The sequence below is a fragment of the Ursus arctos genome, unplaced genomic scaffold, assembly GCF_023065955.2.
Source record: "Ursus arctos isolate Adak ecotype North America unplaced genomic scaffold, UrsArc2.0 scaffold_10, whole genome shotgun sequence".
Taxonomy (NCBI): Eukaryota; Metazoa; Chordata; class Mammalia; order Carnivora; family Ursidae; genus Ursus; species Ursus arctos.
In genome coordinates, this window is record NW_026622764.1 from 20,897,024 (window position 1) to 20,969,112 (window position 72,089).

General features: G+C 36.1%; 1 pseudogene; it reads left to right on the forward strand.

Moving 5' to 3' along the window:
• Positions 1-37,288: 37,288 nt before the first annotated feature.
• LOC113251134 (60S ribosomal protein L12-like) lies at positions 37,289-60,305 on the forward strand (annotated as a pseudogene).
• Positions 60,306-72,089: the final 11,784 nt, after the last annotated feature.

The window sequence follows — 72,089 nt, forward strand, 5'->3', positions numbered from 1 at the left end:
TACCAAATTGCTTCAAATCACCTTCCTCTCATATCTCATGTAGAGGCACATATTTATCTTGTGATTTTATCTAATTCTTGGTTCAAACCCTTCAGACTTCCCAGCTAAGTTTTAGAATAAGAAGCTAAGTTTATGCTAAAAATTTGAATAATAATGGCATTAATAGCAATAACAATAGTAAACAGCAGATAGCAGTGATTATCATGTAGTGTGTCCATAAGCCAGCATAATATGTACTTTACATGCAGGATCTTAAGAATCCCTCAAAACAATTATGTGATACAAATATTATTGTCCTTATTTTACAGGTGAGTATCCTAGGGCTTGGAGACTTAGTGAAATAGCCCGTGGTCACAGAGATAGTAAAAATGTGTCTAGGAATTTAACACAACTTATTTTTATTCTGAGTATAATGGAAACAGTAATTTAGGGATTTTTCAAAATAAAGAAAAGTTAAAAGACAGTAATAATCAACTGAAATCCCCTAACCACGTGATAATCATTTATATCATGGGGCATATTTATCTATAGACGCACTCACAGGCATGGAGAAATTTGAAATTGCATTTTATATACAAATGCATCTTTTTTTATAATTTAAAATGTTTACTCTCTCTTTCCTCCAACAAAATTAAAGATTTTTTACTTTGGGGGGCAAAACATGTGAAAGTAATTCTATAAAAAAGATTATGTTCTTCCCCCTAGACCCAGTGAGGCAATTAAGAGCTTAGGATTCTCATGAGCAAGTTTTACTCTTACATTTTAGGGCTTTACCTAAAAGATGATTGTAACCTGGTAGGAAAGAGAAGGGTGATTTGCAAAGCCACCTGCCTTCTGAAAGAGTGATCTCTGGGACACCTAAGGACACAGCAAGCAATTTGGGAGGATATGCTGTATAAGCAACCTGCTCTGCCCAGATCTTACACCCATACTCTGTGTATTCCACATGACGCTCCAATGCAAAAGGAAAATTCTAGGGCCATTGCCAACTGTTCCACTTCCTTAATCATCAAAATTTAATCAATCACCAACCTTCAATATTTCTCAAATCTATTTATTTCCCTCCATTTCTATAATAAATTATCTCACAGCTATGTAATAATGTGGTAACTTCCTAAGTAAAATACACACATGCAGTTTACTCCTTTCCCCTTCCCCAACATTATAGCTAAAGTGACTTTTTGTAATGCAAATATGATCAAATCGATTATTTTATTAAAACTCTACCAGTGTTTTGTGTTTGCTTTAACACATAGAAATTATTTTTATCAACACTAGGGCAACAGAGAGAAAGAAAGAGAGAGAAGGAAAAAGAGAGGGGTGGGGAGGCAGAGGGGAAGAAGGGGGAGAATAAGAGGGGGAAGGATGGAGTCAAAAGAGAAAGATCAGTTATATCTATAGATTATTTTCCTGTTTTTAAAGAGATCTGAAGGAAATACAGAAAAAGTATTAGTATCTCTTTAAATTCAGCAGTTTATAGGAAATATTATTTTCTAATTTTTCCATATATTTTACTTTTTAAAAAATAAAGGTGTGTTGATGCTTTTCTAATAAAATTAACAACCTGTAAACACAGATTACTCGCCCCATGTGATCCTCTATGTCTCTCCAGACCCGGGCTACAAGGCTATCCACTCTGGTTAAATGTAAGTCCCTCCCAATGTTGGGAGAAAGGTCTGGAGATCAGCTCAGGATAACTAAATTTGAGATGTCTATTTACCATCCAAGTAATGTGCCAAAAAGACAGTTTAAATATATGAGTCAGAAGTTCAGGAGAGAGGTCAGAATCTAGAGAGAGAACTTGGCAGCCATTGGCATATAGATGATATTTAAGGTCATGAAACCAGATGAGATCACTGGAGGGGAAAATGTAAATAAAGAAGAGAAGGGGACCAAGGATTAAGCTGTGTTGTTTTCTAATATAGAGATGTAGCCCCTCAGACAGGAGCCAGGGGAGGAAACTGAACCACAGGGCAGGAGAGTCAGGAGTGAAACCAAGAGAGGTGATGCTTTGTGTGCTCCATGAAGCAACTGTATCAAGGAGGAGGAAAGAGCCATTGTGGCAGAGCTGATGGCGCTAAAAAGTCATAGGTAAGATGAGGACTGGATTAGATGACAGGATTTCACAATGGGGAAAAGGATTCATTCTGACTCTGACAAGAAGTAGAAATCTGGCACAAAACCTTGACTGGAATTTTTTTTTAAAGAAATAATGTAATTTGGAAATAATGAGATAATGAATAGAGACCATAATTTTAACATTACACTACTGTTGAACATTTGGTTTCAGTGAAATTCGTGACTACTATAAATACCAGAAAATAACAGAACAATAAACACTTTAAAAAAAAATTTGCTTGATTATATCCTAGACTTGATTATTTCCTAGAAGTGAAATTTCTGAGTAAAAGATTTTAAAGATTTTTTAAAATAATTCTTGTTGCACATTATTATGCTGCTAAAAATATTAATTGTTGCCTTGCCCTTTTGTCAGACTTATTTTTACTAATTTCCATATTATATGGACAGAATTTAAAAAAATATTTTATTAATAATAGTTAAAGAAATCTTCCTTCTACTTATGAGACTGCATCTCCTGCTTTACTCTTAGATGTGACACTGGCTTCCAGATTGTCCATTTTTTATTATTAAATAAATCAATAATGTATCTTCATTGTACAAAATATGACAGTTCTAAAAAAGTACAACAAAAGTAGGAGTCTCCGTTTACTGAAATATTTTTTATATTTTTTGGATAAACTTCTGCAACCTTCATCATAAGGAGTCATGAAGTTCCTTTGTGCAATATTCCCTTTTAAGCTGTGTTATTCTGTTGTTTTGTGCTTTGTTGTTGCTACTTCTGTCCATGGCCCAGCAAATGGTGGAGTGATTACTTGCTTTACATTTTAGAACTGATACTGCTACACAACACACACTGCCTCCAGAAGGAGGGAGGGTCAACCCCAGGACTAGACTGAGGAATTCAGGAAATGCTTCATAAGTATCTGTTGAATAACTGACAAAGCATCAAGTAACTCTGTCTTCTATCATTTGTCAAAGATTTCTCCAACCCAGTTTTCTCAGTGAATCTCTCTTACTGCTCTGTGGAGCATAATAAGTTTGTATGTTTTCAGAATGTCTTTCTTTACCCCTTACATCCTCTCTGAAGTCTACTCATGTAGAGCAAGTGATGACAAACTAGTCTTTGGGCCAATTTCGACCTATCACCTGTTTTTGTAAAGAAGTTCTTATTGGAACTCAGCCATATTCATCCGATTATCTATTGTCTATGGCTGTTTTTGCACAACAACTGCAGAGCTGGATAATTGCAACAGAGATTTTACAGCCTGAAAAACCTACAATATACACGATCTGCCCCTTTGCTGGAAAAAATGGTTGCCAACCCTGACCTAGAACGGTAGTTCTCAAACTTTCCTCTGTATACACTCTTAAAAATATTTGAGGATACCAAAGCACTTTTGTTTGTATGGGCTATGCCTACTCGTATTTACATATTAGAAATCAAATTTGAAAAACAATATTAATTCTTTTAAAATGACAACAATAAACACATGTTAGGATAAATGACATTTTCTGTGAAAAATAATATAGTTTTCAAGACAAAATAATGTGTGAGATGAGTGTGCTTTTCATTTTTGTAGATCTTCTTAAAGTCTGGCTGAAGAGAAGACAATATTCTCATACCTGCTTCTGCATTTAATTTTTGTCTGAAGGAGATGAAGAGTTCAGTCTCACACAGACATGTATTTGGAAAAGGAGGAAAAGGAATACTTAAGTCTTTCAGATGACCGAGGATACTCAACAGGTTGTGGTTTCTTTAAGGTTAGTTGCACTGAAAAATCTGAAACAGTGTCAATCAACTTTTCTTGTACGCTGTTACCTTCAAATCCATTGCTCTGCCTTGCACGTTGAAAGGATTATATACTTGTGTATAATTTTGTAACATCTTTTCAGTTTACAGAGTCAAAAATCCATAGCTGTTAAGACTGCCAACCTCTCAGAAAGTGCATACAGACTGGAAAGCTGGCTAACTCACAGTAGAGGGTATGATTTCAATATTCTGATTTTTGCTCGAACGTTGAAATTTTATTATGGCCAACAAATATGATCAGATGTTTTTTTCTTTTGTGAGAGACTTCAGTCATTTTGGAGAAAATATCTGCCAATTATTCAATTCATAATAACTGTAGTTTACCCAACAGTTATTCTCTCAAGTAAAAATGTCACTCCGTTTAAAGAGCAGCTAGCGCAGCCGACAACCAAACTTCAGAGCAAGGGTTTTCCTTCGAGTCTGCCATGACATTTTGGGATGCAGCAGAAGCACTGTATGTGTGTACTTAGCATTTTGTCATCCAGAATATTAAAAAGACACTCAGGGGTCTTTGAGCCACGACAAGTGGTGATCTAGAGTTTCTTACTTCTTCATTCCGCGTCATTTTTATCGCTGGCCGGTCCTAACGATGGATGACTTTGGTTCCTGACTGAATTCACACAGAAAATAGAGTCATCACACACACTCAGTTTCACTGGAGTATTTTTCTCAATCTTAGTGTGCCGGCACCCCCACCCTCCATCCCCAACCTGGAAATCCTATTATAAATTCTATATGTCTCCTGGACCTCTTGGAAGAGTTCGGTGGTCAATTGTCTCGAAAGCAGGAGAGGGGGAAACTGGTGGAGGAGGAGACAAAGTGCTTGTTGTCCCCTCAGTAAACTAGAGATGAAATTCTGCTGTGCTTGCAGAGAAGATGACGGTGTAGATCACAGCTAATATCACGTCTGTACCAGCGCTTTATTACACAGCTAACAGCCATAATGACACCCTCAATTTTGTGTTGTTATATTATTTTCCAGATGTGCAAACTGAAATGCACAGAAGCTCGGTGATTTCCTAAAGTCACATAATTTATAAGCTCAAAAACCAAGGTTTAAATCCCGACCTAGCTCCAGAACTTTAAGTCTTTCAATTTTTTGGCTACTATTTCAAAGTACCTCAAAACTTTCTAAAACAGGCTTCTGCAAAATGTAATGTATAAATGACTGTAGGCTATTTCATTGTTAAAATTAGGAGCATTTACCTAGTAATGCTATTAATTCATTTATCTTTTATTGTATCCCTCAAAGGGTTATATGACTTACATCAGCAAATTTGAATATTTTCTCATTTTTGCTCCCACTCTAATTTAAGTATCTCAAAATATACTTCTCGTAGTCTACTCTTGCCCAGTCACGGCACACAAACTCAATAGACACAAATGGTTTTTACCGTATTCTTCTAACATTTTATGACAACCATCCAAACTATATCATCCCTTGATATTTTTCAGTTATTTTGGATTTATCTCTGCAATCCAGAGTCTTGAAGACTCTAACTTTAGTTAAACATGAATTAAAATACTATTTGTCAGGGCACCTGGGTGGCACAGCGGTTAAGCGTCTGCCTTCGGCTCAGGGCGTGATCCCGGCGTTCTGGGATCGAGCCCCACATCAGGCTCCTCCGCTATGAGCCTGCTTCTTCCTCTCCCACCGCCCCCCTGCTTGTGTTCCCTCTCTCGCTGGCTGTCTCTATCTCTGTCGAATAAATAAATAAAATCTTTAAAAAATAAATAAAATAAAATACTATTTGTCAATATAACTTATTTTACTCCAAAGCAATATTATAGCTTAAAAAATTATAAATTAAAATTCAACGGAGATTCTGTTAAAAGAATTTAGGTAGATCTTTTTCCAAAGAGAAATGTCACTTTTCTCCCCATAAGGAACCTGTACATTTCCATGCATCATACTATCACACTGATAATATGAAGCAGAGGAAACTACTGATTAGCTTTCTCTAATGTATCTTGTTGAGGACTCATGGGAAACAATGCCTCAATAATCACAGACCATTGCCTTCTTCTAAAAAAGATCATGATGTTACTGTGTAAAGAGCTCAGGGTACTAGTTATTCCTTGGGAGAATGTTAGACAGTGTAGAAACCGTGTTAAGTATCTGAGATCAACAGGGAATACTTAGAAGCAACTTTTCCCCCCACAAATAACCTACTTTTATTTCCTACTAGAAGTTTGGGTTTTGGAAAGGTGATGGTAGACATGAAAATAATCTAGGACACTTTCAGATATGAAACTAAATCCTTGAATTTAGGGATATTCCATAATCCATATTTGCCACATTAGGTTAAAAATAATGAGATCTTACATCTGCCAGAAATTATGCTACAATAAGATTTTAAAATCAATTATCTAACTTAATCATTCCATTGATTTTGAAGCATTTTATATCTTTTTATATCACAATAAAGAATATTATTTACCATATGTTTAAAATATAAAACTGAATAAAATAATATATATTAAATATGTTTAATCTGTAATATAAATATAGCTACATTGTAACTATTCTTTATTATAACTGTTCTAGATGAGGGAACAGAAACTCCAAAAGTTTAAATAATTTGCTCTCTTATCCAATATTCATATTGTTTGTAACAAAACACATCTTAACATTTTCAATTATGACTTTGCAAAGCTATGTCTAAGAAACTCAGTACTGAAGTTATTTTCATGTATCATTTCTTTTGTTACTATATAAGAATACACATGTATTTTGACAAGAAATTGTTAGAAAAAATAAGGAATTATAGCTCCTGACCTAGACATAATTTATGTATAGCACCACATTTTTTTTTTTTTTTAACCTGAGCTTCAATGAAACTTGTGAATTAGAGATCCATTATCCATCAGGAGAAATGCCATCTATGTCTATGAAGTAATCTACTTTATCTGAGCATGTCCTATTAAATTAGATGTAGCCAATAGAATTTCTTAACTTTTACCTCTTGATTTTCAACTTAGAGGATTACAAAAAAAAATAATGCAAGAAATAGAAATCTATGTCAATAATGTATTCAAAATGTCACATCTATAGTGGAAAAGCTGAATATCAGTAACAACATTTAGAAGTGTCAATGTCCAAGAAACATCTGAACTCTCTCCTCTTATATATTTTTTAAAGATTTAAAGATTTAAAGAGAGTAAGAGCTGGGTGAGGAGCAGAGGGAGAAGCAGACTCCCTGCTGAGCAGCGAAGCTGAGAACCCAATGCAGGGCTCCACCCCTGGACTCCAGGATCATGACCTGAGCCAAAGGCAGAGGCTCAACCAACTGAGTCACCCAGGTGACTCTCTCTCCTCTTATATTTTAAAGAAGTACCAGACAGAGTATCTTCAGCAGACTCGATAGAAGAATCTCACTGATAGTTCGAGTAGACATATCTAAACACAATCTTATGATGGGAGGAGAGACAGGAGGGAGAAAAGATGGCCCATACTCATGCATAAGCTCTTGCCCATCCCCCCCACTTGGTTAAACTCTGCTTTGCTTTTTACCTACTTAACTCCCACTTTGGTCTCAGAACTAAGCTCAGTTTATACTTCTTTAAGAAAGCCTTCTCTTTTGACTCCTTGTTCAAATCTTTACACTGGCATTGGAATATTCACTCATCCTTCAAAACTTCTTCTCAGTTGTAATTTTACAAGCATTATTGTAAGTATTTAATTAATGTTTGTCTTCTCTACCAGAGAGTAAATTTCAGGAGGACAAAGACCTGGCATTTTATTGTTGTTGTTCTTTTGATATTGTCCTAGCCCCAGGACAGTGTCTGGCACAGAGAACTATGCAGTTAACGACTAGAAAATGAATGACAAGATCTACTTTCTTATATAGGAATAGATTTGTGGAAGATTACTCCTTTCTATGCCAAAACAACACAAAATTTTCTGTCAGTTGAGCAGAGAGCTGGGATGGTTTGGATGAGAAGTGGAGAGGGAATAAAAGCAGTTGAGAACAAAGATCTACTTATCACACATTAGGATGCTACACTTTGAATTTCTCCTTTCCTTTTTTTTTTTTCCTCCCTCTTTTCTAATGTGTATAAGCAGCTATGAAATGAAGAGCCTTTTTCATTTCTGAATTCTCCAAAAATTCTAAACATAAAAGAGCCTTGAACATTTTCAAAAGCCCTAGTAACATTTGGAAAAAGTTAGTTGGCATAAGAATTAGCCATTGAACATATGTTGCTGTGGTAAGTAGTGGTAGAATTAGGTTTTTGATTGAATGTACGTTTTTCAAACTCTCTGTAAAACTGCTAAAGCCTTTTTGGTTTGTGTGTTTTAAATTATAAAACCTGCCAGAAACGTTTACTTTCTTAGTTTGCTGTGCAAATGATTTAAATAATTCATTATTTTGGAATATAACATGTATTTCCAACACATTGAGAAATCATATACACACACACAAATATGATTTATATATTATGATCAGCCTTAACAGTCCTGAAATGTTAATAATCTTTTTGGTATAATAAAAGATTGATTTGTATAGAATACACTAAAATAGAGAAAGAGTAAATAAAAATTATTCACGAAGTCAGCAATTAATTTATGCTGATATATATATAATGCTAAAACTTATATATATAATGCTAAAACTTCCACATCTGGGTCACTCTTGTTGAAAATGCATAAAAGAGGAAATGAAGCATACAGAATACACGCTAGAAGAAAATGCTTTTCTAACAGAAAAGACGTCTGCTTGTTAAAAGACAATTTAAAAAAAATAAGATCAGCAGTTGCCACCTTACACGAGTCAGATATGATATTTATAGCTGGATATTCAGCCTGTAGATTTCCATAAAAGTTTTAAATATGCATTGAAAATAGGAGGGATCATCTTCAACATGAACTCCATCCATCAGTAATTTACAATCCATTTTACTCTTATTCATATTTAAATACGGCTGTGGAAATTTTAAGTATATTCAGTGTTTCTCATTATACTTAGAAGTTTTAGGGTTTTTTTTCACTATCTATTTGTGTATGTGGGTGGCTGCAACAGTCTTTCCTGAGAGGCTGTAGGTGGTCTAGGACCACCATTACTATCCATGCAATAAGTGAAGTGTATTCATGATAACACGGCACCTCTAACATTGTTTTCTTGTAAGATTTGTTTTTTATTTAGTGATGTAAAATTTCTCTTCAAAAATTTGCTTTCGCCTTGGTAATATTAAAATATCAAATATTCACTTGACTGGGACAGATCAGAATAACTACAATACTGAAGAAATGCTACTATGGAGTTAAACTCTCTTCTGGAATATCAAATTTTTATCAATATTAAGAGAAATGAATCTTCAAATTGTAAAGCACGTTATGGTTTCCAAATATTTCTTTTCTATATTCCACCTCAGTCCAATTATAAAACAAGGGACAGTACACAGTGGAACACGCAAAGATCAAAGGATGGGTTGCTTCGACTCAGTAACCACTAATGCTGTCACATTTGATTAGTTCAATTTACCTTCTGTTTTGTGGTTACTTCACTTGAAAAATGAGGGTGATGGTTTACATGATTACAAGGTCTCCACTAACACTGAAATTATTTAAGTCTCCGAGGAGCAAAAACATAGCTCTCAGAAAATAAATGATTTACCACATAAACTAGTAAGTTCTAGAACCTGGAATATACCCAAGTTATCTGACTGATTTTCTAGTAAACATTTTGATAGTAAGAATTACCAGAACATCTGTAATGACAATAGAAAGATTTAATTTTGTATTTCCTTGTGTTTCTTTGACATAAACAATAAGAACGTTAGCATTGCCTAAATTAAAAACAAATCATGCTGAATCTACTATTTACTTCCATGTGTCAGAGAAAATAAGCAAAATAATAATATTTAATATTTGTATGACAATTATAATTGATACGAAACTTTGTCAAATATATGCTCATGAGCACGAGATTTCAATACTGTATACAGTAAAAGAGAAAATATTCTTTCACATAAATGTTGCAACCAACCCTAGTGCATTTGGGTGCCCTCTCTCATTTGGATGTTCTAAAACCCTTAGAGCTTTAAAATGTGTAACTTATGTAATTATGTGAACTCTTCCACTGTATTTCATTATTTACCATCTTGATCAGTTGTGATCGATGGCAAGGGGAAGCAGGAAATAGTACAGATTAATAACAATGTATATTATAACTCACAAATGTAATTTCAGACAAGAGATTCTCAATCTTAGAATTCACTAAAAACGAACTTGACAAATAACAATTTTGGACTCTTGCAATTCTAGATATATTAAAAAAATATTAAAAATCTAGTGAACTGATTCTTAAATGTTATTACCTTTGTATGTCTTCCCAAATACTATTATGATGAAAGTTTTTTTCTCTACCTGTAAAAAAAACTAGAATTAGTGAAGAGATTAATAGACGCATACACACATGTCCTAATAGAAAACATGGTCTGGCATACACAGTAGGATTCAAGAAATGATCCCAATGAAAAATAAGCAAAATAGAGGCTTTTGCTTATTATGAAAATAATAGGGGAGCCTGGGTGGCTCAGTCGTTAAGCGGCTGCCTTCTGCTCAGGGCGTGATCCCGGGTCCTGGGATCGAGCCCCACATCAGGCTCCCTGCTCCGCTGGGAGTCTGCTTCTTCCTCTCCCACTCCCCCTGCTTGTGCTCCCTCTCTCGCTGGCTGTCTCTTTCTCTCTCTGTCAAATAAATAAAAATCTTAAAAAAAAAAAAAGGAAAATAAGAAAATAATATTCAATAAGATAGAGAAATTTCAGCAAAAGAGCAAGGTTTCAATAAAAATACAACAAAAATAAAGTTTTAAACCCACATTAAAAATGGAAGAGAACAGAACTTATGTTTTGTTGCATTAGCTAATCATATTGTAATCTTTTGTAACATGCTGTCTTAATCCAGTTTTGAGGCCCTGGTGAGAGGCCAATGAGTTCCCCTTTTTGAAAAATTGCTTAAATCCATACCTCGATCACTTCTCTTATTGGGCTCCCACACCCTGGGACACTATGCACCCACCCATACCAGAGAATGGAAACAGTCCCTATACCCCAAACCCTGCAAAAATATTCAAAATAGCCAATCTGATGGGAACCGCCAAAACCTAGCTACCCCTCCCCTACTTGCCATACATATAAGCTGCCCCCTTCAGTTCCAGCCTGCTTGTTACCTTATCCCATTGTTTCAGCCCTTGTGTGGCCCTGCCTGGCAGCCTGCTCTCATCTTGAGATATACACCAACAAAAAAGTCAGTCCGTCATCTATCCAAGTGTCATTGTGTTGTATCCCTCCACCAAAAAATTACTTAAATCTCATAAAATACATGTGAAGGCCCAACTCTCTTAGAATGTAAACTTAAAAAAAACCCGGCAATTTACAGCTATGAGAAAACATACATGGAGTTTGTGGCAGAGAGAATGAATATCCAATATAGAAATAATAGGTGTTCCTCAAGAGGAGGTCAAAGAACAATAAAAAAAATGAAATTATCAGCTATTATAGAAAGAATATTTCCTGGAGAAAAAATTTCCCGGAGACTGAGAGAGAATCTTAATTCCAGGAAACATGATCGAAAACTGGAAGCATACCTAGATATCTAACAGTAAATTTTTGGACTTGCAAAATTAAGGAAATAAGTAATCCCATAAAGGAAAAACAGAGGAAATAAGTTTACCGAGGAGAGTAAAATCACACTGCACACTAAGTACTATGTCGACGGAGTTGAATACAGCACAACTCAGTATTTTCATCCAGTCAGAGATTTCTTGCTTGTGTGTTAAAATTTTAAATTCTCAGCTAAGTAAACTGGCAGAAATCGTACAACCAGTTTAAACATTTTAATACTTTATTTTTGTGTGTTTTGGGGATCGTACTTATTGTAGCTTTGCATGTGTCTCTTTTCTGCTCTTCTTAGATTAGAAAAAAAAAATTTCTGTACCTAAATCCATCAAAAAAACCCAAGATAATGACAGCAGCCATTATATTTAAATTATAAGAAAGTAAGTTTTTTTTGTTTTTTTTTTTTTAAAGGTTTTATTTATTTATGTGACAGAGAGACAGCCAGCGAGAGAGGGAACACAGCAGGGGGAGTGGGAGAGGAAGAAGCAGACTCCCAGCGGAGGAGCCTGATGTGGGACTCGATCCCGGATCGCCAGGATCACGCCCTGAGCCGAAGGCAGACGCTTTAACGACTGCGCTACCCAGGCGCCCCAAGAAAGTAAGTTTTAAGCATAGAAAGATTAATTAAAATGAAGGAACTGCCTATAAAGAACAGCCTAAAAAATACACATAATGCAGGTGAAGAGATTTTTTTCTTGAAAGAAAAACTAAAATTTATGAAATAATTATCTAAAAATATTAGCCTGAAGTCACTAATTTTATTATTATTATTATTTTATTTTTATTTTTATTTTTTTAAAATAGGCTCCATGCAAGGCTTGAACTCAGAACCCTGAGATCAAGACCTGAGTTGGTATCAAGAGTCAGATGCTTAGTGCCTGAGTCACACAGGCGCCCCACTCATTTTATTTTAAAAGTACAATCAAGTGCAGACAGACCTAAAGGAGTAGTGGTAACTTTTAAATTAAATGGGCATCAAAAATACCACTTATTTTATGATTTTTAAATTTGAGATATAAATAAGATTCCACAATATGAAATGCCAAATTTTCTAGAATAAAACCAAGCTATGTAATTAGTAAACATTGCTGAAAACGGAAGTTAATACAACGCGTAAACTGAAGTTTCATTTGAGATTTAGCAAAGATCAAAACAAATCTAATAAAAGTGAGGGGAAAACACTAGAAAAAAAAGGAACACATAATGGCAGATATGAATGAAAGCTGTAAAACAAGAGAAATGATTTAAAAATCAAAGCTAATTCTTTAAATTAAAAAAAACCAGTAACTAAAACAATTTCAGACACTAAAAACCTAGAAATAAATACACAAAACCAAGAAGAGGGCTATTTACATGTGTCTGAGAACATTAAGCAATTTGGGGATCATGTGTACCAGTTTATGAAAAAACACTGAAAACTTAGATTAAAAACATTCTAGCTTATCCAGTGAGTAGCCCATATGGGAGTATAAAGTTCCGGCCAGCCCCATGGCATCCATTCTGAAGAAATCTTGAGAGCCAACACAGATCCAACACTCGATAGAATCAGCCAAGACATCACAGTTTAAAGTACCCGTCTGCCTATTTCTGGTCATTGATTCTCCCAAGTATTGGTACTAAGCTCACTTCTTAATATATTTTCTACCCACAGGGAAAAAAATAGCAACATACATGTGTTTGTATTGCTGGTTGCTGGTTTGGTAACACGGAGAGTTACTTAGCACTATTAGTGGGAAAGTTATACCATTACCTCTCCCCGTTCTCCACTCCACGCAGGACTGATTCTTAGAAATCGCTGATTGCCTTTGTGTAAGTATTTTGATAAATCCATATGATATGTTGAACTCTAGTCCCTGGAGTTCGGAACCAGATCTTTCTTGTGAGGTTTAATATCCACAGTGGATTTTAAAAGCCTAGACAGGCCTTCCATCTGCTATCGATTCTTAATTTTATTTTTGTTTTGAGCTAAAGCAACAGAGAACAGAGCTGAGCTGCTTAGTTAGGACTTTTGCAGGTGTGCGCTTACCAAACTTCGTTTGGCCTTATGCCATCAGTCTATTTTGAGAGATTTTATAAGGCAAGGAACTCTGAAACTTGCCAAAGTCTTTATTTTAAGGGTGCTGTGGAGTATATTCTCGGTATTATGAAGTGCCATGTATATGAGAAACCGTTTAGAACAAAAATCCTGCTGTTCAGAAATTCAAACATGTTATTAAAGAGACACTGAATTTTTTATTATGAATGATAATTCTTATTGTACTTTGCCTTCTAGAAACCTGATAACCGGATGTTCTACTCACCTCAAAAACTGGTACTTGTTTTCAGCTTTCAGTTTGTGCTTTGGCACTTCAATTATCCTTATATATTTTCCCACCCTGACTTTTCAATTCCCTCAATTACTCATTAAAAACATTTTTTTAGAACCTCATATGGTATGCTTCACTGTAAAGGCACAGCTAAATTTTTAGCATGTCAAAATAACAACGAACTAGACTTAAAACAATCAATTAGCATTATGATCTGACCAGCAGCCAGCTACAGGAAAGAAGCTGTAACTCCCCAGACAATTCAATGACGCTTTTGTAGTTTTATTTCTTATTACACAAAATGAAGAATCTGATCTGCTCTAGTTAATCTCTAAAATGTTTTGCTTTTCTTTATTGTGAAATGCCCTGATCTAAAATTGTTTCCTTCCTCTACATTTTTTGCAAAATATATGGGAGTCTCTACCAAACTAGGAGCACTTAAAAGAAATCTGTATACACTCTACGATGTATACATATACTTTATATTGGTATTCTTTTTTTTTTTTTTTATTCATGAGAGACAGAGAGAGAGAGAGAGAGAGGAGGCAGAGGCAGAGGGAGAAGTAGGCTCCCATCGGAGCAGGGAGCACGACCAGGGACTCAATCCCAGGACCACAACCCTAGCCGAAGGCAGACACCCAACCGACTGAGCCACCCAGGTGCCCCTATATTGGTATTTTTGTTTAAAACTCCAAGTTCACGGCCTTCATGGAGCTTACTTTCTAGAGGGAGAGACAGGAAGTAAATATAAAGTACAAGGCAGTGTGAGAACTCCTAGGCAGGAAGTAATGAGGTAGGAAGATGCTTAAATCAATTTGGTGGTTGAGGGGAGACTTTGTAAAAAGTGATACGAATGATAAGAATGAAGAGGCATGAGGGGAACGATGGCCTTAAAGAGTAGAGTGGAAGAGCCCAGAGACAGGAGAAAACAATGACAATAGATCATTTTTTTCCCTGAAGTTTCATATTCTAGGAGCAAGATATAAAAGGCTGGGAGGGCAAATGTGGCTAGAAGAGAGCTTGGTAAGCCATGATTAGGAGTATGAACCACATCTTCCGAGCACTGAGGATGTATCCATGGATTTTACTGACAGTGTGACATGATTTGCAGTACTCGTTAGAAAGATTCCTTTGGCAGGGTGCCTGGATGCCTCAGTCTATTAAGCCTCCGACTCTAGATTTTGGCTCAGGTCAAGATCTCAGGGTCATCATCTCGGGGTCGTGAGACTGAGCTCCATGTGGGGCTCTGTGCTCAGCAGGGAGTCTGCTGGAGATTCTCTTGACCTATTCCTTTGCCCCTCCCCCCACACTCTTTCTAAAATCAATCAATCAATCAATCAATCAATCAATAAATCTTTAGAAAGATTCCTCTGGCGACCCAGAAGTGCTACCTTGCAGGAGAGCAAGAGGAAAAGAGAGAACTCTTGAGTGGGCTTCATCAGTTACCGAAAGGACAAGTAATAAAAACTTGTTAATAAAATACCCTGTCTAACTTATTTAGCATGGCCTAGTTACACTTCATGTGGGAATGACCTAGAAATATCAAGTCTTGAACCTAAGTTGGCTAAATTTGACTTCATTTTTAACACAGCTCTTTGAATTGCATGTAATTTCCCATAATCAGTATGTCAGTAGTTGGTGGTAATGGTTTAAAACGTGCATAAATATAATCACATAGGTAAGAAAAACAAGCATTGTCTTCCACCTCAATTAGAAATCCCAAATGTTTCCCATAGAACAACGTTTAAAAATTGATAATAATACAGGAACAACATGTAGATGGCTTCTTTCTAAATTTACCAAAACGATGTAAGTGCTAGGTTAATGACATTCTATCATCCACAGCCTTTGTTCAAAGGGTTGTGAGGTGGGGACGATGAGAGCAGCGTCTGGTGTCCTTGAAAGGCAAGCGTTTGTATAATTTCAAAGTTTAGAACAAGGGCGCCTGGGTGGCTCAGTCGTTGGGCCTCTGCCTTTGGCTCAGGGCGTGATCCCGGCATTCTGGGATCCAGCCCCACATCAGGCTCCTCTGCTGGAAGCCTGCTTCTTCCTCTCCCACTCCCCCTGCTTGTGTTCCCTCTCTCACTGGCTGTCTATCTCTGTCAAATAAATAAATAAAATCTTTAAAAAAACAAAACAAAACAAAAGTTGAGAACAAATATTACCTATGGAGCCAAAATGACATCTGCTAAATAAATCTACAAAAAGTTAGAAAAACTCTGCCAAACACAGTTCTTTACATGGAAATTAAATGCTGACTAGAATTTTAAGTAGTGTTCTGTTTAATAAAATCACAGTGTCATAAGTTATTATTCAGGAACTCGGTCTTCTGTGTTTTCTACTTGGACTTTTATAGGAGATATTTTAATTACCCCAATATCTTGAGTTGTTTTTGTATTAAAACATTAAAATGAAAAGTAGGGGTTTCACAGTAAATATTGTTGCATGACTTTGTTTTTAAAATGGGATATATGGAATTTATTTATATTAAAAGTGAAGTCTGTGGCACCTGGCTGGCTCGGCGGTAGAGCACGTGACTCTTGATCTCAGGATTGTGAGTTCAGGCCTCACGTTGGGCGTAGAGCTTGCTTAAAAACAGTGAAGTATATGTACTTATTCATATGAAGTGAAATGGTAAGAACCTGGAAAAAATTAAGCTCAAAAGGCTTACTTTTCTTCTTTTTACATCATTTTTGTTCACACAATATCTTTCAATGTAGAGATATTCCTGATGAAAATGTAGATTTATAATCAGTGTTAAAGATGCTGAAATTAGGTCGCAAGCTTTCTGAAATACTACTTTGTTTTTAGAAAAAAATTAATGTTGCTTTAATTCCAAGGAGGCAAATATTAGCAGAGTATTTTAGCATAATCTAGCTGGTCTACACAAGGACCAGAATGATTTTCGTTGACATCAACAGATTATTTAACACATACGAATCTATTGTCTCCAGAATCTGGATAAATTCCAGTTTTATAAATGGTCTTTAGAAAGTTATGTGAGAGCAGAGTTTTTAAAAAATGGTCATAAATTATCTTTGTGGTTAAGATTATTTCTCACCAGGAAGATCCACCTTGGTTAAACTAAGTAATCTCTGTCTTGCCTGTGAAATTTGGTCACGTATTCTTATGTGAAAATGAAAATAGAAGAATAGAACACTAATCTTATTTGTTTTGTGCTGTATTATATGCCTTTGGAATCTGGTCAACAGGATAAGAATGCTATAATTATAAGCAATAGAACAGAACAAGCTGATACACATTTGTAAGACTGATGCTTCCATTCAATGATATTTTAAAATAATTCTTGAGGAAATACTGCTGGTCATGTGATATAATTATACAATTAGTGTATATATACAATTAGTTATATTAGAAAACCTGAGACAACAGTACCATAATTTTTGTATTACATATTGTAAATGCAAGTATAATTCAAACATATAGTTTTACAGGTATATTCTTATGCACATATAATTTCAAATGTTTGTGCTTTTAACATTAGCACCAAGCCTATTATTTTATATGGATTTCCTACCAATCAGACAGTGAGCTTCTCAAAAAGAGAGATTGTGTCTTATTTATCTTATGTTCCTGGCCCCAGTCTTTCATATTGTAGATACACAATGGGTAATTAAAAAAAAATTAAATTCACAAAATAGGAGCTATTTGTTTCTAAAATGTTTTGGAACACAGATTTTCTGACATCTTATAGAAGTTAGGTAATAGTTGAATCATCCAAATAAATTATTTTATTTGAATGTGTGACTCATTCGAATAAAATTAGAGAAGTGTCCTATGATTCCCTCCCCTCTATTTTGCCACATTAATCTTTCTTTTGCTGACAAATGCTTCCTGAATCATCCACTTTATCCTTGTCACTGAGATACTTCGAGCAAATGGGGAAAGAGTTTTCCACACACTCCACCGCTCCTGTTCATTTTCAGTACAGTCATTGCTGTCCTGTTGTTTCTGTGTGTATGTTTTACTTCCAAAAAGAGGGAATTCTTTGCCATGTTTTATTGACTTTTGCTCCCCAGAGTACTCTAGGATTGGATACATACTAACTTTTCCTCAACTTCCCGAATCAATGCACATGTGAATGAAACCTTGAAGACAATGATAAGCCGTCTAAAACTTGTAAAGCTAGTGTGCGTTTGCAAGTTCCTGCTTTCACTAATAATATGGCGGTTTCTCTGAGAAAATATCGAGCAGCTGTGTTGCGATGAAGACTCTTACTAAGCAGTTATGGAGTGAGAGAATCCCAGGAAATGTCTTCTTTGTGGCTGTAATTTTTAAAAGTAAACTTTGTGTCCAGTCAAATGCACAGAGCAACACAGGCCTTTCAGGAATGGGAGAAATCTGCATGGGCATCTCTCATATCTTCCCAAAGACTGGCAGGGGGCTCAACTTAACTCATAACACTGAATTTAAAAAAAAATTTAAAACTGAATGGCAACAGGATTTGGGGTATTATTTAAAATTTATTTATTATTGATATTAAATAAAAAATAAACCCTTAATCATCTTAATTAAGAAATACCATGATTTGAAATTTGCTTTCATCATGTTGTCAAAATTTAAAACCCAATTTTCTATAATAATTCATAATTACTTCATCTTTTCACTCCATCTGGAGGGTAATCAATATATAAGCGTATGAACCAGCTGCTGCCCCAGTCATGGGGCAGCTGCCAAGAGTGACCTGGGCTCTTGTCCAACAGCAGAATCCCCAGAACACCCTCTAGCTACAAGGAAATTGGTTCAAGTGCAAATACAGCTTCCGTTTTACTCGGGACTTTCATTTATTGGGATCTAGGGATCTTTGGGTCCCTTGTTCCACTTTCACACCCATGATTTTATAACCAAACAACCATTTATTAAATTCTTGATTTATATGACAGTAGTACCCATAATGACTTAAATGATATAGATGTAATAACTTTATGGAAGAATTTTTTTGGCTTTCAAGGCCATACTTAAGACTATCAAAACTCTCATATGAATATAAGATAGAAAAGAAAACAAAACTGCATCTCCCATGACCTATAAAAAGGCATGTGGAATCGTAGGAGCATAGGGAGTGCTAAATAAAATCTTGGGAGATAAGGAGTGAAATGAAGCATAATATAACATAAATTAACTGAATAAAGGATTATGACTTTTCTATCTACTATTGTAATTAAGCATATACAAGATAGGTTATAGATTAGATCCTATAACGTTATCATATTTGTTATAAAAATGGCAAGCAGAGCCTTGATATTTTTCAGTTAAAAAGGTAAAATCTAACAGTTGTTGAACTCTGACGGTCAAGCACTCTATACAGCATTTCCACCATGCTTGATAGAACTGTGTAAGCAGGAACGTAGTATTTCCATGCTATAAAGCAGGAGATCAACTTGCACCAAATTAGGTGACTCATTAGTCTGCAGCCTGTTAATCTCATGTTTTTCCACTAAATACCACTGAATTCCTTTTTAGGTTAAAAAAAAAATACTGGCATCATTACTCTATCTAATCCTTTAATGCTGTATTTTCAGTGCCAAAGTTCCAAAGAGAATTGCTAGAAATAAAAACCTACACACAGTTCTTAATATCTTCAAGGAGTACTCTCGAAAAGACAGGGTATAAAAATTATTCACTTCCAGAGGTGGACATTTGAGCAACTAACATTCTTTTTCTCACCTGGCTTTCTCTTTAATTAGTTGCTTGTTTTTTTAAAAGTATTTCCAGGATTTAGACTTATTATTTATATTACAGCCTCAAATCTAACGCTCTTAAGAATTTCCCTTGAGTCATCTGCTTCCCGGTGATAGAACAGCAAGGAAGAATATTTTGGAACAATTCAGAAAAGGGTTACTTCTTCCAAACTTTTGGTTTTCCTTAAAAGCATAATGAAATGTATTTCGTTTTTATCTGTTATTTTCAATTCCAGTTCCAATGCATACTTCACTAAAACTAGGCATTTCAAGGGAATATTTTCTTTAATTTTCAAAATTTGCCATATGTTCTATGAGCTAGAATTCTATAATCAGAATAAATTGACTTGGCTTCCTTTATTCTTGGTCCTTCAAGATCCTTATTTGAAAAGCAGATAAATGTTATTTACAAAGATTTTAATTGAAACTCTCCTAGATGAAATTGTTTAAGTACTGTTATTCCTTAAATTCTAAAATTCATAAATGGAATATTCCTTAATTTGGTAATAATGATAATTCCAATTTTAAAAATTTTAGACACTTTTTAAAAATGAATAATTAAGATTATACTAGGTTAACTGTTGCCACCTCATCTTGAACAATCTCTAAGGTTTAATCTATTCAGATATTATATTTGGTCCCTTCCTTGACTAAGTAAAACCTCTTCTTCCTGATTTTATTATAATATATACTTTAATGCCTTTTCCTACCTTTCTCACACTTCTCTGAAATTTCTTCTCGATTTGTGTACCTATACTTTTATATTAGTCTTTAGACTTATTGTCCAATCTGCACGGAAAACCTTCGCCTCGACAAGTGTTTCATATTTCCTCTCTAGCCCCACTCTCATCTCTAAACTAATCTTACATTTATTAATGTTTTCTGTGTTTCTAAACTGGGTATTATTCTGAAAGCTTAGATTCGGAATGTTCTGATTCAAACTCATCTTTTCCTCATGTCTTCTCTGAATATATATGTATTTTTTTTAAAGATTTTGTTTATTTATTTGACAGAGAGAGAGATAGCCAGCAAGAGAGGGAACACAGGCAGGGGGAGTGGGAGAAGAAGAAGCAGGCTCCCAGTGGAGGAGCCTGATGTGGGGCTCGATCCCATAACGCTGGGATCATGCCCTGAGCCAAAGGCAGACGCTTAATGACTGAGCCACCCAGGCGCCCCTGAATATATATGTATTTTTGCTATCAACACTTTGTTTTGGTTAACACCCCTATTTGTATAGGTTAAACTATGCATCCCCTCTCCCCCAAAGATAGGTTGAAATCCTAACCTCCAGTAAAATAGAATGTGATTTTATTTGGAAATAGGGTCATGACAGATATGATTAGTTAGGATGAAGTCATACTGCAGTAGGGTGGGCCCTTAATCCCATATGGCTGGTGTCCTGAAAAGAAGGGACAAATTTGGGCAAACACACACCAGGGGAAGCTCTTGTGAAGACAATGAGTACACAGGGAGATACACCTCTGTGACAATAGGGGCAGAGATTTGAGCAATCCATCTACAAGCCAAGGAACACCAGAAATTAGAAGAGGGGAGGAAGGATTTCACCTGTGGGTTTCAGATGGAGTATGGCTCTGCTAACTCCTTGATTCTGGAATTCTAGGGTCAAGAAATGGGAGAGAACAAATTGCTCTTGGTTAAGTCACCCGGTTGTAGTATTTTGCTAGAACAGCTGTTGGAAATGAATGCCACTACCCCCATAAATGAAATCGCAAAAACATCTTTTACCTAACAGTCATCCTAACCCCACACAACCAAAATATTTTACAAATTTATAAATTCTTTCAATTCTGCTTTGACACTAATGGTTACAGTCTTCCCCTATACATATCGTTTGCCATTACTCATAGGCTTTTATCATATCTTACCTAATTAAAATCTTAGGAGACTGTGGTAAGTTGACTGCGTTAACAGTCCCAATTGTTTACTAGTCCCTGGTTCCATACCGTTAATGTAACTTTGTGGTTTTCTTCCATCCTGACTTTGGGTTCCACTGTGAGGTGTTTACGGCTGATGGAATGCTGGGGACCATAATTCAAATAGTCTTAAATGGCTTGAATTTTGAAGCTTTTCTTTCGTACCTCTGTCTTCACCCCTTCCATGAGAATATGCCCAATTAGCTTACTGGAGGATAAAAGGCATATGGTTTAATCATCACAAAACCCTGTTAGACATACAACTGTCTATATGTGAATGAGTTCAGCAGAGACCAGAGAAACTATGCAGGCAAATCATCCCAAATTGCTGACCTGCATGCTCCAGGGCTGAAAAAATGTATACAGCTTTAAGCTGTTGAGTTCTAGGTTTTCCTTGCACACGTTGTTATTTCTATGTCAATAGTTAACTAATACCAGGATCTACACAACCTGCTTAAGGGAACCATAATCTAGCCTTTTCCTTCCGTTCAAAGCTTATTATTCACTGCATTAGTTCACTCACCATATCTTCTAGCAACCTTAATTGTTACCAGAGGTCTGGGTTATGAAGACGTGTATGATTAATAACACAGACCCCTGTTATAATAAAATGAGCCACAGTGGGATTTTCCTACTAGGTGCATTGAGAACCCCTAATCATATGAAATCTGAGGGAAAACCCCCAAACATATGAGGACTTATTGTTCATGAATTATGAATTAGAAAAATATAAATCTGTATTGTTTTAGAGGTCTCTCTCTTCTTAAATATAGTGATGCACTTAGGACAATGATTTATCAACACAATTATTATCTCATAAATAAGCCAAGAATATTATGAAAATATATCCTTTTCTGGGAATCAAATTAGAAAATCTAACATCAAGTGATAGTGCCAGGAAATACATTTATATTCCATATCGTGCAAATGACTCTGTATCTATAAGACTAGAAAAACTAAATTATTTATGAATGTGTCAAATTTGTATACAAAAATACCAATTTGGATTACAAATTCATGAGTATATGATATCTTATTGCAGAGTAAGCAGACACTCTAGAGATTAAGTATTCCCAAAGTAACTATCTTTTATATTTATATATTTTTAATAGATACTATCCATTAAAGAATTATAAACCATCAGTTACTAGCATTGCCTTCTCAATTTGATAAATTACACACATTCAGACAATCAAAATTCAGGGAGAAATTTCCATTGTCTATCACTCTATGTATTAAATTAATAAAAGCTATTTGTATATTTAATTTAAATTTAAGATATTTATATATTTAAGTGTAATTTAAGATTTTAATTTAATATGTATATATGTAATTCTCAATTAAACTTGCATTGGTACGGAAGACCTTTTTACATTTAGTTAAATTTTTGTGCTTAGAACTTTATCTTATCTATTTGGACCACATAGTCATTAACTTGATTGTCTAGTTACGTTAATAAATTAGCCTTGAAAACTGTCTTAAAATTTTCCATATTTTGGTAAAGCAAAAGAGAATAAGGCATACACATTTTCCTTTTTCTAGTATAGTTAGCATTATCAGTTATGCTGGCTTTATACAATCATACACTGATGCATTCAATATTTAAACACATATGCTATATACTATAACCATTGTTTTTATACATATTTAATTTATATGTATATGCAAATATGCATATTATTTCCAATATATACACTTATATACATATAATTACAACACAAATGATTGTGTCGTCAAAGTTTTTGAAAAGATTTTATTTATTGATGTGAGAGAGCATGAGCAGGGTGAGACGGAGAGGCAGGCGCCCTGCTGAGCAGAGAGCCTGACTTGGGGCTGGATCCTGGACCCTGGGATTATGACCTGAGCCGAAGGCAGACGCTTAACTGACTGAGCCACCCAGGCTCCCCCATTCAATTTTAATATAACTAATTTTTAAGTATATCGCCGGAGTCTTTTGCAATTGAATTTTAGTATGTTTAGTTAATAATGTCAATTCAACTACATAAAGCTGTGCTCAGATATAGCCCAATAATATAAGAATTGCCCCTAAACCTTTTAGTTTGTTTTGTTGAATTTTCAAAAGTTAATAAATAATGTGAGCATTCTCCTCTGAGAAAGCTGCCATAAAAGTTGAAAGAGGAAGAAAAAAAAAAGGAGAATACACTGTTATACTAATAGTTACTTTGAGTTTATAGTCAATTACATTATTTTAAGCTAATCCTTAATTGGCCCAACACATTTAATTTCTTTCTATTTATCAAAACAGCCAGCAGCCCTGATATGCGGAAAATATGTTGTTTAATCTATTGGCATTTTATATATCTATGTATGTACTATCCAAAACTAGTAGAATAATTTATGGATGTTTTGTGTGAAAAAGCTGGATATGTGTTACTTTATTCTCGTTTTATTTATATTCAGCACAGGACAGAGTCTGTTAACAACATGGGATATTTTAGCAGTTTCAACAAATATCAATTACTGTATTAAATAATTTAAGATATATTCTATTATTCTTTTACTCTATAATTTACGTTTGGTGGCATGTTTTGATACTATTTCAGCAAAGAGTGCACAGATATAAATTTGGTGTTGATTTATTCGATATTCATTTCTAATGAAAATTTAACATCTCTTCTTTTTTCTCTTCATAGAATAGAATTTCATTCTGAATCTTTTCAGGACTGAATTCCATTGCAGTGTAGACACTTTGCTTATACATGTCTGTTAGGCAATGCAACACAAGTGTTTACTCAAGCTCAGGATGGATTTAACTCTACAGTAACTCCACTCTCGCCAAGCAAGGCAAGTCCGTAAAATGCAAAAGACACCGCAGTCTCTAGATCCAGAAAACTTAGAATTTGAATTTTACCTGTGACGCAGCACACCCAATAAAGATAAGCTTCTATCCCCGCATACTGAAGAAAAAAAAAATGGGACCAAAAAGACCTACTCCCACGGATTTATGATGACGTTTAAGTGAGATAACACACATGAAAAATAGCAGTTTAATGTTTGCTTTGTAATCCAAACCTTAGTTGTCTCCCACACTTCACATGAGAAACAAGTATCTACAGCGTGTTCTACTGAAAATAGACAAAGGCAACATGGGTTCTCTCAAGGCAATGGCGTAAGCTATCTGCGTTCCTAGAATGATAGCACATGTTAGTTCTTAAGACGTTCGGGACACAGCATCCATGATATAGAGGGACCACCTTATTCTTTCCTCACTTGATATATTTTCTAAACTCTCACAGGACAGTATTTCTTTATGCATCTTTTCATGCTAGGTATCTCTTTTATTTGGGTTTACTTTATGAAATTTTATGTACTAAGTTACTGAAATAAAATCTCAACAAGTCTCTCTCCAAAATGAATGTTAAAATTGAGATATGGGTTTTATCTACAAAGAATACTGAACCTCATAAAAGAGTTTTTGCATTATCTTGGCAAAGTTCCTGAAATATAGAAGATTTTTTTAAAATTATTGGTATGAATGAATGGTAATGTCAACGTAATCATTCAAATATGATAACAAACCATGCCTCGTTTTCATTCCTGGTCACTTATTTGCCTGGACAATTCTCATAGTAGTCCTAGAATAAATAGCATTAGTTGTCTTGTTATCTATCTTTTCCCGACATTGGAACCTTAGCAAAGTACATAAGTAGTTAATTACACTTTGGATCTTCTAAATACAAAACATTTGAATTAAGTCACTGAAAATTCAAATTAAGCAGATTGTATTAAAATGGGACTAGGAGTCAATCCTATAATTTTCATCACAATTATTCTACCTTTGTCTGAATATTAATAATTATAATATTTAGTTTCTTGAGAAATGTTATTAATAATAGCTATCAAATGGTATTTATGTTCTCAGTGTATGCTTGAAATGCAAATCAATGATTTTGTGCTGAAATTGGTCAAAGAAGCAATTTATTTCTTTTCATTAAGTTATACATATTGAGGAAAATAGACAAATGTGTCATATCAGACACATAATAGGCTATTTTATGAACACAATAATCAATATTCCTAGTCTAACAAATATATTTAGATATTATATAGGTATATGTGTATATAGTATATCCTAGCTTTTTTATTGTTGTATTCATGAAGAATCCTCCTTCAAGAGTCGATTCTGAAGAAGACAGAGCACAACGATGAAAAATGTGCTTTTTGCAATGAGCACACAACAGCTTTATATAAGTGATAACAATAGTAGCAGAGTGTGCACTTTAAATTGTTTTCCAGAATTGGGAATGAGTTTTTGCTGATCCATCCATATTTTATCGGCCTGTCTCTCTAATTAAAGGATACATTAGTGGTAGCTTCTGGAATGGAGCAAAGCTCACGGTCTGTGCAAGGTTAAAAATCACAACTGTGGTTTCATTAACATCCAAATTTTATCATTCAAACTGACAAAATTGAGCACAACGTTATCAGGTGAGAAGTTAAGAATAACAGAGAAGAGGAAAATAGATATCCCCTGATGTGGAGATTGATTTGATGATAATATGGAATTTAGATGTGGGATAAGTCTCAAAGATCATCTATTTAATCAAAGTATGGTAACAGTTCAGGAAACAGATGCCTCCCATCTAAGAAAATATGTAACTTGCTCAAGTGTAAACATCCCATAGAGATTAAAGCCAGAGACAGGAGGCATCAGAACTCAGTTGCCCTCATTAGTATTTTATTTCCTGTTCTAACACAGATTGCTTCCAGAGAACATAGAATCACAAGAAGGTGATTTATTCTGTAATAGATTTGCTTAAGCCACTCAGATTTCTTAGTTTTAGCCTCATTTCTTAGTGATTAAGGACAAAACGAAGGGAAGCAGTGCCTTAGAGGGGAAAGGATTCTTGCTTAGGAACCTGAAACAAAGAGATGAAGGACAGGAAGACGACAGGACTGTCTCTGCGCCCAGCACGCTTATACACATCACCTTACACCGTCCTCACCGCACCATGTCCGGTAGTGTTACTCAACCAGCTCTCAGAGTTGAGAAAATGGCAGCTTTCCTCACGTCACGCAATAAGGTAGGGATGGATTTGGAATTCCACTAAATCACTAGTTGCCATTTTTAGAGTGTCTGAGATGGCATATTTGCATAGATTATATCTAAATTTCATGTCAACTCCAAAAGAGAAGTTCAACAGCTTGGCTACTGTGTCGGAGGAAGTAAGCAACAATCTTGAGTTTAAACTGGGAGGAGCCTAGTCTGCTGAGGGTCTTGTTTCCAGACCACACCTGAATGTCACTGTTATTTGACACTTTGGGGTTCCCAGACTAAAATTCTTTGTTTTAATGGTTGCGGTGTTCCTCCTGTCTTGAGTATTCTTGTATGGATAATTCAGAAAACACATGTAAAAATGGGTTTCGGAAAAAATAATATTAATACATTTTCCCTGGGAGTACATGAAATTGAAATAAAAGAACTTCTGGTAGGTGTTGTAGCCCCAATTTACCACTGCTCCCAAAATAAAATTAGTCTTTTAAAAATTATGCCCTGGGTAGTTTTAAAATATTAAAAAAATTAAACTATGTTTAAAAATCTTGAGTGCACATACTTGTAATAGCTCTCTGCTATTAGAAAAGATAATGCAGCCCAGTTTTCCAGGACTTCCTTTGGAATGCGTTTTTAAAACTTTCGTCTTTTTTCCTCAGTATACTCACAATCACCTGGCAAGCACTGAATTCTGCTTTAAAAGTTAATTTTCAACTTATAAATAAATCTTCAATTCACTTCAAAAGTAATTTTAACTCCACTGCTGTATGGATTAAATGTCTTTCACTGACTAAATCTTCTATATATTTTAATCCAAGTTATGTTGTTAATTATACTGTTGTTTCATTGCATTTCTCACTATTCTCATTTAAATCTCACATTACTAATCAAGACATCAGTTTCCTTACAAGTTCTTAAGAAGTAGAGAATTTCCTTAATAATCAAGATTATTTACTTTCTGTGTAGTGTCTTCAAAGATCATCATTTTATTAAACCTGCATTATAACTGATGTGCTGATATGTACACATATTTACATAAAATTGATCTCTTCTTTATAAGAAGACAATAATGCACTAAAACAATAGACCAGATATGATTATATTTAGCATCTCATGAATAATGGAAACACACAAGGTTGCTAATCCTTTCTGCCATAGAAAATTAAAAAAAAAATCTCACTAAGTAAAACGGTGAACTGTGACTCATCAAAACAGCTCTTGCTTGTAATCTATATTTGTGACATTGAATTATGATACAACTCCATTTCCAGGTACAAACCATACTACTAATATTTATTTGCTTTTATGTTCGTATTTTTAAGTTATTTTGAACATGCTATCAAGACTGTCCCTGTGATTTATGCCTTTTTTCTTCTTACTATAACTCTAGAATATGTACTCTAAGGCTATCTTACAGATTGCATAAGTAAATGAAAGTTGCTCAAAGTAATTTATCTTGCCTATGGTTAATGATCATACTTATCGCTACTAACATTTTTTAGATGCCAATCTTGTGAGGTAAAATACTTCAAAAGTCATTATTAAAGGAGACATATGTCATAATTTTCCTACACGCTATCTTTCCATTTGCTTTGAAGAATTTATTGTCACAAATCATGATATTTCTGGTCTTCCTGTAACAAGACCTTGTAAGAGGATCTTCATGAGGGAAAGTAAAAGCTTATGATTTGAGCAGGGATAAAAAGGTAGTTCTAAATGCCCTGATCTACAGGAAGCTGATAGGAAGAACAGAGAGCTTGCTGAGAATGATCTGTGGGCAGCAGCAATTAACTCTCAGATGAGTTGTAAATGTTAGAGTAGGGTCGATTAACTTCACAACACTTTGTCCATCATATTTTGCTCTCTATCAATGTTTTAATCCTGGGGTCTCACACAGGGCTCTCTTGTCCTTGATTTATTTAAGCATGCCCGCGCGCACACACACACACACACACACACACACACACACCCTCCAGCAGAAAGAGTCACTTTCTTTTGGTTGCTACTATAGAGCTTCTTTTATATTTACAATGCTGACAATCCAACAGGAATTTAATTCAGGGGTCCAAATGCCTGCTAATGTCACAGCAATTCTGAAACGAGTTCAATGTGTCTATACCTTATGCGGCACATTTGATATATTGTAAAGGGTTTGGCACCCGGAATGATTAGAGACCAGCCACATGCTTCTATCCTGCCCTGGGCAATACTGGAGAATTACTCCAGGGTCCTCTGGGTGCTCAGTGGGTTCTGAGTGGGCATCCTGGCCTTCCTAGCCCAAATAAGCCTGATGGCCCAGCTCAAATAAGTACCTATTGTCTTTGGAGTAGACCCAGAATCACCTCTGTCTTACCTAGCTTCTGAACTAAAACTTCCCCAGGTACCATGCTTAAATATCAACTTTAACCTCAAATTAGACCTCATTTTAAAATTAACCTAAAATTAGACTTACAAATGTATAGAATTCATAACTTGCTCACAATAGATATTCCATTGATATCAAGTACATGATTGAACCAAAAAATAAATTATTTGGATTGGCCCGTACTGTACCTAACAAATGGAAGAATTACACATGTAAATTCATGGACTGCAGATAGCTCTCTCAATTATGGCTTTGTTTATTTAAACAGAACCTTATGAAATAAATCATCAAATAATGGCATCCCTTTGTCATACTATCAAAACATTCTACCAGAGAACAAAATAAAAATGCACTGATTAAAGCATACATTATTCTATATGTGTCACATGTTAAGGTTGCTTAGCATACCATGAATTATTTTCTTTCCTATATAATTTTTAGTAGTTTTAATGATGCTTTTATAATATGTTTTTAAAAAAGAGGTCACAGACTAGATTTCTGGTGTATTTTCCTCTACTCAAAGCAATTGCTTTTTTGATGACTTGTTTCCTTAGCATAATAACTAGAGCTAAAGGGCAATGCTATCAACATGCTTTGTCATTTGCATCTGAGTATTTGAAATCTAATTTTAAACAAAATTAGATAAGTCTTGGAACTATAAACTTTGACTAACACCAAGTCGTGACTTACACTCTATAATACATTGCCAAATAATGGCAAAAACTGTGTGTACCTTCAGCAAAAGGGCAAACTCAGAAAGGGGCCCATTAACGAGAGTTTTCATCACAATACAATTATTTCACAGTGTTCCATCCTAATGCCTAGCCTTTCAAGGATTTTTGACAGTGGTTTAAATTTTTCTGATGAAATTCTGTGAGAACTCTAGATTATTATAATTGGATTCAAACCTCTAAAAACAGAGTACTTGTACATAATGGAGATATTTCTATACATTATGCAACAGTTTTGCATTCTGCATTGTCTATCTGGATTTTGAAAAATAACTAGTACATATCTTCATTGACTTACAATGAAGTTACATCATCATAAACCCATCATAAGTTGAAAATATTGTAAGTCAAATGGGTTAACACACATAACCTACCAAACATTATAGCTTAGCCCAGCCGACCTTAAACCCAATCAGAACACTTACATTAGCTTACAGTTGGGCAAAATCCTCTCACACAAAGCCTATTTTATAATGAAGTGTTGCAAATCATGTAATTTGTTGAAAACTCTACTGAAGGTAAAAAGCAGAATGGTTGTATGGGTAGAGAATGGTTGTCAGTGGGGCAGGTTGTTGACCCTGCTGGTGATGGCGCGGCTGACCGGAAGCTGCCGCCCACTGCCCCAGCCCAGTGGCACGAGAGGGGATTGTACCGCATATTGGGAGCCTCGGAGAAGATCCAAATTCAAAATTCTAAGTATGTTTTCTACTGAATGTGTACAGCATTTGTACCATCATAAAGTCGAAAACACACAAGTTGAAGTCTAACTATTATTGTAAGTCAGGGAGCATCTGTGTAACTTCTGTTGGTTTACCATTATTTCTATTGTAAACTATCATTGGCAGATAGGATGAGAGGCAAGCAGCCCTCTCGGCTTCCTTAATCGTGTGGAAGATGGGTTTGCATGTTCTTCTACCTCAGAAATCTCTCAAATTGACAAAGATGTGTACTTATTTTAGTAATTTTACATTTTACTTAAAAACATGACATAGTATGCAGTTTTAGGAATGGCTGAAATCCATTCTGTGGTTTAAGGTAGCAACCAAAAACAAAGTGGCTCTTTGGTCTGGAGTTTTGTTTTGTCTTGTTTTTCAATAAATCAAGGAGCCCTGCTTGAGACCCCCGGCTTAAAAGATGGGTAGAGAGCAAACTATGATGGACAAAGTATTCTGAAATTTATCTAAAAATATATATTTTTAAAAATCTGTATTTTTAATTTAGTAATGCATGCATTTTCAGGGATGTGTTCCTAGCAGACACAACAAAAATTTCTGAAGTAGTGTCTCCATTTTCTGGGTAATATTTCTTTGAATAGCAAACATCAGTGCCCGAAGCAGTGTTGAGGATATCTGTTCATTACTAAGTACAACAGCACTTGACCACAAGCTCAAAATAATCACAGAAGTCATGGCCTCACAGTTTTCTGGAATAATATTTGGTCAAGGAAATTTGGGCCTCAGGCAGTGACAAAGATCGTCGTGCCTTGTAATCCTGTGTCTGGAAGAAATTTGCAGAATTCTGTTTATATCCTACCCTCAAACTGCCACTTCATCTGTCACCTCATGTGTCCAGGAAGATGTTCCAAAACTAGGGTTACCAAATAATAGTCAATCTAATTGGCAGTCTAGTAAATTACTTCTGAAAGTTTTACATCTCTGGTTTCCGTAGGGGAACGAGGAAATACTAAAAATTTCATCTTTGATTAACCTTTTAAAGCAGTTCACATGTCCTTATCATGACTGAATTGTACTCTTTTTTCTTTTGCCTTGTTCTCAAAACTACAGTTACCATTGTCTCCTCAAAGAGACACACAGAGATACACACTCTGTCACAATACCATTTATCCCTGAGTCCACAGATGCTCAGATGAATGTTGGCAGAATTATAAGATAGCAAAATCTTGTCAGACATATTTCAGCCATTATCAGTTAGGTGCCTAGAAAGAGAAATACAGACAGGAATATGCTCACTGGAGTGCAGGTAGGGATTAAAAGCAATAGTACTTTGTGCAGATAAAAAGAGAGAGAGAACGAAGGTAATTTCAATAGTTATCTGTTTTTATGTATGATATATATATATATATATATATATATATATATATATGAAAACATTAACACGTATACAGGAAATCAGAAAGTAACATTGTGTCTTTAAATGCAGCTGGTAATTATTAATAACCAGAGCACAAAATTTACTTGAGTGATACATTAAGCACTATGTTGTACAATTTATATATATCACCTCATTTAATCATAACAATAATCTTATGAAGTTCTTGTGTTCATTTCAAAGAACTGAAACAAAAAGCATGAAAAAATGCCACTTGCCCAAAGTCAAGTACTGGAGCTGTGACAGGAACCACATCTTTATTAAGAAAATGTCCCTCCTGGTCTCACTCAGATAAACACAAATTTGCTCAGTGATCGAGTTGCCCTGTCACTCACCTCTTCACTCAATGAGCAGCAACTAAAACAGCAATCAATGAGAACCGATTAGAACTGCCAAAATAAGAAAAACTAGTATTTTCATGCTTTGGAGAAGACAATATTTACTACTTTCAATTATTTCCCAAAATAACTGGTTAAAAAGTAGATGAAAAGAATAATCAACTGAATGCAAAAACCATTGCCCCATCTACATTTGCATAATATAGCGGGGTGTTTATTCCCACTTTTTCTTACTTTCATAGAAAGGAGTAACTTAATGCTCTACTCCCCAGGAGACAAATGTGTGGGAGAAATACATCTGACTAATACATTTAAGAAAAGAGATGCGTGTGGTTGACTCAGTGCCTCCTAGGTCTCCTTTTGCATCCAGCTGCTTTGCAAGACATATGCATCCCCTTCTGCTTCATGGGGTAAGCTTCGAGCCTGGCTCTTGCCCTGCACGGGAGGCGTGCAGACGTCTACAGACCCTAGGCACTGCATGACTAAGTCTATGGAATTCTAGGCTGAAGGATAAGCAAGTACATTTTGCCAAATTAACTGATGCTCTGTTCTCTACTCTGTGTTATTAATAATTAACCTAGCCTTTCGCTTTTCATTTTTCTGTTCTATGTCTTATTTCAAATCTGAAAAAAAGTAGAAAGGGTTGTTTTTTATTGGCTTCAGAAAAATCCAGCATCCTACAGTCTAATGGGAAGCCTTGAAAATATGTAAGTATTGGTATTTAAGGACCAAGTATGATGGAAATTTGGTGTACCACTAATGAAAATCCTTAAGGTATAAAGTCAGGCTTTCACAGTGGCTTATCCATAGGGGATTCGTTGTTTTTAAAGGTTCAGTGTTGCTTTTAATGGGCCTTTGGCTGATTAAATATGGGTTCTGCAGCACTTAATACGCAGGAAGAGAATTCTCTGCCTCTGACACTGATCTAACCTAAGGCATGAGACGGTCCTTCATGATGGAACACAATTCCACCTAAGCTGACACAGATTTCATGTAGCAAATAAATTATATTGAATAAATGGAGACTTTGAGACCTACCTTGTGCTTATTTAAAACAAGACAAAATTCATTAAACTAGCATTTGTGTCATTTGAAGTGTGGATTATTTTCTGTGCTTTTCTTGTGCTTCTCAGCCATTACTTCAGATTAGAATTTATAACTGCAAAGCTAGCTGCATTTCTGGTGAGAAGTTCAGAGAGTGACCAATGTGTGAGCTAGATCGTGGCAGATCAGACGTTCCATATTCTGTTGGTTTTAACATACGTTATGGTTTTTTACATACATAATGGTTTTAACTGCATTAAAGGTTAAAAGAAAAATATCTAAGGGTAAAAACTTTTTGTAACATAGGCTTTCTTTTGAGTCAGACCCCCTGATTTGGTCTCAGAACAGAACCTGAATTGTGTTGGTTTCCAAAACTCTGATTAAAATGTTAGATTTCAGAGATTCGGACTGTGACTCCATCCACATAAGCTCAGTAGATCTTATTATACAAAATATGATAGGCCATTAATTTATAAGAACATGCCATCAACTTCAATTGAGGACAAAAAACATGTCAGTAAAATCATTGCAGTTGTAAAGATGTAATAAGATGTCAACTTAGAAAACCTGAGCTAGATAGAACATTCTGTGTCTAGGAATGTCACTTCTGGGGCACTTGGGTGGCTCAGTTGTTAAGTGTCTGCCTTTGGCTCAGAGCGTGATCTCAGGGTCCTGGGATTGAGCCCCGCATCAGGTTCCCTGCCCTGCTGGGAAGCCTTCTTCTACCTCTCCCACTCCCCCTGCTGTGTTTCGTCTCTCGCTGGCTGTCTCTCTGTCAAATGAATAAATAAAATCTTAACAAAAAAAAAAGAAAAAAAGGAATGTCACTTCTCAGGAAATCCAAGAGTGATTGGATTGATTTAAAAATAGGCTTTGGTCTCGATGATCGGAGTAGTGAAAAGTGAAAACATAATAAACTTAAACTAATTAAGCTTGAGAAGGAGAGAATTTCCACACAAGAAGTGTTGTGATTTTCAGAGGGGTGGGGTGGGGGATTGAGATAGGCCGGTGATGGGTATTAAGGAGGGCACATTTTGCATGGAGCACTGGGTATTATAGACAAACAATGAATCATGGAACATTGCATCAAAAACTAATGATGTACTGTATGGTGACTAACATAATACAATAAAAAATTAAAATATATATATATAAAATAATAATAATAAAAGAGAGGATATAGACCTTTGAAAGGTACAGATGAGATCTTGGTGGTCAAGCCATACAAATAAGAAAACAGAGGAGGCATACTTCAGTGTCACTGGTTTTCAGGAAGGTATTAAGGAAGGGGCCCCTGTCTCGGTTTCTACCAGATCAGACTTTCTGGGTTCCCCCCAAAATAAATAAACACACGATAGCAGGGGATAAAGCAAGGTCTTACTGATTGGGAACCTGTCTGAGAAAGAGTCCAAAAAACATTGCTAAGTTTCCTCTTAATGCTTAAAGAATCCATAAAGCAAAATGAATCACAACTTGAAGATAAGAACTAAGTAGTTAGGGAAATATTAGAAATGTTACCTAGAGAAGTTATGAGCAATTTTGAGAGGGAATGACTAGTAACATGAGTGTCTATAACTGCATAAGTACTGATTGGCGGAAACGCAGTTATCTAGGTGGGAGATCTGTGCTCCACAGGCACACAAGGGAGCAGGCACCAGGCACCCAGGCTGGGCAATAATAAATCGTATTCATCCTTGGCCTGATGGCAAAATGTCCCCTTGGTGGAAATATTCAGAGGACAGATGTGAAGATATACAATATTTCCTTGAATATTCATTGATTTTTGCAAACCAAAACTTTGTTCATTTGCTATATGAAACCAAGGGGCCTCACAAAAATAGAGAATGCCATAGGAAATGCAAATGTCTAGCACCACCAGAGAAAGGGTAAAATAAACCTTTATATTTAGAGAAATTGCTGGCTCCAAATGTAGCAGAGAGAGGAAAGAAAAAAGAGGTGAACATAGGCTAAACTGCCAAAAGGCTCCGTGGAGCCCTCCTCAAAGTACCGGGGAGAAAAGGAAGCAAAAGTGGAAAAAGGCATAGCTTCGTACTGCAGAAAAAGAGCGAGTAGAAAGAAATGCTAATCAGGGCTGGAAATATTCAAAAGGTGAAAGAAGAAAGACGGCAGGGTCTCGCCGTGTTGCGTGGAGATATCGGTCCGAGGCTGCTTTTTTCCTTTTTTTGTATGATGCCCAATAACACAGGAAAAAAAGAGATCTCAGGATCTGGGAACTGGGCCACCACCAGTGCAAACTTCCACACATTGCTAAAAGGCACATATGCCTCAAATGCCACTTTCTGAGCGAGAAGACAGTACAAGGAAGGGGATGGCAGTCCCTGCACCCACTTCCGCAGAGCGAGCGCTCCACTGCCCAGCCTTCCGCCGGGTTACCCGCCCAAGCACCCCAGAAAGCCACTGCCGCTCCCAGCCCACGAGTTTCAGTTTCCGAATTTCGTTTTTTTGTTCACAAGAACTATGAACTTTGATACATGTTCAAGTTTTATAGTCATGATTTGGGTGAGGGGATTCCATTTGGGACTGCAAGGTCTTCTTCTGAACCGCATGGTGGGAGGAGCTTGTCTCAAATACAGGGAACGTGTGACTGACTGACTACCATCAGGCTCCTCCATCAGCTATTGTTTAATCTCATCTATGATTTCCGCCACAACTGTTTAATTCCATCTCATAATCTCAGGTGAGGTACATTGAAGAAAGTAGTCGTAGGTAATTTGTGCCGGGAAAGGAGGAGGAAATACTCAGTTTAGGGTTTAGCAAAGCCTTTGAGATACTTTAATTACTTACCTGTTCTAAGCCAGCGCTTCGCCAACTTTAATGTACATAAGAATTACCTGGGGATCCTGTTAAATTACAGAATAAGTACAGCTGGGCTGGGTCTGAAATTCCACCTTTCTAGCAAATTCTGCATTTCTAACAAGCCCCCCCGGGTGATTTCTCTGGACTGAAACGGTAAGGTTCTAACCCACTTCAAAATCCTCTGGGGAAGAAACGAACTTCCTGCCAGTGAATCCAGGAGGACCCACACACAAGCCCCGTTGGTATCCGGGGTGTGGCATCATGAAGACAGAAACAGATCGAGCCTGATGGGTCACCTCTCTCCTCTGTGAAAGGGAGCAGCTGCAATGAGGGCTGGTCATAGAATTAATTGTTTAGTCTAACAAGAAAAAAAATCTGAGAAGTATAAGAGGAGAATATTTATTTCCCATTCCTCATATTTCTGTGAAAAAGGAACAAATTCCTACCTCAGAACCCAGGGAGTAAAAGTCTGGGAAGAACACATCCAGCTCCACTCTGCTCCTTCCCTGTCCTCTATCCAAGGGCAGGGAAATGACACATTTGCTTCATTGGCTATGGGCACTCCAAGTTCTCTTGTGCGGCCACCTAGCTAGCAGCATGCCTACTTCCTTCAATCTTTCAGAGGACAAGCTTTCCTTGGCCAGAAAGGCCCTCTTTATTCACCACTGCCAATATTGCGTTGGTCGGTATGTTTAACCTTGAGGTGAGGCATTTCAAATCCATGTGGCCATATTCTTTTTTTTTAAGATTCTTTATTTATTCATGAGAGATACAGAGAGAGAAGGAGGCAGCATCAGAGGGAGAAGCAAACTCCCCACCGAGCAGAAAGCCCAAAATGGAACTCGATCCCAGGACCCTAGGATCATGACCTGAGCTGAAGGCCGACACCCAACCAACTGAGCCACCCAGGCGCCCCAAGTGGCCATATTCTTAAAGCCGCATTCACCAAACGGCTTTATCAGTAATAAAGATGCCATTTTTCTCTGCTTATCTGATTCTTCTGTATTATTTTTCAGTAAGTTCCAAACTCAGGAGGGGAAGATAGAAGTGTTCCTCAGGGGCCACCTAAAGACCAGTGGTAAATACAATATTCTTGAAATGCCACCTGATTTGGGCTTTTCTATCACAGAACTGGTTTCTCTGCTGATTCTACCTGCCACTGGGCTGAATCATGAGACCAGGCTGAAAGAGGGAGAAATAAATAAATAGGCTGCTTCTTTCTGACCTTGAGAATTGTTTGAGGAAGAAGGAAGACAGTCGTTACGTGATGGGTCTCCCCACCTGATTGTCGCTTTGTCCCTTAGGTCCTACTCTTAGCAAAGTACAAGTTTTAAATAGACCCAAATATGCATTGCAGGACCTGAACACATAAAGCAAGTGTCCTATTGCCATTGAACTACATGAACTACATTGAACATGGAGGAAGCCATGGGTCCACTGAAGAACCTTAGCTCCACATCAGGGCCCCGCCCACCAAGGCGTCCAAGAGATTGCACAGGTAAAGAATGAGAATATTGGGTGAAATAATTAGTTAAGATACAGCAATAATTCTCTACCTCCACCCCCAACCTATGTGGAGGGAGCAGGCAGTTGAGAAATAATTGCTTAATTCACAAAATAAAAAGAAAATGCTGACCACATGAGTAAAAATTAGGAGACCTGGGGTTAGAAAAAAGAAGCCTCTGAGAGTGATGACTTTCAGATGAAAACCAAATGAGCAAGAACCACAGATCCCAGCTGTAGGTGTAGGCATGTCCCACAAAATGCCAAACCCAGCCAGTCCAAAGACACCACTGTCACTTGTCCAGTAGTCATATCAGAACAGCCCCTCATGGCAGGAAAAGGGCACAAAAGCTCACAAGTCTGAAATCCTCTTAACAACCCCAAGGACACATAAGACCTCTTCTACACAGTTGCCATTTTGGGGAAGAGAAAGGGGAACAGGATCTAAAAGAGATGCATCTCTATAAAAAGAACTACTTAAGCTGGCACTGGGGGAAGTTGAATTGTGAATAAATATTTTAATAGGAAAAAACTATTATCTGAAATATCTGTTATCTGAGATACGTTTCTTTACCAGTGGCATGAGATTCATAGGAAATATCAGAGAAGCTATGGAATAAATAAATAGAAGCTACATTTTCTGTACTGACCAAATTAAAACAAACAAACAAAAAAACAAACAAACAAGCACTGAGAATAGAGGTAGAGAATGGACCAAGAAGATAAACTCAAGCGACTGAATCTCAATCTAATGGTATTTGAGAAATGGACAGCAGAAAAAATGGAAGACAGGCCATCATGAAAGATAAGAATTACTAAAAGCTAAAGAGAAACATGGAATCTTAAAAGTATTTTTACCAATTACACACATATGCACAAAATTTATACCTTTATATAGTGCTGTAAAATTGAGTATGTGAATAATATACAAAAGATTATGAGAGAATTCATGATCTCAGGGTCGTGGGATTGAGCCCCACATCAGGCTCCATACTCAGCAGGGAGTCTGTTTGAGGATTCTCTCTCTCCTCTGTCCCTCCCCATGCTCCTGTGCACACTCTCTCTCTAATAGATAAATAAATCTTTAGAAAAACAAAAAAGGCAACGGAACAAGGCTTTCTAAATTCTGAGGGAGAAGTATTTTCCACCTAGAATTGAAAACCCTGACAGGTTATCAATAATACCTGAGTCAGAACAAAACCATTACAAAGTTCCCAAACTTGGAAATTTATTTCTGGCCCATCTTTTCTTAGGAAATCAGTTGAGCATGTACTTCAGACAAAATGAGGAATAAGTCAAGGAAAGACCCTGAGATCCAGTCAATAGTGATTTCAAACCTGAAGATCAGTGAAAGAAAATTCTAGGTTAAAAGTCAAAGCAAGAGGACAGAGTTCTCTGGGAAGGAGGTCATGGGCATGAAGAAATGGTATGTATCAAAATTGACAGTACAATTGAAAATTTGAAAAAAAAAGAGATTATGTAATAAAACATAGATTAAAAGGGAAATGGTAAATTCCTTATTAATATTATATTAATATTCTAATTAATAATTAACCGGCAATGCATAATATAATAAATGATATCATTAATAATTAATATAATGATATTACTAAGAAAATGTACAGAACTGAGGGTTAAAATAACTGAGGGTTAAAGCAAATTAAAATATTACATCATTTTGAGGAAATATTGGCATCTGTGTCAGGGCACCAGAGAAGCAGATGGCATAGTAGGCTTCAACCTGCACAGATTTCATTAGGGTAGGTGATTGCGTGAGAATGTGGGCAGCTGGCAGGGCTTCCAGAGGGCTATCTGGCAAGTCTGAGTTTGAGTGAGGAAGACTGGGAAGGAAGGTACGATAGGAGCATCCTGGAGCGTCTAAGGGAGGGACAGTAGGCCATCCAGCAGCTCTTGAGCCAGTGGCAGCCATGAGAAGAGTCCCATGTGGCCCAAGACTGCCTTGTGACCCTCCCATGCGCAGTCCTTGGCCAGGAGCAGCCCCCGGAACTCCGGCCTCAGGATCAACGCAGTGCCCGCACTGATTTCAGAGCCCAGCAGCCGGGGTCCTTGGGTACTCCACTCCCTGTAGGCGAAGGTTGGCAAGGCTCATTTTCATGGCTACCATGGCATGTAAAAAGATTCATTTGATCCGAGGAATATTCTCTTTTGACTGCGCCATGATCATGACAGTGTAGTCAAAGACGACTCACACCCCTTGGCTTTGAAGTGTCAAAATGACACAGTCATAATCAAGCATAAGACTTGCCAATTGTTTTCCGACATGAGAATCGACCTCTACACAATGTGAATACCAAATAGCTGTTGTCTTCCAGATGCAAAATAATACTATAAATATCAGCATCAGAATGGTAGGCGAGAGCAAGAGAGAGAGCTGAAGGAATAGGGCGGTTAAAGCCTCTTCTAACAGGGGCGCCTGGGTGGCACAGCGGTTAAGCGTCTGCCTTCAGCTCAGGGCGTGATCCCGGTGTTGTGGGATCGAGCCCCACATCAGGCTCCTCCGCTATGAGCCTGCTTCTTCCTCTCCCACTCCCCCTGCTTGTGTTCCCTCTCTCGCTGGCTGTCTCTATCTCTGTCAAATAAATAAATAAAATCTTTAAAAAAAAAAAAAAAAAAAAAAAAAAAGCCTCTTCTAACAAAGTGAGAAGTCAAGAGATAATTTCTAGTTAAGGTAATAAGTGTGGCTTACATTTTTAATTTATTTTAATATTTGAAACAACTGAAAAATAAAACTGCACGATATGATTGTATGGTAGGAAGAGGAGTGAATGGGCGGGTGGCGATAGAAATGAGCTAAATCATCATCATTCAGAGAGATAAATAGTGATGTAAGAATGTTACCTATTTTAATGAATGTATCCCCCAGACCTAAAAACAAAACCTATTTTTAATTTATCATCTCATGCAATTAAGACTAGAGGTCAAGAAAATTCAGTTTGAGAAATTTTTGCACATTACTATATAACTTTCAGTACATTAGACACATTAACCTTTATGATTTTGATGAAAGGGTTAACAAAAATACTACATCATAATTCTATCATCCAGACATAAACTTTTTTTATTTTTCATTCTGAGTTTTCATGTTATGATTACATACTTGCCTTAAATGGTACGTTATGTTGCAAGCTTTTAAATTTAATAGTAATTATAATTATATCCCCCATATCCTTACACGTTCTTGGAAACTAGGTTTTTGGCTACTTTCATGAATCGTGTCATGAAAATTTGCCATAAAATATTCAACATATATAAACTCTAACACTTAGTTTGTCTCCATTTCCATTTTTAACATTTGCCCCCAAAATACTAAAATGAAATTATCTTTTATATATTTTTACATAGTATTTTTTTTACATATTTGTAGTTGTCTTTTTGACAAATTCCAATACATGATATTACTGTATCAAAATCACAGACATTTTAAGTTTAGGATAGAAGATAAGATAGTTTCTCTTTCAAGTGTATTTATCAAGTATTTCCTCCATTGTCAATAACAATGTATAATAGTGCCTGTTTCCTCCTTGTTGCTAGCATTTTTCCCCCTTCCTTTGGTCTTTTCCAATGGGGTCTCATTGTAATTTTAATTGCATTCCTTGTTTGATTACAAATGAAGTTCAATACATTTCATAGGTTTTTGGCTGTCTTTTATGTCTTAAGCATTGTCAGCTTAAATTTCTTCCTCTATTTTTCGATTGAAATGCCCCTTTTCATGTGTTTTACCGTGTAGACATTTTAAATTTATATGCGGCCGAATCTATCAAGCTTTCTGCTTGTATTTCTTATATTTCTTTTGTTCCAGTGCATCTGCAGGGCTGAGTCGTATTTATCTTACAGGCTTGTTTTTCATCAAAGGCACAGCCTCATCCCATATGCTGCACAGACCGAGACAGCACAGACACAAGGCTGCTGTGTACCCCACAGTGTGTGCGCCCATCTGGCAGAGCTCTGTGCCCCCCACCCCCCATGCAAAATCCAAAGCCGGCTTCTCGGGGCATTCACAGCGATGCTTGGGACGTGAGTCCCAAGGTATTACTGCTCTCAAGACCCTTCCTGAGGTTTCCTAAGTAGTTTCTATAAATGTTAGTTATGTATCTTCGCTCTGTCTCCTGTGCGGATCTCCTACCTTCAGTGAGTGTTCACCCCATGCTGTGGATATTATGCGGTTTGGTAACACATCCCTTTTTCTTTTGCACCCAGGTAAACTGGGAAACCTTTCTGCCAAACGTGGGTTTTGAACTTTCAAAAAAATCAAACAGGCTGCAAAACTAACATGATTAAAACAAAAACTTTAAAGAGAAGAAATTCAGTGAGAAAAGTCACAGAGTTATAAATACAAAGAGCAGTTAGAAAATGATTTGTATAAAAACTATAGATTTAGGAAAATAGCTGTCCTGCATCTTGTCTTAGAAGGATTAAGAAACAATTATATTTAATTGTTCTGATGCAAATCGAAATTTGGTTGCTCACGTCTTGCAAATTCAAAAGTTTATTCAAGCATAATGGGCTTAACATTCCCTTCCCCCACCACCACCCCCAGGGAAGAAAAAAAAAGATTGTGATAAAATTCAAAGCAAATATAAATCCTCCCTCCACTGGCTTCTACTTATTTTGGATAAGGGAGATTCCCCCTTCGAAGCAGTCCTGCATACCTCTAGTGCGAGAAACTGGACTCTTTGTCTTTTCTTTAAATCATCAGCAAATCTACATCCAACTCCATCTATTTATACACTAGGGAGCCAGATTTTTCGGAAGAAACGTGCTAGAGCCTCCTATCATCTCCGATGTATAGGAACCATTAATGTTACACATATTCTTGCCCTGTGGTTTCTGTAATGCTACTAAGAAATAGAAATTGTGTTTCTTCTATAGAAATGGTTGTCTAGGAATGAGAATGTCTACAGCGGTCACTGTCAACAATGGTCAATTGCAAAAGAATGAATTTTTAAGAGGAGGGACTTCGGAGTAGTAGGTACGTGCCTGGGTTGCATGCTCACTTACTCTAGTACCAGTACAGCAGAGGCTCTGGGTATGGATATAAAAATTAGTACAGCAAAATGGTTTGGGGAGAAGCAGAAGTGTTATTCTTAGAGAAATTTCTCTGGCCCGGCTTAAGATAAGATGTTGATGTGGACTCAATAGCTAAATCGTGGAAGGAGCCGAGATGCCCTTCAACAGATGACTGGATTAAGAAGTTGTGGTCCATATATACGATGGAATATTACTCAGCTATCAGAAAGAACGAGTTCTCAACATTTGCTACAACATGGACGGCACTGGAGGAGATAATGCTAAGTGAAATAAGTCAAGCAGAGAAAGACAACTATCATATGATTTCTCTCATCTATGGAACATAAGAACTAGGATGATCAGTAGGGGAAGAAAGGGATAAAGAAAGGGGGGGTAATCAGAAGGAGGAATGAAACATGAGAGACTATGGACTATGAGAAACAAACTGAGGACTTCAGAGGGGAGGGGGGTGGGGGAATGGGATAGACTGGTGATGGGTAGTAAAGAGGGCACGTATTGCATGGTGCACTGGGTGTTATACAGAACTAATGAATCATTGAGCCTTACATCGGAAACCGGGGATGTACTGTATGGTGACTAACATAATATAATAAAAAATCATTAAAAAAAAAAAAAAAAAAAAAAAGATGTTGATGTGGACTAAGAAGCAGCCCGTCTGGTTATCTCTCCGCACCCCCTTGTCAGAGACCTGGGGCAAGTTACAGCACTTCTTTGAACATTATATTCATTATCTTTCAAAGAGAAATAATATTACCTGATAATCATAATAATACCTATCTTGTGGTTTGCTGTTAGGATCAGAAGCAATGCATGTAGTCATTTGCACTTCACAAAAGCCCAATATATAATAGCATTTGTCTCTAATGTGATCCTCATCGCTATTATTCACTTTGCATTTGTAGACAGTCTTGGATATTCCATAAATGCTGTCATAAACTATTTTCACTTTCCACATGGCAAATATAAAAAGGGCCCTCATTTTCAAAGAGTCATTTTTAGTTGTATTTTCTTCTTTCTTTTTTTTTCCTTTTTAAGAAGAAAGCAATGTTACACTGATTCATTATAATTCTCTGTGAAACATTATCTGAAATTGCTTTTTCAAAGAAGACCTAGCCTGTACATTTTTTTTGTTATTACATTGAAACAAGGCATACACCTATTCTAAAATAATCATATTTCTAGAAGTTCGATCCTAAGTAAATCTTCTAGAAAAACCGATACTAAGTAAAAACACGCTATTTTAAAAATCAAGAGTTGTTGGAGTGGCCAGAATACCAAAGGACGTTTATCCCCTCTGACCAGTTTTCTCTTTCAAGTACACCATACCTTCTGTAAACCCCCATCAGACAACAAAAAATATGTCCTTGAGAAAGCTCTGTTTCTTTCATGTTTTATTTTTTAATGCCATCAGCCATCTTTCTGGGGGTTTGTTATACCTTTTTGATGAAGGGGGCTAGAAAACAGTGCTGACCGTGGGTACTGCTGCCTGCTTTCAGCTGCTCTGGCTGAACTCAGCGGAGCTTGGCAGACCTCAGGGGTGGCAGGTGCATTTCTCTGGAGCCTATGATCAAAAAATTCATTCATCTGGTGGGCTTATATCTGTGTCTAACATCAAAAACCAATACTAAGAGTATGCGGCACCTGGGTGGCTCGGTTGGTTAAGCGTCTGTGTCTTGATTTCGTCTGGGGACATGGTCTTAAAGTCATGGGATCTAGCCCTGCAGGGCTCGCACTGGGCTTGGAACCAGCCTGGGCTTCTCTTTCTCTCTGTTCCTCAGCCCCTCCCTCACCATCTCTCTCTCTCTCTCACATGCTCTCTCTCTAAAAAAAAGAAAAATTAAAAAAGAACAGTACTAAGAATAAATGTTGAGTGTTTACTATGTGTCCAACACTCTTCTAAATATTTCACATGTATAATTCATGTAATCCTCACTATAGCCTTATAATGGAAGTATTATTGTTGTCCCCATTTTACAAGCGAGGAACTTAAACAAGAGAAAAATTAACTTGTTCAATATCAAATAACTATTGAAGGGGTCCTCGCACAATAGGTATAAAGAAACAATGGATTGGTTGTACATTTACGAGGTATACTTATGTCTGTGATTACTGATAGCATGACAATTTCTGTGTACTTTAATCCCCAAAGCGGCAGCTGAAAACCTCAGTAAATCAAAGCACATGTTCATTTTTCACGGTAAAGAACAATCTGCTGGATAAGTCAAATATTATTTATCTTTCTCCAGTGCTGTGCACCTGAGATTCTGATGCACATACCAGTCATTCGGGATCTTGTCAGAAACAGATCCCACTTCGGTCTCGGGTGGTTCCTGAGATTGCATGTTTCTGACAAGCGTGCAGGTGATGCTGATCTTGAGACTACACTTTGAGTAGTAAGCTGTAGGATGTCTTTGAATTCAACTTAGGCAAAGTCTTGATCCTTTATTTCAGGGAAATTCCCGTGTTGTAATTTGAAAAGAATGTCAGTTGAGTTATTGCATAAGTGACATTGCTTGGCTAGGTCTGCGTCTTCTTAGAATCGTATAAACGTAATCCCATCTGACCATCTCACAAAGTCACAATATGCACTCCAAATTCAACTATGAGAATAATGGCATCAAACAAATACATGATTGCCACTGGGAGTGCTAGTGAGATGCCCAAAGAAAATCTGAAAGTGTGTACAATGAAGAAAAAAAAAAAAGCACTGAATATTATGAGTACAAATATGTACATGCAAAAAAATCCAATCCGTATACCACAAAATTGAATGCACCCATTTATTAAGTCAACACTATCACTACCTCTCTGAGTCTTGAATGGTAATATGACTGCTGGTATCTGATGTCAGCAAGGAAATATTTTTTCATGTAAACTTCTCAAATCCCAGGTTAGTCTGCTACATAAGTCCTATTACAGTTTTACTAAAACATAAGTTGTTTTCTCATTCTTGACACTTGCCTAAAATTTCTCACCCTCAAATTAGCCTTTACAGCAATTTCATGGATATTTTAGTTCAAGTGTTGCATTTCTTCTGAGCCTTCCAGACTGCCCTTGTCAAATGCCAATCAGCAGTACCGGGGAGGGGTGGTGGGGATTACATGGTCACAAGGCCAGGATCAAGGTAAGAGTAGGAACAAAAAAGTATCAATCAAGCCATAGTATTCATAATTAGCCACTCTGTGGAAAGAATCACAGCCTCAGGAAGCCACCTGAAAGTAGCCTTGCCCAGTGACTCCTTCTGGCACAGGTATTGTCGGCATCTTGGGCTCAGCTGGAGAGCAGAGGGCACTCTGCACTTGGAGTGCACTCAGGAACCAGCCACACCTGCAGCCTCACAAGTGAGGAGCATTGAAATAGAAATTACCAGTGTCACAATTAACCTCGATGAGCCATGATCATTGAATACTCAGTTTAAGAGTATATACAAATACATAGTAAACGCCATTGAACTATTATCAGAGTTACAAACTGGGGTATGGAAATTTGAGAACAAAGATTAAATCTGATATCACTTAAATCGTACTTGGGCTTCAAGAGGAAATGGCAGATTTATAGTTGGTGTAGTTGATTTTTTGCTCTTTCCTTTTTTAGCATAAGACGACCTGCACTGATGAAAGTGTGGTGAATGAGTTACCCTATCTTACACTATAGTTTACAGCAGTAATTCACACCCTGTATATCACGGTAGACTCTCCTGGAGGGGCAGAGGTGTTGGTAAACCTTTCTCCCATGGGATGTAGCTGGTCTGCAATAAGCCTGGTAATGTATATTTCTTAAAGTTTTTCCTGTCAGGTTGATAATTCCAGACCCTAGACCACACCTGGAGAGTTATTGCCTTTCTGTGCACCCTCACACCCTCCTGATTGGTTAATCGAATTCATTTTTAGTTTACAATGTCAACTTTTTTTTTCAGTTTTGAAAATGCTTATTTTTTCTATTGTTTCAGTTACAAATATTTCATGAAAAGATTTGTGACCATCGTATTCCAGATAATTTTTGTGCCGTATTATTCTTCTGAAATCAATATTTCAGATTTATCCACATTACTAAAAATTTAGAAGTTAAAATGCAGCCCCTCTTCCTTTATACCCAACATATGTGTTTTAGAAATCTATAGATAAGTTCCTAATTCTATAAGTCATTGTTCAAATAAATGGTACGCAATAAAGGAGATTACCAACTTCAGAAAATAAGAGGTTTCCAGAGATTTCCACTGTAGAGAGCAATACAGATGCTCTTCACCCACAGCACCCTAGCTGAAAACAGGACTTCGATAACCAATCCGAACTCGTGGAGTCAACCAGTTTGGCCATAAGTACCTCTGACATCCCACGCCCCTCACTCAGGACCATAACATCAAGGTTTACCTCTTCCTCTCAAAAGATCCTCTCTGTGGAAAGTGCAACTCTATTGCAGTCAGATTTCAGGGCCCAAAAAAGGAATTTGAAAGATTGAAGTCAGATGAATGGAATAGCAGTGCTAGTTATATCTGAGTACTGGCCGTATCATGGGTTAAAGTTTAGCCTGGAATGACTTTCCTCAAATTCTCAGGTGGTGAACTCATCCTAAGAGAACATAACATTGCAGGACTCACATGTTCCATGACATAAATCAGGACTTCAGGATGGAGTTTCTGGTCCGTGGGATTTTGAAACCTCTCAATATCCATATATCCCAGTACATTGTTGAAAGCCTAGAGAACAAATATCTGGCTCAATCTCAAGAAATAGGCATGTTTACATGTTCCAAAATTGAAAAAAAAAAAAAAAAGCACAGTAGTTGTAATTGTATGAATTGTATCACAAAGCCCTAGATTTGGACTCATAATTTAGCCTCTGCCAGATTTCGAGCAGGTTCTGTTTTATTTACAACTAAATTTTGGCAGAGTTGAAGAATAAATATAGCCATTACTTGGTGCATACTCAAACACATTTAGAATACATAATAAACCATTTTCTTTTGGTTCTATCTGCCTTAATCCCCAATTGTCTCACAGTTTTTGTGGAATTCTTAATATCATAAAATTGATATGCAGAACTAGACAGTGGTGTAAATCAATTTTATAACATTTAATTCACTTTGGTTATACCTATATATTGAGGAACAGCATTGAACAAAGTAGATGTCTTAAAATATGACAAAAGGGGAAGCCCGGAGGCTAATTTTGGCTGCACCAACTTAAATGCATGAATAAAATATGTGGAAGAAGTCTGGAAGGGAATTTATCTTTGATTCCACACAGTAGCTTGAAGCTCTTCCTTTAAATAAGACTATGGTTGTTACTTAATGGATATAGGATTTCTGATTGCAGGGTGAAACAAATCCGGAGCTCTCCTTCATGACAAGGTGAAAATGCTTGACCCTATAGACCTGCGCGTTTGCTGTACAAACGGGTAAGCTGGTAACATTTAACGTTACATCTTTTTAACCGCAATAAAGAAAAACACTGGAATCTGCGGACTAACATTCTGAATTTTGGATATTTTTGATGCTCCTTTTTGTATATTTTGATTACTTTTATTTTCCAAATAATAACAAAGCTGGCATTACCTAGCCAAATCATAGAATAAAGTTTAAAATAAAAGTACAATTCTATCTCCACCCAAAATTTGCAATATGCCTCCTGAAACCCTTAAAGATACTGTTATACGTTTTTTCACTCCATCGAATATCTTGGAAGTCATCCTTTCATTCAGGCAACAAAAAAAATTATTGGGTTTTGAGTCCCTGCTCTGTAAAATGCATGCTTTACCTGTACAGACATTGCAGACGTGAATGAAACGGGCAGCCCCTACCTACGCTGAGCTTAAAAACAAATGGGAGTTCCTTTCCAAGAAGGTAATTTTGATATATGTCTTCTTCTTGAATGCTGCCCAGCATTTCATTGGATAGATTTATTTGATTTGATTGAACCTGTCTACAGTTAAATACTTCAGAGAATTCCATTTTTTGGAGCTATTACAGTAATGCTGCCATGAATACTTTACACTTTATAAATACATTTAAGCACATGTATGAATCTATTTCTATAATGAATGTATAGACACACAATCGGATACAAAAGCATTTTGCATTTCTGCATGGAAAACTTTGGCAGCCTTTGCCACAGTGTCTCCAAAATCCTTTTATCATTTTAAACTTCTTCCATGCTAAGTGGATTTCCTGATCCCAGCCTCACCACCCATCACACATAAACACGTACTAGACTCTCATCAGTCTGCAATTACCTGTACTTTATTTATGACTGATTCAGTTGATACGCACAGGTGAGCAAGTGTACTTTAGTAGTAAAGAGTCATACTCTGTAGCCTTGTTAGTTATAGTGTGGTTGCCGGACGGGCAACATCAGCATCACCTGGGATCTTATTAGAAATACAGATTCCTAATCATATTTTGTATTTTAACAAGATCCTGGTTCATCTAAAACATACGCTAAATTCCAAGAAGCGCTGATTTAGGATACCTAGACCTGGGCTTCGATATTGTTACGCAGCATAAATGTCTCATGGCTGTTTGGACGCGGACATGGGATGTACTGAACACAGATCCTGCTTCCGTGTAATGTGGACAATAACACCATGTGTTTCATTTAGTTGTTAGGCGATTTCAACAAACTAGTGTTTATAAAGTAGGGAGTGGAGCACTTGGCGTGTGATAATTGTCCAGTAAATATTGGCTCCTATCAGGTATTTGGAATGCCATATTTATCATATTATTATTATCTGACTGGGATATTAGCTGTTAAGAATAATTAAAATTTAAATGAGTGAACTTCACTATACTTTTTCACTATGATGTATGGTTTGTGTGCCCTGGTGTAAAAAGTGCTTTCCTTTTCCAATCCTATATATAAATGATTCAAATTTTCTTCACATCATATACAGTTTTAACTCTTAATCCTGTAATTTATTTTCTAAATATAGTTACTATGAAATTTTTTTTTTCATGATCATGGTTCTTGAAAAATATTGGAGCTAAATAAACATATAGCTGGTTTGCAGTGCAAATGAGTCCTTCTAGCATGTCTCCTAATGGTGTGTGTGTGTGTGTGTGTGTGTGTGTGTGTGTGTGTGTGTGTTTCCCCAGGCCCTTTTTAAATGATTCACATCAAGCCTTTAATACCCTCCTAGGGAGACGATTGCATACGTTAATAAATCTGTCTACTATCTTTCCCTTTTTATGTGCAGTTTAAATTCTTTTTGGCTCAATTTCATTTCATTACTTTGAGTTGAACTGAGTTTTTGTTTTGTCAGTCTGTTGAGAGAGTAAAAAATTGGATATGCATTTATTTATTTTTTTTCATTTACTAAACACTTTTCAGTAGCGCTGGGGACATGTGCGCAAGGATGCTCAAGGCCTACACTTCGGGTGAGCGCTGTGCTCCCTCTCATGTGAAATAATTCCTCTCTGGCCAGCAGTAGGGCCTAGAGGGTACTTGATTCACAAGGGATAGGCATCTTCCCTTTTACCTTTAGGAAAGTTTTCTTTGAATTTCCATAAGCATTTTGGTGTTGCTTTCTTCTTGAAATTAATATATTTGTGTAAGTTATTCGAAATCCCCTGGGGAGAATAAAGAGACTATAAGTATTATTCCATGGTGAAGATAGATTAGCAAAAGAAAAGAGGAATATATGAGAAAGCCCTTCCTGATTAGAATCTTCTTTAATCTACACATACTTTGGACTTCATTGTAATTTAAGACAGAGACAGATTTATGATTCTCATTGCTCCTCTTTTACTTGAGGAAAATAGATGTTTCCAATTTGATTTTCAGCTTTTTCTCCCAATTTCCTTTTATATGAAATCTTGATCTCTCAAGTCCCAGAGCTGGTCTATCCGGACAATTCAGAAGATTCCACTGTATTTCTGAAATAGATAATTTAATATTATAAATGATTTAAACATATATATTGGTTCCTTTTTGCTCCAATATTCTTCTAAGATTGTGAACAATACATCTGAAGTTCGGAAAGTAACTTGAGTTTTCATAAAATAACCACTGACGGAAATGCAACTTCATACTTCTGTCAGCATATTCACTTCCTTCAGTACTTTAAGAAAAGCACTTGCTAGGGTTCTGTCTGCATGAGATTCCACTTCCACTTAAGATGTTAAAAGCCACAAAACAATATCAAACCCACCCTAACAATGAGAAAAAAGCCAGGCAATTTATAACATCATAACTCAAAGGCTGAAAAGTCCCTTCTAGGAGAGATAGGACATGCAGACGTATTTTCCCTCTGGAAGTGTGTGGGTGCCAGCCATAAAAATGGGGAAGAAGAAAACTAAAACAAAACAAACCCTAAAAGATTAAAGGTCAAATATAGGCTAGTGTAAAGATTTAGAATGCCCTTTAGCTACAGACTCATAATGTCTTTGACCACCTGTCACCTCTTTCCCATTGGCTTTGGCCAGATGTACTTGAGAAAGTTTGAGTTCAGGGCAGAAGACCTGAGAGAGCTTTCTTCAGTGATGCAGGTGTATAAAGAGTGAATGACTTGGCCAGCCTAGTTGCAAATTACTGGACTCTTCTATATAAATAAAAACCATCTGCCACCAGGGGAAAGGAAGAAATTTTTTTTTTTTTTTTTTTTTTTATCATCAAACTCCTCAACCTTCAGTCCCTAGAAAACCTCAGTGTCCTTGTCTCTTCCTGCTTTTGGTGTTTGCCAGCTATTCTTGTTGTTCCTTACCTGTAAATGCATCCCTCCAACCTCTGCCTCCATCATCAATTGTCCTTCTTCCCTCTGTGTTTCTCTGTCTCTGTGTCTCTTCTCTTATAAAGATACTAGTAATATTGGATTAAAGGCTGACTCTAATACGAACTCGTCGTAACTAATTATATTTGTAATTGCCTTATTTCCAATAAGGCCACATTCTGATGTTCTGAGAAAGACATGTATTTGAAGGGTACACTATTAAACCCAGAACAAGCTCCAAGCAATTTATGTAAATATGTAAATCCCTCAGGGAGGTGAAGGATAACTTCCCACTCCTTATATGTGGGCTGTACATAGTGATTTCCTTCCAAACAGGACAGTATGGTGTGGGGGTGGGGATGGAGATTAACTTTATAGTTGAGGAATTTGACAAATACCAGCTCAGTTAGGTGATCAAAGTCAACAACAGTGATAAGTGAGTTTGATAACATGAACCCTTGCATGTCATGAAATGTCAGTTAACCTCAGTAAACTTCCTCCTGCAAACTCATAAGCCCAGCCTAATTGTAAGGAAAATCATCAGAGAAATCATAATTGAGTAAAAGATGCAAAGTATCTAAGCACTACTCTTTAAAACTGTCAAGGTCATCAAAAACAAGGCAAGTCTAAGCAACTATCATAGCCAAGGGCTAAGGAGACATGATGACTAAATATAAGGTGATATCCTAGGAGGGTCCTAGACCAGAAAAAAAGATCCTTACATAGAAATGTAGGAAATCCAAATGAACTTTGGTTAACAATAATGTACCAGTATTTGTTCATTTATTGAGATAGATGTACCATACTAATGTAATATAATAGGGGAAGCTGAGTCTTTTAATATTTCTTCAAATGTAAAATGATTATAAAATAAAACATTTATTTTAAAAAATCAATGAAATATAAATAAGAAAACAATAGAAGAAATTAATTGGATCAAAATTTATTATAATGAAGAATAATAAATTGATAAAGCTCTAGCCAGATTGATGAGGGCAAACTTGAGGACACAAATTACCATTACCAGGAATGAAAGAGAAGGCGTAATTATAGATTCCACACACATAAAAAAGGTAATAGACAACTATTATAAACATTTTTATACTAATATATTCAACAACTTAGATAAACATACAAAATGACAAACATCCAGAAGAATTAGAAAACCAGGTAAGCCCTATGCCTATTAAATAAGTTGGATTTTTGGTTAAAATTCCACAGAGAAAACACACTCAGAAGATTTTAATGTTGCATTGTACTAAATTTTCAAGAAAAAAAGGATACCAATTGTGCACAAACTTTATCAAAAGTAGGAAAGGGAACATGTCACAGTCTGTTCTATGAGGCCAGCATTACCCTGATTTCAAAACCAAAGACATTAGAAGAAGAAGGAAACTGCACAGTAATATCCCTTATAAACAGAGATTCAATCATCTTTCACAGGGGCCCCTGGGTGGCTCAGTCCATTAAGTGTCTGACTCTTGGTTTCCACTCAGGTCATGATCTCAGGGTGGTGGGATCAAGCCCTGTGTCGGGCTCTGCACTCAGTGGGAAGTCTGCTTGTCTCTCTCCCTCTGCTCCTCCCTTGCTCTCTCTCTATCCCTAAAATAAATAAATAAACTCTTTTTAAAAATAAATAAAAGGATAATTGATTATAAACAAGTTGATTCCAAACATGCAAGGCTGGTTTAATATTTTTTAAAAGTAATCAATGTAGGGGCGCCTGGATGGCTCAGTCATTGGGCATCTGTCTTTGGCCCAGGGCGTGATCCCAGAGTCCTGGGATGGGGCCGACATCGGGCTCCCTGCTCTGCTGGGAGCCTACTTCTTCCTCTCCCACTCCCCCTGCTTGTGTTCCTCTCTCGCTGTCTGTCTCTCTCTCTGTCAAATAAATAAATAAAAATCTTAAAAAAAAAAAGTAATCAATGTAATTAATGGTATAAACTGACTAAAAGCAAAATAAATAAATAAAAGATACTCTTAATAGATAAAAGCAAAATAAATAAATAGATAAAAGATACTCTTAATAGATATAGAAAAATCTTTTAACAAAAAGATATTCTTGCCTATTCAATGGGGTGGCTGAAATAAAAATGGCTAACAATACCATGTTCCGGCAAGTGTGTTGTGCAAACTGATTTATCATACATTGCTGATGGGAAGGCAAAATGACACAGCTAGTTTGGAAAGCAGTTTGGCACTTTTTTGGAACATTAAACATAGGACATGACAACTATAGACCCAGCAATTCCAAAAGAAGTGAATACACAAGTCACGCAAAGACCTATTTGCTAATATTCATAGCAGCTCCAGCTATAATTGTGAAAAGAACTCAAATGTGCACGTGCTTATGAATAAATTAAGAAATCTTGGTCTTGGGGTGCCTGGGTGGCTCAGTTGGTTGAGCGTCTGACTCTTGGTTTCCACTCAGGTCATGATCTCAGGGTTGTGAGATCCAGGCTTGCTCTGAGCTCTGGGCTCAGTGGGGAGTCTGCTTGGGATTCTTTCCCTCTTCCTCTCCCTCTGCCCCTCTCCCAGCTCACTCACACTCTCTCTCTTTCTCTCAAATAAAATAAATAAATAAAATTAAAAAGAAGAAGAAGAAGAAGAAGAAGAAGAAGAAGAAGAAGAAGAAGAAGAAGAAGAAGAAGAAGAAGAAGAAGAAGAAGAAGAAGAAGAAATTGTGGTCTACCCATAAAATGAAATATCACTCCATAACCAAAAGGAATAAATTACTGATACATGCACCAACACGGATGACTTTTGCTAGCATACTGTTAGTGAAAGAACACTTAGTGTGCATATCCTGGGATTCTCTTTATATACCATTATGGTAAAGGCAAAACTGTGGAGAGAAAAAACAAATGAGTGCCTGTCGGGTGTCAGGGGCAGCAAGAGGGATTGAGTGCAAAGTGGTGGCGGGAAAGTTTTGGGGCTAGGAAACCATATATTTTAATGTTGGTGATTACCAATTCTCCAACTGTGCTCTTAAAGAGGGTGATTTTTATTTCTGTATATAACAGCTCAGAGACCTTTTAATAAAAAGTTGTCTATCAACCTACAGACTGTATCCAAAACACGTGGGAATCTAGTGTTGCCAGTAATTCAGGTTTCTGGGCCCCAAACAAGCCTGGTGAGTAAGAATCTAAGTGTGGTTCCTGAGAAACCACACCTCTTAAAATTACCCTTCCAAGCCCTTGCCCTGGCACAAGTATTAGCTTCATTATTCAAGGATGGTGTTGTCAGCTGAGGTTGTTAAAAAAAATATCAATTTATCGTGTCTCCCTGGGACTAGACAATAGTTCCCCTTCTACTAATAAGTACAGAACATTATTATATAATGTGGTTCTTGCCTCTGCTTTTTGGGGGACAGATCCATTGACTTTGATGTAGCAAGTAATAACCACAAACTTTTTTTGTGTCTCATTGGCATTAACAGTGGACTGAATTTGGACCTAACTACTTTTAGAGATATAGGAAACTTCACTCTGTCTAAAGCTTCATAAACATCCACTTAGAGGCTTCATGGAGAAGTAAATATAGCAGTGTACTCTGTTTAGGGGTCTCAGATGAATTGAGCGCATAACACCTGTGCTCAGCAGTCTGCTGGTGACTTATCTGTTTGCAGGTGCAAAGCGAAGTGATAGCTTTGATGTTAAGTTTATTTATGCTACATACAGACTATGTCTAATCTTTATTCTCTATCTGGATAATTCCCTTTCCACAGTCTTTATATCTTTTTTTATACTGACACTTCAAAACTGTGTTTCTGATTATAGCGGATAAGGAGTCAAGTTAATTTGTGAATTTTAGTATTGGCATTATAGTTAATGAGGCCGAAGCACTACAAATTAAAATATCTTGTCTAAAGACATTGACTAGCATAGCAAGGGAAAGAAAGATGAAAGGAGGCCCTGCTTTCGTATTCACATTCTAGTGGTAGAAGCACAGTCTACGGGCAACTAACATTCCATGGTGTAACCTCAAAACCTTTTGTACAAATGGAAAATGCCAGATGCCAAAGTTAAAATGGGACCTTCTTTTTTCAATGACCATGATTTTACTAGAAAAAATGGGATTAGTAGTCGTTTTCCTTCAGCACAGATTAACGTCCCAATTTCCATAAGAACAACAACATTAAATGCTTAGGATTTTACATTATAGCGTGATCTCGTTTATATGTGGAATCTAAAAAAGTTGAATTCAATGAAGCAGAGGTAGAATGGTGGGTTGCTAGAAGCTGAGGCTTGAGGGAAGCAAGGGGACGGTTAGTGAAAGGGTACAATGTTTCCGTTGTGCAGAATGAGTAAGTCCTGGGCATCTAGAGTCCAGCAGGAAGCCAATCGATAATTAACAGTGTAGCGCATACTTGAAATTTACTAAGAAAGTGTTGGTGTTCTTAAGAGTTCTCACCACAAAAACCGAAAATGTAACTACGTAAAAAGATGCATACGTTAATCAGCTAGTTTGTGGTGGTCATTTCAGGGTGCACACATGTATGAAAACATTGCATCATGCACATTAATTATATACATTTTTTGTCAGTTATATCTCAAAGCTGGAAAAAATAAAATTATGGTTATAGATGTTTACATGCCCTGGGATATTGTCTGATATAAATTGTAAATATCTTTTCAAATAGTGTCCAGCCAAACATTACAAAATTTTAGTAGTCATAATAATACCTGGACAGACTTGAGGCATCTTTATACATGTTTTATTATAACTTTAACCTGATTTATTTTTATATCCATAATTTATTTAGCAAGCCTGATATAAGGTAAATGGACAAAGAGCTGCAAGGCAACAAATATGTCAAGTTAATCTCAGGTAATTTTCCAGTGTACAGCAATTGTGCTTTGACCAAAACAGATGGGCATCCTGTTACATTCTAGCAAATGTCAGCCTTACTTGACAAGGGCGACATTCCGCTTGATAAGAAGCCCACATTTCTTCTTGTTCCTAGTCTTCACTGTCTTTCACTTTTGTGCCTTCGGCTTCACAGAAGGTGTAGAATTTAAGCCCAGGTGCCTATGCTCTCTGTCCCACAACTCATGATTGCTGACAGTTGTGTGAACACCTGACTTAAAATAGCATTTTCTTAATCGCTTGCAGATAGATAAATAGCAGAGGAACAGACATGAATCTTCCAATACAATGTCATGCTTGAAGAAGTAGCATTTAGAGTTACCCTTAGCAACCAAGCTAGTTTATTTTCCTCCTTTCAGGTACAAGCTATTTATCTGCTAAAGAAGAAGTTTCCTATTTTTCAGGTGGCCTCCCCCTTTGGGTTCACATACTTTTTCTTATACACCCTGTGATCACTCACTCTTCCCTGAAGGTTTACCTAGCATCAGGCTCTGTCAAAAGAAAGACTATAATACATTATGATAAGCTTAATAATATTTCTCACACTTATTATTTTTGCCATTGTCATATTCTTACCAGAAATACTCTATGGTATTTATTGAGTGACTATATAACAAGTGTTTACAAGGTTGGAGGACTACCTAACAAATCTAATAATTAACAAAGAGAAACAAACCCTGAGACTTGCAAGTAAACATAAAAATAAAGTTGTGTTTATTTCAAAAGTAAATGATCTCTGTTAATTTCAGGTTAAGTGTTTATTTGCCTTATTACATCGATTACTACATTAACTTTTGCCTTGTTAACTGTCTTCTAAAATATTTGTAACAGGGATGACTGGGTGTTTCAGTCAGTTAAGTGTCTGACTTTGCTTGGGTCATGATCTCAGGGTCCTGGGATCAAGTACCACATGGGGCTCCTTGCTCAGCAGGAAGCCTGCTTCTCCCTCTGCCTTCTGCTCGCCCTGCTTGCACTCTCTCTCTCTCTGACAAATAAATAAATAAAATCTTTAAAAAAATTTGTAAAAATAATACATTATGCAAATAGATATGAACAAAGTAGCTTTACTATTGGAATTATGATAACCAATCATCAAACTGCATTTTGGTAAGACACAAGACTTCTAAGAAGTGTTATGAGGGATAAACAACATCAGGAACAATGTTGTTAAGGAGTCATTTGTTTCTACATCTAATATCAGGACAGACTTCTTATCTCATCTTCCATGTATTTACATTTACAATGTCCCAACTTCATTACTAAAAGATCCTACACCTATTTTCCTCTTGGGGAACAGATAACTAAAAATAATAATATGCTGTTCAAGTGTTAAAAGTGCTATTAATAAAAATTTCATTATCTGTACTTTAATGTAGTCACACTAAATACTCTGAATTTGGAGACTTTTATATTTATTGAGCTTTCAATTTGTCATCCTTCATTCTTCTCACCTTTCCAAAATGTAACATCAAAAATAATCTCCTTAAATTTATATCAGGATAATTTTACTTCCTTTTTTTTTTTTTTTTTTTTTTTTTTTTGAGTTCCACAAATGTGTGGTAGCAGCAAGTAAGAGAGTGGACATAAAACAGTGAGTAGTAACCAGGATCCACATTGTCTCTGAATGTGTTATTTATTAACCAATCATTCAGACATCTAATCCGTATCACGGATGTACTTAAAATAATGCTAACAAGGACACCTCCCTAAAATGTCTTTTTTCAAGGTCTATAATGTGAGATTGCCTTGTGAGTGAAATTATCCCGAAAGAGATTTCATTGCTTCTATTATCTCATGTAAAATATACCACTATCAAAGATTTAAATCATGTTGGATGGTAAAATCATCTCATGGGTCAAATTTTTCTTAATAGCTTATGCATATGCTGCTTGCTGCAAAGATCGTAGTGATGGTACGAGTTTACAGGAATGTGTGAAATACGCTAGGTCTTAAATACCGCACTCAGTAGGCACAGTACTGTGCCGGCCTACACAATAACTCCAGCAGAATGAGTTAGTCAGTGGCGAGAGTGCACATCTTCTACCAATAAAGCCTCACATTTTCACCTGAAAGACAGAAGCCCTATGTAGTCACAATTGTTTTAGATTCACTTGGGAACTGAGTGTATATGACAATCCTGCCAGCTTTCTTTTGAGGATGAGGAAGGGGAAGGTTAGTAATCTTGTGGCATCAGGATTAAAATTAGGACATATAGCCAATGAAAATGAAAATTCAGTATACAATTACAATCTTTGTTTATATGTAACATACAGTATATAAAGTACTTTCGAAACTCTTTCTGAGATTCTCAATTTATATGTAACGATGCCATGTGTCTGATAGATTAAATAATTTTTTCCTGATTTACAGAACTAGAAAGTGGAATGACCAAGTTAGACCCCAGGTATTCTAATTTCAAAACCAAAGGATTATTTTTAATTTTATTTTTCTATTTAAAGTGATTTTGGTAATATGATTCTCTGAGCGAAAGAACCCTAGGCAACTTTATTGAAACAAAATGTACATGAAAACCTCCCCAACCAGAGCTGTTCTGCATTCATTCATTTACACATTGAGCTTTCATGTACAAATTCAGCTCAACAGAGGATTCAGTAGCTTAAAGAATTTGAAAAGGGCATTATGTGTATATAAAATGTAACAATCTTTGGGTATATTACTGAAAAGTATACATTTTTATCTTCAGAAATTGTAAACAGATACTGGCAAAGGTTATCCTTAAAAATTTACTTTTTAATATTCCTTTAATAATATGAGCAAAGTTGGGCTTCACCCAGGGAATATCTAGACTTAGCATAGTAATATAGTACTGTCCACTGGTTACATTTCTCAGAGGAAAAACACTTCATATCTATAGCCTTCATTGTGCAGTAGTCTGCAGACAACACTTGATTGTCATTGTTGTCTTTAACTACTGTCTTTCCTATTACTTTCTCAAGAATGACAACAATGTGACACCAATTAAAAAAACTTACCTTGTGGTTCGTCCTAAAAACATAAAGAAATGATTTTTCAATCTATTTGAAATGGAAATACCAGCATACACATGAGATTAATTTCCCTTTTAAAACACTTTCTCTATATCTGCCTAGGGGGAAAAAAAAAAAGCAGCGCATAAACCCTCCTCATCCCCCATTACCCAAATTATGGTTTCTAAATCTCATTTCCAAAAAAGAAACTAGAGCTCTTTGTATAAGTGGTTAAATCCAGTTGGTTAAATCTGGGGCAGGAGGTACATGAAATGATCCTGGGACACATTTTTGTGCCACCAGACAAGAAAGTTATAAGACCTCAAGATTTGTGTCCATAAAGACACAAGAACCAATTGGAAGAAGCTCCCACTTTCCTAAAATGAGATAATTTAAACAAAAAAGAACAATAATTATTAAACACATCAGGGGCGCCTGGGTGGCACAGCGCTTAAGCGTCTGCCTTCGGCTCAGGGCGTGATCCTGGCGTTATGGGATCGAGCCCCACATCAGGCTTCTCTGCTATGAGCCTGCTTCTTCCTCTCCCACTCCCCCTGCTTGTGTTCCCTCTCTCGCTGGCTGTCTCTATCTCTGTCAAATAAATAAATAAAATCTTTAAAAAAAAAAAAACACATCAAATATGTAAAAATGCAAGAGTACATAAAGGCGGTTTGAAAACAACTAACCCATCCATCAATATTCGAGATCGCTTGCAGCACAAACTAGTTACTATCAAATTTTTTAAATACCAAAAAAAAAGGGCTTTTGGCTGGGGAGAGACGGAGGAGCCACTGTCTGTGGTCGTCGGTAATCTGGTTAATCGACACCAGCGCCTCCACCATGTTGCCTAATTTCGACCCTGACCAGATGAAAGTCGTGTACCTGAGGCGCACCAGGGGGAAGTCGTGCCACTTCTGCCCTGGCTCGGAAGATGGCCGCCTGGGTCTGTCTCCAAAAACGTTTGGTGATGACATTGCCAAGGCAACTGGTGATTGGAAGGGTCTGAAGATTAACCATCAGAACAGACAGGCCCAGATTGAAGTGGTACCTTCTGCCTCTGCCCCTATGAGCAAAGCCCTCACGGAATTGTCAAGAGACAGAAAGTAGCAGAAAAACATTAAGCACAGCAGAAATACCACTTTTGATGAGATTGTCAACATTGCCCTAAAGATGCAGCACCTATCTTTACCCAGAGAACTCTCTAGAACCATTAAAGAGATCCTGGGGACTGCCCCATCTGTGGGCTGCAATGTTGATGGCTGCCACCCACATGACATCATAGATGACATCAATTGTGCTGAAGTGGAATGCCCAGATTGTTAGGAGCTATGCAGGAAAATAATTTCAACAAAGGATCATTTGACAGCCCCCCAAATAAATACATAAATAAATACCCCAAAGAAAATAAATTTTTTAAGTAAAAGATCAGGTGTTTATCATGACATTCTTAAATTAACTATACTTGAAATAACCATACAGGTGATGATAATTCATGTAGAAATTCAGAATTAGAAATTAACCATTTTGCAATTCCTAATGAAATCATTGATTCATGTAAGAATAATCTGTATCCTAAAATTATTCGTCAAAAGTTTGCTGTAAACTTTTTAATGGAATGTTCAAAGTAACATCAGGACCCAGAAAACTACAAGAATTCTCAATGTCATTTAAAAAGAAACTTTAAGAACTAATGCTTTATACTAAAATTCCATTTTGAAATAGATTTTTCTGAAGTTTACACATACAAATTGCAAGATTTAGGGGGAGTGGTGAATTCTACAAACTGAAAGTCATTAGATTACAGACTTACCTCACCTAATGACTGTTCAGTAAAATATATTTCTCCATCACACTCTTGAGAAACTGTATCACTTTCGAAAACCCACTTTTAATTATGGTATAATGACTTCTTTTAATCCCCAAGTATGCCAAATACAAACTGTACAAGCAGTGCCCACTTGACATTATGGTTTCAAGCAGTTATACACCCAATTTACTCAACAAATGAAAGGACAAGAAAAATGACTAAGGAACATAAATATTATAATGAAAAAGATAAAACCACCTCTTTTGACACAACATATAGTTATCTTTCTTTAACTAAAAAGTCAGAAAATAATTGTAGTATATGTAAATTAAAAATAGAAATGTCTAGAAATTACAAAGGTAGCTTGAAAAATAATGAAAAAGGTAATCCAAAGCAAGAGTGAGTACAATATATAAACAACCACTTCTTCAAAGAAGAAATATAATTCGATGGTAAATATTCTTAAAATATTTAAGTTAATTCATAATCTAGGGAATAGAATCTAAAGCAGTATGAGGTATTAGAGATATAAGTGTTCACCCACTAGATCTTTAAAAGTAAAAATGTGATCATGTCTTATTTAATATTGTTGAGGGAGTTTAAAATGGGCACTTTTATGCACTTGAGTAGAATATAAATTAAGGAAATATATTTAAAAAGGCATTTTTACTATCTACTAAAATCTTGAAATGGTCAGAATTTTTTTCCTTGCAGTTCCACCTATTGAAAAATTATGTATATTTTTGTTCATGTTCATCATAATATAGGTACAAAAATAATCAATATAGTATGTTTGGGCAGCAAAAATGAGGAAACACCCTCATTGTGTAAAAGGGACTGTGTGAGCATGGGATAATCTAATTTAGGTTAGATTTGAGAGTAAGCTTGTTCAGGATCAAAGAAGGCTCCTTTCCCAAAGAAATATAAAATGTGTTTTTTTTTCAATTTTAAAGATAGATAAAAGGTAAATAGAAATGTAATGCCTATCTCTTTCCATTGAAGATATAATATACAATAACTGATTCTAGCCACTCTTTCACGTTGAGATTTACCTCTACAGAGAGAAGTGTTTCTGATGGGAGTGTGTCAGGAGCCCCTGCCTTCGGGTAGAATATATGCTAAAAATAACTACTACTGATGAAGTGTTAAATTATATTTAATACTTGTAAAAGTTTGATACTGTGTTCTTAAAAATCTCTTGAGCCACAACCTTAATTTTATTTTTTCAATTATGACAGCTATTAAGTTTATAAAGTTTACAACTCAAGTCCATTGTTCTTGCTTTATCGTTTGTGTGGTTTCCTTTCTCATTCTTCTTTAACAATTAAATTGATTTGTCTGGGTATGCTTTTTCTTTTTCCAAAGATAATCTTGAGGAAGTGCTGAAGTATTCCCTGTTCAGCAATTAAATTGACTTGTTAGATAAAATTCTGAGAAAAAGATGATACAACCAATCACATCTTCATAGCTACTTTCATTATTATTTTGGATATAACTTATTTTCACTGCTTTTAAGCCTCTAATATGCTCAGTGGTATAGAAGATGTTTGTTCAAGCTTCTCATTGACGTCTGTCACCTGTCTGTTTGTTACAGACCTGATGTTCAGTGTGGGGAGGCAAGACAGTTTCACGTTTTTATACTCTCTAGAGACTACATTTTCTTCCATGAACATGGTGAAATGTTTTCCTTGGCTGCTAATGCATTGTTCATGCTCTGGTCTTTGTTTCCCAAAGGCTAACTTGAGGAGGGCATGTGAGAACACAATTCTTCCTTCATTTTATTCTTCTGTGGAGTAAATGTGAGAGTTGAAAGGGCAAAGTGAAGCTCTTAGAGTTGAGAGTCAGAAAATGAGTTAAAATCCACGACGTGCTTATTATAAATGTGTGATCCTGGCCAATGTAGCCAATTTGCCTGAACTTCAGTTTCCGCATTTATAAATAGGGATAACATTCCCCAATTTATATAGCTGGGCTTTTGCCAGTCTAAACTAAAACAACCTATTTAATCAGTTAAGATTTAGATTAACAATAATACCTGTATGATAGGGCTGTTTTGAGAATTCAATCAGTATTTGTAAAGGGCTTAAAATAATGTTTGACACATTGTAAATGTAAAGTGGTTGATAAATTTTTTTTAAAGATTGTATTTATTTATTTGACAGAGAGAGACAGCCAGAGAGAGAGGGAACACAAGGAGGGGGAGTGGGAGAAGAAGAAGCAGGCTCCCAGTGGAAGAGCCTGATGTGGGGCTCGATCCCAGAATTCTGGGATCACGCCCTGAGCCGAAGGCAGACGCTTAACGACTGCACCACCCAGGCGCCCCTAAAGTGGTTGATAAATTAAAAAAAATAAAACACATGTTGTGAAATGATGTATGTAATTTGGTTACAAAGATGCGGCTGGATGACCCAGGGAAGTCATGTAATACTTCATAGAGGAGGCTACATTTGACCCGGGCTTTAAGTGTTGGGGAACAGCTGAGTGAATGGAGTATTAAAAAAGAGAGTGCCATGTGCAAAAGAAAACGAAAAGGTACAGATCTGGAAATCCAAGAGTTTCCAAAAGGAACAATACGTCTTTTCTTTGGCTGGAGTGACCCATTTTAAAATAAAAGAGTGGAAAAGAAAAGATTGAACAGGTAGGTTAGAAAAGAGAGCCAGGAAGTTGTTGAACGCCTTTCTTTTCCTGGCAATGGGGAGCAGAAGATAGTAATTTTGCAGCCCATTGTAAGATCAAATCATAAAGGTTGTAGGAGGAAGACCAGTTTTGAGTCATTGTGGCAAACTAGGGGAAAGAAGGATGAAAAGGAGAACACACAAAGTAAATGAAGAAGAAAAGTAAAATACTGCAAATACGAAACCAACAGAATTTTGTAGGCAATAAAGGAAAGAGAGAATTCAAAGATGATTCTAATGTTTTTAGACTAGAGTGGGAATAGGGTTCTATTACCAAAGGAGCAGTAGGTAGATAGCTGATATTTCAGATTTGACTGCACAATGGTATTTTGCTATTTTTTTCAAATTTTAGTTTTCTATAAATCTTAGTAAGAGAATATTTGTAATTGCAACATGCCTACTCATTGGGAGAATATGCACACACCTACAGACACACCACCACCACCACCATCACTGTAATCATTGGTTTCTAAAAGAACATGAAAACGCTATTTAAAAAGTATTTAATTTTCTAAATCATTGACAAAATGGCATTTCATTATTACTTTTAAAATTATTTTTTAAAGATTTTATTTATTTATTTGTCAGAGAGAGAGAGAGAGAAATAGAGAGCCAGCACAAGCAGGGGAAGCTGCAGACAGAGGAAGAAGCAGGCTTCCCGCTGAGCAAGGAGCCCCATGCAGGACTCAATCCCAGAACCCTGGGATCATGACCTGAGCCAAAAGCAGACACTTAACCAACTAAACCACCCAGGAGTCCCAGCATTTTAAATAATAAAGGTAAAAATATTTTTTCTTTTCCTCTTTTTCCCCATCTTTCCCTTTACCATTCTAAGCAATTCAGTCCTAGAACTACGAAGTGGCCCAGTGATGAAGGCATGTGGACTCATGCGTGTGAGCTGGAGAGGCACAGAGGACTAGAGTGGGTTACCAGAGCTGGGTGATGGAACCTGACTAGGCTGAGAGCTCACACACTGTGATAAGGGTAAAGGGGCTCTTCTTCTGGCCACATAAATAATATTAATTAATTTTAACTCCTTGAATAAAGTAGTAATCATGAGTTCATATTGACATAAATAAACAAGTAGAATAAGTGAAAAGTTAGATGAGGAACGAGGCTACTTACATTGTTTCAATGTATCCGTCTACAAAATATTTGTCAATCGTAAAAGGAAGAAAAGAGTAACTCTACAATGGAGGACACTGCCGGACACCGCCTTAATCAACCAGTCCAAGCGATCATCATCAGTATCAGGTAAAACTAAAAATCACGTGCCACCGAGTAAGGCGCCGGCTTCTGTGGTTTTCCTGGAAAAGACAATCATGCACAGATAATCATGAGGAAGCATCAGACAAACGCAGATAGAGGAACAGTCTACAAAATGATTTTCTTATACTTCAAAAGTTTTAAGATCATGAAACTCAAGGAAACACAGAGAACTATTCTAGTTTGAAGGAAACTAGAGTCATGCCAAGTGAATGCCACCAATGATTCTGAACCTGATCAATTTGCTACAAAAAAAAAAAAAAAAAAAAGGATGGTGTCAGGGGATAACTCACAAAATTTGAGTGGGGTTTAAGGACGAAATGGATATGGCATATCAGTGTTAATTTTCAGGTTGAGACTTTTGTACTGTGGTTATGTGAGAGCCATGTATATAATTACAAGATATGTATTAAAGAATTTGGGGTTGATGGGGTACCAGCTTAGCAATACACTCTCAACATTTTAAGAAAAAAATCTTCGTGGTGGCTGAGTGTGGTTGGAGAGGAATGCAGTGATGAGCCCTGTGCTTCAAAGAAAAAAAAAAAAGAAAAAAGAAAAAGTTTTTGTGTTATACTTATTACTTTTCTATAATTTTGAAATTGTTCAAAAACCAACTATTAAAAATGACTAGCATTTCCATACATTATCTTAATGGTAGGTATTGTGTAATTACTTTACCTTTTTAAAATTCCTTACTGCCTGTTTAGAATATCTTTTCATTCATTATCAAATATACGCATATATATTTCTGTTTTACTGAAGACTATATCCATTTTTGATAACTTATTCTTATACATAGTTTACTGTACATTTAATATTTCTATGAATATAGCCAAGTAGATATTTTCAAAACTACTTCAAAATTAACAGTCTTATCAAGCCCTACATTTTCTATGATTCACTGGAGAGGGGTAATATAATTCTCCTTCAAGGAGGGGAATATATACTCAAAGAGGAAAGTGATAATAGCTTCTGTAGACAAACAAACGATACCTTTATCTTATGTATCTGTGAAATTACGGGACCACCACTTTAAAAGGACCTCAAAGAGTCTTTAATACTGTGGCTATTAAGCTTAAATAACCATGTACTGCTTTCCTCAGGATAAATCCTTTATGGAACCCCAATATCTAAAGTAGTTAATATCGATCTGCCCTGCTCACAACATAAATGAAGGCCCCAGAGCATTGTCTGCTTGGCTCTTCCTTCATTCCCAAAGAGGACCCTTGGCCATCAGAAAAGAATCCCTAGAAATTCACTCACTACAATTTGAAAAGCATTTTCTGTACCATTTCATATTTAATGTATGAATCCTCTCTCAGCATATCCAGGACAGAATTATATATTTCCCAGCTTTATTTTTTATAGTTCCAGTAAAAAGAACTCACTAATTTCTAAGACAGTCTATTCCCATTTAAACAGTACAAAATATCTGTCACTTAAAAGACAAAAATAACTAAAGAAGCCACCTTTGTGATAAAAATATCCATGTTATTTTCTATTATCTATAATAAGAGGAGTAACAAGAGCCAAAAAAGAGACATGGCACAAAATGAGCCAAGTCTAAGGTCAATAATAAGTCCTATTTTTAATTCCAAATGCACTTTTTGTAAGATTTTATTTATTTATTTGAGAGAGAGAGAGTGCACTAGCAGGGGGAGGGGCAGAGAAAGAGGGAGAAACAGACTCCTCACTCATCAGGGAGCCAGACGTGGGGCTCAATCCCAGGACCCTGGGATCATGACCTGAGCGGAAGGCAGACACTTAACTGACTGAGCCACCCGGTGCCCCAAATGCCTTTTCTATGTATTGCAATTTATGGCTAAAATTTTAAAATATGTATGTACTACAAAATATGATATATATTCCTAAATAACTGCAGTTTATTAAAGTTTTAATTAATGCTAACAAGTAGCTTTATTAACAGTTAACTTATTCATGTAGGATATTCTATAAATTTTTGTGTAATTTTGTAACAATGGGAAAGTTAATTACCAATTGCCATTTCTTGCATATTGACTTAGTGACAGGTCCTAATCTATGTGATAGGGATACACAATAGAGGATAAGGCAAGGAGAGTCCCTGACAGCGTGCAGATTAAATCCTGGAAGTGAGGAACTACTTAAAGCAGATATATACTAAACACATAATATGAATTATAATTTAGTAAAGTTAAAGATAGATACCATATACAGATTTAGTTATTTTGAATCTTTTTATTTCTTCATTATTATGATTCCACAATATGGGTTTTCATGATAGACATTATATCTTTAATACTAAATGTTGTTATATGTGGTATCTCTGAGAAGATACAAATATAAACATATATATTTGCTTCCTCATGGTTATCATTAGTATTTATTCTTAATAATCTTAGCAGAAGATTAATACTCTCCTTCGCATGTCAATTAAACATGTTATGGTAAATTCCAAAATAATTCATTCCATTTTTGGACCAAAGTATCCTAATAACCCATGCAGACCACTGAAAAACAAAAGAAAATAAATAGCATATAATATATATTCCAAATCATCTCTTATTTTGAAATTCATTAACATGACAGATATTATGTCTAGAAACATGAGCCCTTTGTTACAGATAATTTATTCATATAATTTAGCTGATTCAAAGTGCAATATGGTAAGTTTCCCTTGATACTAAAAATTTTAATGATCAAATATGAGAATGGGAGAAGAAAGGTATTTTATTCTTAAAATAACTATTATATTAAAGTCTCCCAGGACCTTTTAAAAGAAAAAGCAATTAACAAAAGAATTGACCTAATTTTATAAGCCGTCTAAACTATATCTCTTTTCCTTTGTTAATATCTACTAAGTCTTCTTACCTTTATACTCTTACCATGAGCTGGTTCCCCATTTTTTTGTTCTGAAATCTCCTTGATTCTCATAGTTTTATACTATATATATAATTCCGATATATATATATGTATCATAAATAAACTGTATTTTATTCCAGTTTTTAATCCTTCTTTTTGAAACCTGAAAAACTTCATTCTTGTTCAATAAAAAGCATTACACAGGTTAATAAAGTAACTGTAAATACATAATCATTTTTCACGAATGTTTACTAGATATTTCTGCATTTCTGCATTTAATTCTTGCATCAATCACAGCTTATCTTCAAGGATCACTGAGTATGTCTATACCTTAGAAATGCTATTTTAGAACTGTCGATAGGTTTTACAGACTAACACAAAACATACATGAAAAAGAAAGATATGTTTAATAGCACTTCTACTCAGTAAGCAAATTTGATTTTCTAGTTTTTAGGAAAGAATATATGTTCCCCAGAGTCTCGGTCTATAAAAAAAAAGACTTCATGTACACTATTGACTATTAAAAACACAACAGAATCTATATTTAAAATGATAATAAGCCTCATGTTTATACATATAAGACTAATGTACACATCAGTGACTCAAGTTCCAAGCCTGCTATGTAAAGTTGGACAAGGCTCAAATGTGTGTTCCATTTGCTTGGTAAGCTTTTATACATTAAATATATATATATATATGAGAGATGAAATGTAATTTTGGAGAAATTAACCTTGAAATGTTCATAATTATATAGATAAGCACACAAGGTTTCAATGGTAATGCTAACTTGGGTCAAATCTTCTAGAATAACACCTGATGAAATCAGTGATTGGTAGAGAGCTCCCACTGATCTATTAATTAATGCTTGCTAGCTAGGTAGGCACATACATTTTTCTCAGTATTTCTGGGTAAGTTTGGCTGCATCTGTCGCTTGAACTCCATTTTGATAACATGATATTTTGACGGTATTGGTACAAAATGGCCATCAATGCATTATATATATATATATATATATATATATATATATATATATATATATATAATGCATTATAATTTAATTTTTAAAACCAGTCCTAATAGTCTTGTTAGACATGATTATTATCCCCATTTTATAGATGTGTAAACTGAGGCTCAGAGAGAAAAAATACAAGTATTGAAAAATACTCACAAGGTTTTTAGGAAAGCAAGCTAAGATCAGGCCTTTGGAATGAAAATGAAATTTAACAAGATAATTTATATATGCCTGGAGGTGGTATGAAGTGTCTTACTAAAGAAAATGTTCTTAGATGCTTTGTATTGAGAAGATGGAGAGAACGACTTTTAGGACTTTTGTATACACAATAACGGTGATGGTCTTATTAAGCACTTCCAGAAAACAAACAACATTCCAGGCACTTAAACACTTGTCATCTCTCTTAATTAATGCACAAACTTATGAGGTAGTCATTATTATCCTTATATTGCAGGTAAGAGAACTGAAATCTAGAGAGTTTCAGCAATTTGCCCATAGTAAAAGCAGTGAATGTGTAGGTTTCAATCTCATCCCTGACAGGACCTATAACCTGAGAACATGAGTTCAAATCAATCTATGTTTCATTATCCACATTCAGTTCTGAAATTACATAAGGTCCAGGCATAAAGCCTGTGCTTAATTTTAAATACATTGAATTAAGGTCAGCATGAAGCCTACATGCCACACCGAAGAGTCTGGGAAAATGTTTTAATTTTGTACTTTGTCTTAATTTTAGTTTAATTAAGTTGTAATAAAGACTGCTTTCTGAAATATTTTATATATATAAGGAAAAACAGTTATAGAAAAAAGGCATCATAGAGACATTGAATTGAGAAATAAATAAAAGAAGATTTAAAATAATATTGAATGCAATTATAAACAAAATGTTAAGAATCATAAAGTGGGAGGAAGAAGAGATGCTGAGCCCAACATCAGTCACCGAACAAAGATGCCTTTCTCAGCAAGTCAGGCAAGGGCAGAAAGAGCTCAAGCCCTGGTTCACGCTCCAGGGCCCGTGCCACCTCTGATTTCTTCCACTTGGCCTTTTCATATCTTCAACCTCCATCCTGAAAGAACATTGTCAAAGATAAAATTTTCTACAAACTTGGATGATAAAGTCAATATGGTAGAAACACCAAAAATAGCTAGAAGTGCCTGAAAAGAGCTTTAATTCATACCCCAAATTATTTGTTTTATATTTATGTAGTCTGCAATTTCTGAGTTTGGGGGTCGAGTGGGGTGAGAAAAAGCAAAATATTCCATATAGAACACTTTGAAGATAATAACCTGGAAATAATCTTGGAAATAATCAGCCAGAGTCAAAACTAACTGAAAAGTAATTTGTTGAGTGCCTGGGTGGCTCAGTTGGTTGAGCATCGGACTCTTGATCTCAGCTTACGTCTGGATCTTAGGTCCTGAGTTCAATCCCTACATTGGGCTCCATGTTGGGTGTGGAAACTACTTTAAAAAAGGGACAATTTGTTCGATCAGCAAACACATGATAACCCCCTCTACCTCTACCTCTCTTCCCCCTACATCCAGACACAAAGCATAACAAAATGAGACCCTTTTGGTATTATACTGAATTTTAAATCATCAGGTCTAAATTACCCATGTCCACATGGATACAAGGGAGACTGTAAGAAAAAAAATGTCTTCTGATCTTTTACAGATGGTCAAAAGTATACTTTGTCTATAAAAATGTTCATTTGTTGTCTGTATGTTAATGAGAAACCAAAGATCCAAAGATCAGTACATTATTTTTAATTTATTCCTACATTTTTTAGAAGGACTGAATTACAAAACTTGATGGTGTTATGGGTTACACAAAGCACCCCCCCAAAAAAAAATTATGTGTTGAAGTTTTAACTCTCAATACCTCAGAAAATGACCTTTTTTGGAAATAGGATGTTGGGGATGTCATTAGTTAACAAGAGATCCATAGAGTAGGCCCTAATCATATATGATTGGTATCCTTTTAAGAGGTGGAAATTTCTGCACAGGCACACATATAGGGGAACATGTGTACATGAAGACAGCCATCTACAAGCCAAGAAGAAAGACCTAGAACACATCCTTCCCTTACACCCTTCAGAAGGAACCAACCTTGTCAACACCTTTGAACGGTGAGACAATAAATGTCTATTGTTTAAGCCACCCAGTGTGTGGTACTTTGTGAAGGCAAACTACTACATATGGCGTTATGTCAAAAATAATATGAAAATCAAAAAACTCTAGTATTGGCCTAATAATAGGACAATGGGAAGCACACAGAATTGATCATTAGGAGACTGATGATCCTAGTTGGAATTAGTCTTCACTAATTTGCTATAAACATGCTTTCAGAATGCTTTGAAATAACTAAACTTTACTGAAAATATCAAATTATTTAATTAGTTCACTTTAAAATGTTTCAGAAAGAATGTCATCATAGGTATATAGTGCTGTGTAAATGTTGGTAATGGAATTTATTAAACATCATCAAAATTTCTCCATTAGGATAATCATTGAAATGGTAAAATAGGTCACAGTTATTTTTATTAAAAAAAGATTTTTTTAAACTTCTTCCTTGGGTTTGCCTGATCAAATCGCCTGCTTCTGATTTGGAAGGTGATGAAATTTAGCTCTTAGATCCTAGAATCCAAAATACAACAATTTAAATGGCAGTTTGAATTAAAACCACAGCCTTCTATTTCTTTTTGTAAGTGCTCAATCGTCAAACGATGCTGATTTGGAATAACACCACCTTATCTGAAATGCTAGGAGGGAGGTACAATGAAAATCCACTGTGCGATAGTTTATGTACAACACTTTCTCCTCGTTTGCAGTGTATTGGCTTATATGTTGTCCTTCTCCACTAAACCTGAACCCCTCCAGAGATAAGTACCTATGACAGTGGCTCCAGCCTACTCAGGATTCAGTGCTTAATAAAGGAGAAAGGGGAAGGCCTGAAGGATTGGACAGAGACGCAAAAGAAGAAAACTGTAAAGGAAAAGCTGTGTAATTTCTAAGGGACTATTAATTCATGTCTAATTAATTTTCCCCTATCTCAGTCTGAATTATAATTTTCAGTTATCAGTAATCTTCCTGGTGGCATGCTCTAATCCAAAACAGAGTGCGATACATTTCTTCCTGGACATGCAGGAAGATATGACAGCAGCTGGTTGACTTCTGCAAGGATACATCCACTGTATGGGACCACATACCTTATGTATGAGAGGGAGAGAAAAGAAGGAACGTTGAGGTAGGGTGTTGGGGAGGAGGTGTGTATAAAACATCTTTAGACCTTATACAAAGAATATTTTATTATTTTGGTTCAATTCAGGGCAGACTTCCATGCTACCATCCAATTTTTATTTGTGTAATTCCTCCACTTTTGTGTGTAAGGCTTAGGAAAGAGAGGTCATGGAAAGAGTTAAATCATGTTGTACTCCTTGAAGAAAAACTCAATAAACATTTATTCACTACTGGCTAAGATTAATTTTCAAATTACACAATTTATAACC